Source organism: Gymnodraco acuticeps, unplaced genomic scaffold (assembly GCF_902827175.1).
Source record: "Gymnodraco acuticeps unplaced genomic scaffold, fGymAcu1.1, whole genome shotgun sequence".
Taxonomy (NCBI): domain Eukaryota; kingdom Metazoa; phylum Chordata; class Actinopteri; order Perciformes; family Bathydraconidae; genus Gymnodraco; species Gymnodraco acuticeps.
Genome location: NW_022990125.1, coordinates 2,040,613 through 2,103,658, shown reverse-complemented (window position 1 = coordinate 2,103,658; position 63,046 = coordinate 2,040,613). Strand labels below are relative to the sequence as shown.

The 63,046-nt window shown below is 40.8% G+C and overlaps 2 protein-coding genes across 2 annotated transcripts; one reads left to right on the top strand and one right to left on the bottom strand.

The window, feature by feature from the left end:
- Window positions 1-2,433: 2,433 nt before the first annotated feature.
- cnot6l (CCR4-NOT transcription complex, subunit 6-like) lies at window positions 2,434-20,857 on the top strand (the record flags this gene model as incomplete). The annotated part of the gene is given in 13 exon segments (XM_034216679.1): window positions 2,434-2,555; window positions 3,816-3,856; window positions 3,858-4,003; window positions 5,264-5,349; window positions 5,742-5,831; window positions 6,000-6,068; window positions 7,264-7,421; window positions 8,506-8,660; window positions 10,842-10,993; window positions 13,355-13,438; window positions 16,544-16,771; window positions 17,044-17,246; window positions 17,957-20,857. Coding segments are annotated over 13 exon segments (1,746 nt in total). The 3' UTR covers window positions 18,179-20,857.
- Window positions 20,858-24,630: 3,773 nt separating this feature from the next.
- On the bottom strand, window positions 24,631-27,616 carry LOC117546476 (interleukin-8-like). Its single transcript, XM_034216721.1, has 4 exons — window positions 27,494-27,616; window positions 26,528-26,645; window positions 25,976-26,056; window positions 24,631-25,218 (listed from the first exon to the last, which is right to left on the bottom strand). Exons 1-4 carry the CDS (start codon window positions 27,558-27,560, stop codon window positions 25,215-25,217), a joined length of 270 nt encoding a protein of 89 aa, XP_034072612.1. The 5' UTR covers window positions 27,561-27,616; the 3' UTR covers window positions 24,631-25,214.
- Between the last annotated feature and the right edge of the window lie 35,430 nt (window positions 27,617-63,046).

Genomic DNA, 63,046 nt, shown 5'->3' with positions numbered 1-63,046 from the left:
GCTTGTCACTTTTGACATTACAGCTATGTTTGGATACTCAGCTGTTGGTGCAGCCGGTTGTCATCGCTATTTTCCATTTGCAAAAGCTCCTGACATGTTAAAATAAATAACAGTTGGCAAAGCAGCAGATGCTGGGGTTTACCCAAGGAAACTAAGTACCTTTACTCAAGTACTAACAAATGTTTTGTTACTTTTGTTATTTTCCTCCACTACAATTCAGAGCTAAATGGTGTACTTTTACTCCACTACATTTATTTTGCACCTTAAGTTACTTTACAGATTTGGATTATGATGTGAAATATAATCAACTCTTAAATAAGACTTTAGTTACACCTGGAGTAAATACACAAGCTACCCTGCAGTATACAAAGTCATTCAAACTAGCGAATCTGCATAACGAGTTTTACTTTTGGTACTTTAAGTATATTTTAATGCAAATACTTTTACTTGAGTAACATTTTGAATGCATGACTTTAGTTGTATCAGGGTATTCCTACTCTCTGGTATTTCTACTTTTTGTTAAGTACAATATCTGAGTACTTCTCCCATCTCTGACATTTGGTGGTCTGTCTGCCCCCAGAGCCACAAATGTTTTTATCAACACTAGACATGTGAGGAAAGCCTTCTTTACATATTGTCTCCGTATGCTAGTGATATGAGCCGTTGCCAGCAGGCTCTACAGTTGATCTGCCTGCAGCCGCTCACTTGTGACCCATGAGTGTATAGACAAGTTATGTAAGTCTTCTCCAAACCTCCAGAGTAACTTAATGGCAGGCAACTAACTGCATAATATCAGGCCCCCTTTGCCAACCTCTTAAGCATTCTGTGTACAAGTCGGTGGATAATAAATAACAAGTAATGCAATAGCACGTGCCCTTGAGCAATGCAGGCAGCAAACTGACAGCAGGGGAGTTTAAATAACGCTGGCTGGTTCCTGGTAATAGAGTAGATGTGCTAGGCTACATTAGGCATAAGGACGAAGTAAGAAATTATAACTTTTTTTGTCTTAAAAAAACTTGAACTTGATAGGAAAACAAATCAGATAAAGGTTTTTATTCATTTTCAACAACATTAAGTTTAGGAATCCTTGTTCCAAAGGCTTAGATACATCCTTTTCTTGAAGTACAGGGCTGTAGAGAAGAGTACAAATTATAATCAAACCCAGTTCCAATTAAGTTGCAAGTCTAGGTCAAAATAAAAGTGACTCCAGTTCTGTTGAAGGCCACAATGTGCATTCTTTAGTTGGTCGGATTTAATTCTTTATAGACCTTTCAAAAAATGTGTGAAAAAAACCAACTGTGACATAAAGGTGGAATTTCTTTCATTTGTTTTCGTGTCTGGTTAAGCTAGGCAATATGGTTTAATCAACATCACACTTTTACTGAGATCATACTAGTATACATGGTCAAAAATAAAAACTGATGCCCAATCCACGGCAACATTGTAGAGCCAAAACTCTGCGCACATGTAAATAATACACTTGTAAGTTTAGATTTAGAAGTACAACATCATACTACTCCTAATATCATACATTTACGAACCGTATTAGTAGTTTCTAAGGCAAAACTATTTGTTCTGATTCCAGTTTGTCCAATGAGAGGTTTAGCTGATAATCTAAGTTGTATATCTCTGTCAATGTATTATGTTGGTCATTGGGGCTGCTCAATTAATTGTATTTTAATCGCAATTACGATTTTGGCTTGCAACGATTATGAAAACAACATAATCGAAATAAAACGATTATTTTTTATTTTTTTTTAATTAATTTTTGTATTGGTTTTTCAGTTGAATTATACTCAACGTTCAGGGTAATCAACTGTTAAAAACATACTGTTCACATTTTTTTTTTAATAAAATGGATGTTTTCAAAGTAAATGGATAATCGTTTTTAATAATCGTGATATCAATTATTGACCAAAATAATCGAGATTATGATTTTTGCCATAATCGAGCAGCCCTATTGGTCATTGAAGTGACGGCTACATTTGCTGTTCAGCGGTTGTTCACGTTTTAAAAGATCCCATATATCTGTAGTATATTTCATATTTATGAACACACTTTATCAGTAAAATAAGCCAGACAAATTATTGTCAAATGAATCAATAAAAAATAGTTAAACTTGATTTCCAAAACATAGCTGCCACTTTAATATGTTAACAACCACTTGTGTAATTTATACAGTATGAGAACAATTTTTTTTATTTTTGTCTAAAAGCAAATTTTTTCATTAGTTACTATATTATTAGATTTTTAAATTAAATTGTTCAGAGGAATCTTAATTATTTCACTTGTTTTTTGTTATTAAGCTTTATAATATGATGTTACTGTGTTGAATCCCTTTCACTGTAGAGTGCCATATCAGTGGCAGCTAATGTATGTTTTTCGCTGTCTTCCTTTAGATTGTAATATCTGTACATTGTGCTTGTTTTTCAGATTGATAGGTATGCCAAAGGAAAAATATGATCCTCCAGATCCCCGCAGATGTTACACCATCATGCCAGCGGAGGAGGTGGCCAATGGGAAGAAGTCTTACTGGGCCGAGCTCGAGATTTCTGGTCAGTCTTACTATGTTTCTCTGAAACTGCTCCCATACAAAGAAATCCCAATGTGCTAACACAGACAAACCGAAGGAAGAGGTAGCTCCTACTTTAAGAATCTAGTTTTCTTCGCGCTTGAATATCTAACAGTTGCATGCGCTTTTATTGTTATTAAGACACTTTTTATCCCACTCACTCTGTATTCAGTGTCTTCAGATGCTGCATGTTTTTCAGTTTGTAGGATTTGGAAGATTCAAATGTGTGGTGTTGCAGGTCAATCAACAGAAAATAAGTTGAAATTACAGTCTACTTATCATTTGAGTGATTTATTAGCAAAATGCCTTGTTTTTTCATTTTCTGATATTTTTAAGAAAATGTATCTATCTGCTGAAGAAAAACATTCAGCAGACGAGTCAAGGATAAGAATAACAGTTGCAGCCTACTGAACGCAAAAATAGATTTTCTTACGAGGATGTTGTTGTTTAAATGATTCTTGGTTAAGATCAAATCAAGTTTTATTTATATAGCACATTTTTAAAACGATTTTTGGTCGTGCCAAAGTGCTGTACATACAATAAAAACACTTTACAATAAAACACTTTTTACAACAAAATACAACAGCAAAAAAAACATTTAAACCCCCCCCCCCCCCCCCACAGGGAGATGTCAGGAGTCGTGCTCCGCTCTGACTAGAAGGCCAGAGAGAAGAAGTGTAGATTTAAAAACCCCTAGGGTCTGGGCCCTAATAATTTCAATTATTTTGACTCCCAAACCTTTTAAAAGGACCACAGGGCATCCTGGTTTGGATGACAACAGCTGAATGAATGTAGAACAGGAAGAGGAGTATTAATGGTGGACAAACTGTTCTTGGTTGGTTAAAAGTCAATACAAATGCAGATCAGGTTCCTGCTTTATGTTATTTGAACTTTTATCTCATTAAATAGGTTTAATTCAGTATTTATATCTTCACTAAAGAGTTCTCTGCTATAGTCTGGTTTCAGTGTCTCACAATGCTCTTGGTTCTGTTTCACGTGGTTTTCTATGATTAAAAAAAAAAAAGTCTATTTGGGCTGAACAACTGAATGTAGTTATTGTTTCTGCATGAAAATAAATGAAAGGGTTTGAGACTATACAGATATGCCGCAGTTCGGTCAATTTCAGTATGTCGAAGTGTGTTTTGTTCGATTTATCACACAGCTAAAAATCTGTGTTTCTTTTTGAGTTCTGGAAATAATATCCACTTTTGAAGACAGTCCGTTCCCCTGTTTGCCTTTGCAGGACGGGTGAGGAGCCTGAGCCCCTCGTTATGGACCCTCACCCCACCTGACGGCATTGCACATCAACGACAACAACCTGAGCCGCATCCCCCCCGACATCTCCAATCTGTCCCACCTGGTGTTCCTGAACCTGTCGTCCAACAAGCTCCGCAGTCTGCCCGCTGAGCTGGGCAACATGGTCTCTCTCAGGTAGACATCACTGACAGCTGACTGACACATGGAACAGAAAAGTTAACCTGCCATTATGCTTTGTTGCAGAGCTTTTAAAGGTCACCTATTATGCAAAATCCACGTTTTCCTGTCTTGTATACATCAACATGTGTCCCCTCTGTGGAAAGAATTCTGAAGGTTTCAGGAAAAAAGATTCTCTCTCTTTTTGTCCTGATCCATTTATATAAAAACCTGTCTGAAAATGAGCTGATCAGATTTTGGCCACTTTGTGATCATAATGTTTTTTTGGCTTGTGTAATCACCAACCAAGGTTACAACCCCCCCCCATCTAAAGTAACAGACAGAGAATCAGCACTTTTGAAACAGAGGGGATTATGGGATGCTACAATGATCTGTTTGGTATTTGGAGCCAGACACTTCAGAGACATGTTTTGTATATATCTGAAAGCTATAATATATTGATGAAAAAGAGTATAATAGGGGACCTTTAAGAATGGCTGAATATTCTGCGATAGGGCTGGAAGATAAGGATGAAATCTCCGTATTCATTATGTCATTTTAAATGTCAGTATGGGTTTATGATGTAAACTTTGTGGAAGTTCAATTGATGACACATTTTCCGATTTTGAAATACATTAGGATCTGTGTTTTTTAATCATATGAATTGAATACCTTACAAAGCAGGGTTCTTGATCATTATTATTAGGTAGTTATGAAGGTGTATTAGCTTCGGATAAACTTCAGGACAATAACAGTGGATTTCTCCACTTTAATTACATACAGGCGGTTCCCTTAGTGGCTGAGATTAACATTAATCCAAAAATATTTGTCTTTTATGACCGACTTGTGTGAACACTAAATATCTAAATGTCGTTTAATTATGTGCCCGCTCTATCAAGCAACCCTATTCTGTAATTATTCATTCATTTAGTTTTTGGTTATGATAAATATACCAGGGACAGGACACTTTTACACAAAGGACCAAATCTTTCTAATGACTGTAGGGGATTAATTCAAGGGATTATGTGCGAAAAAAGCCCAAATCAAAGAACAAAAGTGATCAGAGGCATGTGACATTGCTCAAACCTCAGAGATAAAAAGGAAGATAATGATTTTAGCGAGTGGGAGTAGTTATCCCACAGGGACTAATTTAGGAAAACGTGATGGATGTTTTGACAGCAGTGATGATACATCAAAGACAAGGAATTACTGCATTGTTAAGACAAAGTTGTGAAAGACAGAAATCAAAAAGGTAAATGATGTCTTGTTTTCTTGCAGGGAATTGCTTTTGAACAACAATCTTTTACGAGTTCTGCCTTATGAACTCGGGAGGCTTTTCCAGTTACAAACCTTGGGGCTAAAAGGTGAGGCTTTTTATTTGTATTATATTCAGTACATTGCAATTGATATTGCAATTGCGAATGATTCGTGACATTGTGCCATTGATGATTTTAGCATCATAGTTCTCATTGTCACTGAAATGTATTAAATGATTATGTTGTGTTTTTTTAAGCAAACAAAAAAATCTGTTTTGTTAAGTCTAAAGAACATGATTTGTAGACCAGGATGTCTCTGAAGCTTCAAATTACTTCATTCAATATCAAATGATATTTGAACACATAGTTAGCCAAATAGTATTCTTCCTGCAGTTTGAGTCCATATTAAAGTTTGGATAAAATGTAGATCGGTCATTATTTCTTTACAGTACTTTCCTAGAACGTATTGTCAGGTAGTTTATGATATGATTGATTTGCAGGAAACCCTTTGTCCCAAGACATCCTCAATCTGTACCAGGAGTCGGACGGAACCAGGAAGCTTTTGAACTACATGCTCGACAATCTAGCAGGTAAACAGCTGCTCCTCCTCACCACCCGGCTACTAGAACTCATGCATATTTAACCTGCAGTTAATTGTAAACCTGAGCAGGTGTGAGATAGCAGGTACACCATTGTGTTTGTCACAGACAGTGAGCACTCATACCTCCCCCCCCCCCCCCCCCCCTCACCTTCTACAGTGCACCCAGAGCAGCTCCCACAAAGACCGTGGATCACTCTGAAAGAGCGGGACCAGGTGAGCCCCTCAGGTACGTTCAGCGGGGTTAAAGGGGCCCTATTATGCTTTTTGGGGTTTTCCATTTCCTGTTTCTTTGAGTTGCCAAGAAGGAATAAACACACTTTTAGAGCGGCTTTTTAAGTATTTAAAAAAAATAGTTTTACGTGTTGGGGCTGCTCCAGAGTTTGAGTGGAACCAAAAAATAGAGAAACATAATATTTGTGTCATACCTTCCTTATACTACAGTATATACTGTAGGTACCTGGAAATGTTCTTTTACACTTTATTTTACTATGTTTTACTATTTCGTTTTATATATAATTTGTAAGTAATGAGCTGCAGCTTTTGCTTAATAAGCTTAACAGGCCATAAACAGACCTGCAACCATTCGAGTTGCAGGTCTGTTTATTTATAAAACATGTTTTGTGAGGTCACAGTGACCTTGACCTTTGTCTTCTACATTTTTACTAGGTCATCCTTGAGTCGAAGTAGATGTTTTCTGCTAATCTGAAAATAATTCCCTCAAGGAATTTCTGAGATATCACGTTTAATAAGCAAAAAACTGAAGGACAGACAAGACAAGATCTGTCTAGAGCACATGTGTCAAACTCAAGGCCCGGGGGCCAAATCAGGCCCTTGGTGGATTTAATTTCGGCCCGCAGGATAATTTCTAATTACTATTAGATCTGGCCCGCCGGTATATTGCACGCACAGCTTCACTCAATCCTGAGGAGTTCCTCAGCTCAGAGCCTGAGCCCAAACATTGATCAACTTTCACCCAAGATGAGATGCCAAGTATCTGGCTTGAGCTAGCATCACAGAGCAGCACACTGAGTTTCAATGGATGTTTCCTTCTGCACTTTGTTTCTTGAGGGCATGTTTGTTTTTCTCTTTGAGGGAAATTGTTTTTTTGAAGCTGTTGTTGGCCTGTGGAAAAATGTAATCATAAGAAATGACTCCGGAGAAGCTGCAGATAGAGCCATAAGAAATGAATGCAACTGATTATTTAATGTTGTTTTTATAGGCAATCATTTAAGCTTTGTTAGTTCCAGGTTTAATATCTGCAATAAGTTCATTTCAATAAGTTCTGCAATAAACATTGAAACAGTCCGGCCCTCGACGAGTACCGATTTTTTTATTTTGGCCCACTGTGTATTTGAGTTTGACACCCCTGGTCTCGAGTCTATATTCTAGACGATAGTCATTCTTTAAATGTTTGTCTACAGCTGCGTTCACGGTCATGTGCTACAACGTTCTGTGCGACAAGTACGCCACCCGACAGCTGTACGGCTACTGTCCCTCCTGGGCCCTCAACTGGGAGTACCGAAAGAAAGGCATCATGGAGGAAATCACCAGCTGCGACGCTGACATCATCAGCCTGCAGGTGAATGAAGCAGACGTTGCTTCAATGATTTTCCAGAGAAAAAGGAACAAATCAGACGATAATATGATTTGTTTTCAAAAAAGCAAAACTATGTGTCTTAGAAGAGCATGTTGAATGGGTTTGTTATTATTTCTCAATTCTATGTATTCGTTCATTAGGTACCAGAGTAAGAGTTGGTCTGAGCTGCAACTATTGTAGTATTTGATTTAAAAGAAGTATGAAAATATATATATATGGAGAGATGCATTTTATTTACGCAAAGTATGGCTGTGGCTGCGGGGGCTGCCATTAAATATGCAGGAATGTTGTCATAAACTTAAGTATTGTACACATTGCCACTAGAGGGTGTCAGGGGTTCACCAAACTCTACGATTTTAATGTTTTGGAATTATCTGACCAAAATTCTTAAAAATGAGAACCAAAAATCTGGACCTGCTGATGATGCTTCAGGAAAACACAAAAGGATCCCCAAAAGAATAAAGATGTATCAGTGACCTTGGATGTCTGGATACAATTGGATTGAGATTCATCTAGTAGTTGTTACAATATTTCAAAGTGAAGGACCACACAACTTTTTAAAGTATTAATTCCTGCAAACTATTCAACTTGTCAACTCTAGTGATTAACTTTCCTTGAAACTATATTTGTTATAATCATTTCCACTTGTGGACATTTGTGAATATCAGAGATTATGAATTTTCAATATATTATACAACTTCACTTTACAATAATTGATGGTATTTTGGGGCCAGATGTATTTGAAACCACATTATTTGGCTATTTAAAAATGCAATTCGGAAATGCAAGGTTCCCTTAAACTAATACTACTATTGTTATAAAAAATCAAATAAAAAAACGACGTTTTTTCATGTTGAATATTCACGAAAAAAAGCTTGAGTTTACAAGTAGAATTAAAAACAAATTCAATAATCCTAACACGATTTTGGTTCCTTTGTGAAAAGGAAAATATGCCCCCCCCCCCCCTCCTGACTCCAGGCCGTTTATATTTGGCTAGTGCTCACTCCTCTACACATGCGTTTCATTGACTCTTTTAGGTGACATTTCTTGCCCTGTGTGTCTGCAGGAGGTGGAGACAGAGCAGTACTACACCATGTTCCTGGAAACACTAAAGGAGCGCGGCTACGATGGATACTTCTGCCCGAAGTCTCGTGCCAAACTGGTTTCTGAACAGGAGCGGAAACACGTGGACGGCTGCGCTGTGTTCTATAAGACCGAGAAGTGAGTTCACAGAATATGCTTTATTCAATATATGTATATAAATGTGTAGATTTTGATATCCAAGATTTCTTTCTGCGTTAAATCCATTTTAAAATGACTCACCACATTTTTGGTCTGACTGGATACAGTCAGTTGTGTGAGAGGACTACTCAATTGTATGAATGGACTTTGATTCTTGAAGTTAGATGAAAAGATACTACTGAGCAACTGTTCATGAGGTATAAAAGAAATCAGCAGCCATCCGTTAAAGAAACTGGAAGTTTGAGTGCAGATTTAAAAAGAAACAGTTTCATGTATCAGTGTTACATGCACAATAATGCCCATAAAAGCTGTAATTAAAGGCCCTTTGCACACCATTTACATGCACAAAAACCTATGTAACATACTACATGTATGTACAATCTGCTTCTGCTCTTTAACAGGCAACTTGTTGCTTTAGCAAAGCTCTTCTCCAAACTTCACAATGGAAATATAAGGTTATTCTGGGGTCAGTACTGTTTGAATTTTATCAGGGAAAATCTGCAGATTACTAAGGACTGACAGAACCCAGGTAAAACCTCCTAAATCCCACCACTGAGTAGAAAGCAGAGGCCCCCCAAACAATGGACAAACTAGATATATAGAGCCTAATTGCATTAATGTGGTTGAATAATGATCTCGGGTCTAGTTCTGAAAGTCTTTCTGGGCCAAAACTTTAACTTTGAATAATCAGTGTTTCCCCTAGGATGGAGTCATAGCAGCGGTGCTAAGGCACGTGGGCCCAGCATAATGTGAGTGCGGAGCGCGTGGAATTTTTTTGTGTGTGCGCGTGCGAAGTGCGCCCCGCCAATTTGTTTCTATGTGTCTGCCAGCACAAGAAAGGCTCTTGAGGCCTAGTACCAGGGCCGGTTCTAGCCAATTTGCTGCCCTTGGCGAGATTTTAGGCGAGATTTTATATATAAAGAATAAATGAAAAATCTCTACAAAAGACAAATACACTACAAAAACAGAAACTTATTGATATAGGTCATATACGTCAAAATGGCTTCAAATGTATTCAGTATTTTATGAACATGTTTTAATTGGGGGGTGGACGTCACATCCTCTAGGGGGGTCCGGGGGTATGTTTGAACATTTTAAAGTAAAATGCTTCAATCTGGTGCACTTTGAGCACGCAATTACTAGAGACCTGATCTAGGGGGTACAACTCTAAAACACCCATATGAAAATTACATTTTAATAATCAAATAAGTATGTGAACATAACCAATAACCTACCATAGCCAATAACAAATAAATGTAACTTATTTTATTTTTGTTGTTCATTTATATCTTATTTTACCAGTTAACATTTATTAATTTATGCATATTTTTGTATCTCACCAACTTTAAACGATATTTTTGGTTTACTGTCCTATAGTATACATTGGAATGATTTCAAATCTGTTTTTATTTATCCTAATAATTATAATGGAGTGCCTTGGAAATATGTGTTTACATAATTTGTAAACACATATTTGTTTGAGACCCACTGAGATAACTTAGACTAAAATTAACACTCAGAGAGTCCTTTACCTCACTGAGCCTCTCAGTCTGACAGGAGAGCTCTCCTCCACCATGGTTGTAGAAACATCTACTTCTTATATCCGTTAGCGCAGCTAGCACCAGATTCTAATAACAACAGCGCCGGTACCGGTGCGCTCTCTCTCTCCCTCTCTCGCTCCCACGCTCGCACTTTGGCTGTGAGCTGCGGGCGCCTGATAAGCCAACATCCCCCACTTTCATCACTAAGTGCCTATGTCAAAAATCGGCCCTGCCAGTACATACAGTGGCAATGTCTCAAGATTTAGCAAAAATACACCTTTATTGAACATACAGTAACACAAATACTACAAATCCACATAACAAACAATCAAAAACGAAAAAGTGTCGCCACTTATTATAATTTAAATATATTTTTTAAAAGTAAAAAGCGCCGCCGCTATTTGTATATAGGGAAAACACTGATGATACATTTAGTGTTTTAATCTCGGACAAAAAAACTGTTATTGTTGAAGGAAACGGGGAACATTAATAAAACAGCTGATTTAATGCTTTCAAATGGTATTGTATGAAATAAGGCAAGCACATTTTACATCTGAAAGCAGGAGACTTTACACTGAATACTTTCAATATTAATGCTGCTTTATGGATACTCCTGCAGGTTTACTTTGCTCGAGAAACACACTGTGGAGTTCAACCAGGTGGCCATGGCCAACTCTGAGGGCTCCGAGGTCATGCTGAACCGCGTGATGACCAAAGACAACATCGGGGTGGCCGTCCTGCTCGAGGTCAACAAGGACATGTTCTCCGATGGTAAGAACCACTTTTAAAAAAACAAATAATTTGACATAAATATCCCTAGGCCACACTTTTTAGGCCTGCAAGTCGTCCAACTTCACAGAAACATCCCATTTTTGCCCACCGGGGGAGTAAAGAAGTATTTTTTGTGTTTACCAATTAATGTCAAATATATTTTTTTAATTTAACATGTCATAACAAGTTCACAGAGCTCAAGGAGACATCTTCATTGCTTTTCTTGTTCAACAGTCCACCACCCAAATACAGCAAATCCTGATCCTTATAACTGAATACACAAGTAATCAATACAGTTAATCCACTTATTGACCTTCAGACATTTGTAGCTTAAGTTAAACCGTTTTTAAAAGTGTTTTTTTGTTTTGTAACATTGATACAAGGATCCAGGGTTTAGCTTTAGCAAAAGTAGTGTAGCCAAAAATACATCTATATTGTTGCAGTCACCTTATGATCAACAATCTGACAATATTTGTTCTAAATAAATAAAAGTAACATGGGAAAATCTGCAATGACTTTGCCACAAGGTGTCAACGTCGACATTACATGTCCTTCAATGGATTGATATGGGATGAGAAATCACTTTTATATGTAAATATGTGTAAAGAATTTATTTTAGTTGAATAAACATTTCATGTTTTTCATGTGAGCCTACCTGAATGCGTGCGCAGGCCCACAGTATATAAGGTGGCTACACCCCCCGACCGTCATCCTTTTTCTCTTCAGCGAGCAGCAACAACTGAAGCTAAACGTGAGAAGATAGATAGAAGAAAGTGAAAGAATGGACTCACCACTCCTCGAACATCGGCCTTGCCCTACATGCCCGGGCTTAATTGCGGGCGCTGATCCCCACCGCTGGTGCTTCGAGTGTTTGGGGCCCGACCACACGGTGGAGGGCAGCAAACATTCTCCGTCCTGCAGTGCCTGTCGTGCGCTCCCGCGGCTCAGATGCCAACATCGCCTGGAACACTTCCAGGCGCATTATGTCTCGCCGGACGAGGCGCAGGACCAGGTGGAGCTCAAGGTGGTCGTAATGGAGGACCAGGAGGTGGCCGAGGAGGTGCCGTCCGACGGGCTGGGCGGCCCCCGTTTGTCAAGGAGGAAAAAGACGAGGACTTCTCGTTGTCTGTGCTTCTGGGTCCGGCGTCCACGAGGGTCCACCGCGCAAGATCTGCCCATCAGGATTTTCCCGCTGGTGATGGCCATGGATGCGGAGCGTGTGGGTCTACCGCTCCCCCCCTCCGCTACCACCCAAACCGGTGAGCCGCCTCCGTCAGGGGTTTTATGGCCCGGTTCAGCCAGCCCAGCCGGCCTTTGTTTCGCCCCCGTTTGCCAGATATCTGGCAGTGTGTGGAGGCAACATGGCGGCACCCTCTGAGGACGAGGGCTCCGGTGGCGGGCATGGCGGATTTGCTCAGGGTGCACGGCCGCACGGACACAGCGTGTCCCAGTGTGCCCCCCCTCGATGAGAGCCTGGCGGCCCATCTGCTCCCACAGGCAGCAGGTTGGGCGGAGGGGAGAAGACCGCTGCCTCGTGACCGTGAAACGCTGGAGTATCTTGATATTCCGACTCGGGGCACAGCTGGCGGCGGCGGCCAATAATCTGGGCGTGTTAGGGGTCTCGCTGGTCACCCCTCAGCAGGAAGCCCCCGCCTCCCCGTCTCAGGAAGACCGGAGTGATTATTCGGACCGCTGCATCGGGCAGATTAATAATCTGGTCCATGGTGTAGCCGCCGCAGCTGGCTGTGTGATGTCCCTGGCCACAGTGGGATCACGCCACGTTTGGTTAGGACTCAAGGCGCTCTCCAGGAAGGACCGTGATGATCTCCTTGGAGCCCCCGTATCCACGGAAGGGCTCTTCGGATCGATCACCTCTGTCACGCAGCACTTCAGCCGCTTGGAGGAGGAAAGAGCGCAGCTCAGCCGTATGCTGCATGTAGAGTGCACGGCTGCCATTAGGCGCACTGAACAGCTGTTTGTTTTGTTTGGGGATGGTGTGGCTGGAAAAGCTCTCTCCAAGAGGCGCCTGACAGGAGGATGGCTCTACGAGTGCATTGCACATGCTTATGGACGGGCGGGGAGAGCCCTCCCCCCTGGGGTCCGTGCACACTCTACACGGGCTGTGGCTGTGTCAACAGCCTTATTCAGCGGCGTGAGTGTAGAAGATATATGCACGGCGGCGTCTTGCTCTGCGCCAGGCCCCTTCATAAAGTTTTATCTCTTGGACATGTCTGGCTCCTTCTCGTCGTCTGTGCTTGCCAGGGCAACACATGACTTGTGAGAGGGGGGGGGGCTGTGGGTCAGTAGGTATCTGACCCCCCGTGGACATAATGTGCTTATGTTTTTTTCCATGCTCCTTAGGGACCCGGGAAACATGGTGCGCAGTAAGCCCCATACAGGGCTGGAGGACTCTCCCCACTATCGTACATGCACACTCTACACGAGGTAAGCGTGTGTGAGTGTGCCTTATCCAAGCTGCGGCCCTGACTTCTCCAAGGTTACAACCGGATGGGAGGAAGTGGGGGTGTGGTGGATGTTCGCCAAAGCCGGTCAGGGGCAGTGTGATGGGTCGATGTTGTTGGACGACAGGGCGGTTATGCATCGGGGCTCCACCCACTGTACCCATAGAGTCCAGTAGAGGGCGGAGCCTGTGTGATATATAACGGGGGGTTGTGTATTGTAACCCTAGTTATATAAGCACAGGCGTCCACCTGGGGGCCCTGTCTTTCCTATGCCACTCGCTGAAGAGGGTGTAGGATGACGGTCGGGGGGCGTAGCCGCCTTATATACTGTGGGCCTGCGCGCGCATTCAGGTAGGCTCTCCCCGATTGGCCGGCTACGTTTATGCAACTCAGTATGTGAATGCACGCATAGCATGATAGAGAGTAGTACCCATAGAGTCCAGTAGAGGGCGCCGCCTGTGCTTATATAACTAGGATTACAATACGTAACCATACTTGCCAACCCTCCCGATTTTCGCGGTAGACTCCCGATTTCATTGCCCTCTCCCGGTTTCCTCCCGGGATCATATTTCTCCCGATTTCTGACAAAATCAGATTTACTCAGGACTGTTTCCACTTCGACTTTAATACAGCTACAACATTGTTTGGTTTCCATGGTAGCGCGTCTCTTTAGCAGAATCCACAACACGACCGTCTGCTCAATCCTTTCCTATAAAATACAGGTCCAGCCCACACATATCAATCAATGTTTATTTATATAGCCCAATATCACAAATGTTACATTTGTCTCAGTGGACTTCACAGTTTGTACAGAATATCAGTATGACAATACGACACCCTCTGTCCTTAGACCCTCACATCGTACAAGGAAAAACTTCCGGAGAAAACCCACAGTTTAAAGGGAAAAATGGGAGAAACCTCAGGGAGAGCAACAGAGGAGGGATCCCTCTCCCAGGACGGACAGACGTGCAATAGATGCCGTGTGTAAATTGAAAAGATAATTTATTTGAAACATAGGTAGTCCAAATGTTTGGAAATGCATGTGTGTATAATAGGAAGATGAATCCACGAGGATATCCATCCAGGACCTATGATCCAGGACCACACCCACGACTCAAGATCCGGGGCTCGCGATGCAGGACACAGGACCGCAGGATCATCCATGACTCCGGATCCCAGCGTATATAGACACCAAAAAGAAAGAAATTTGGGGAAGCTGGGTTAATCGGAACATGAGAGTACACAGGTACAGACAGAGAGAAGGAAGAAGTAAGGTGTCCCCCGACAAACTAAGCCTATATCAGCAAAACTAGGGGCTGAATCTAATCAGCCCTAACTATAAGCTTTATCAAAAAGGAAGGTCTTAAGCGCACTCTTAAAAATGGATAGGGTGTCTGCCGCCCGAACACAAACTGGAAGCTGATTCCACAAATGTGGAGCTTGATAAGAAAAGGCTCTGGCTCCCATTGTACTTTTAGAGACTCTAGGAACAACCAACAACCCTGCATTCTTGGAACGCAATGCCCTAGTAGGACAGTAGGGTATAATGAGTTATTTAAGGTAAGATGGCGCCTGCCCATTAAGGGCTTTGTAGGCGAGAAGAAGAATTTTAAATTCTATCCTGTGTTCTATAGGGAGCCAGTGTAAGGCAACCAGAACAGGAGTAATGTGGTCCCTTTTCCTAACTGGTTAGTACACGAGCTGCAGCATTTTGAATCAGCTGAAGCGACTTGACTGACTTCTTGGTACACCCTGATAATAAGGAGTTACAATAATCCAGCCTTGAAGTAACAAATGCATGGACTAGTTTCTCTGCATCGTTTTGAGGCAAGATATGCCTGATTTTTGCAATGTTACGTAGATGGAAGTAGGCGGTCCTTGAAATTGATTTTATGTGGGCGTTAAAGGATAAATCCTGATCAAATATAACACCAAGATTCCTTACAGTCTCACTGGAGGCCAAATTAATGCCATCCATAGTTAGTATATCTTTAGATAATTTGTTTCGTAGATTCTTCGGGGCAAGTACAATAACTCGTGTCGTGTTTAACATCAAAAAGTTTAAGGTCATCCACGTTTTTAAGTCCTTGAGGCAGTCTTGAATTTTATTTAGATGATTAATTTCATCAGGCTTGATTGATAAATATAGTTGAGTATCATCTGCATAACAATGAACATTTACAGAATTATTCCTTATAATATTGCCTAACGGAAGCATATATAATGTGAACAAAATAGGTCCGAGCACTGAGCCCTGTGGCACTCCATGGCTAACTTTGGTTTGCGTGGAAGATTCATCGTTGACACGTACAAACTGAGAGCGTTCAGATAGATAGGACCTAAACCAGCCTAAAGCAGTTACCTGTATGCCAACTAAGTGCTCTAGTCTTTGCAATAAGATATCATGGTCGATAGTATCAAATGCAGCACTGAGATCGAGCAAAACAAGAATAGAGACAAGTCCCTTGTCAGAGGCTATTAGAATGTCATTTGTGACTTTAACCAGAGCTGTCTCTGTGCTATGATGTGTTCTAAAGCCAGACTGAAAATCTTCAAATAAATCATTGTTTTTTAAGTAATCACACAATTGTTTTGCGACTGCTTTCTCAAGAATTTTTGAGAGGAACGGAAGATTAGAAATAGGTCTATAGTTGGCTAAAACCTCTGGATCGAGGTATACATATGCTCCATCAAGGATGGTGCTACAGGATGCAAGGCAGTGCACTTACCACTACAATAAGCATGTTAATGTTAATCTCATACAGCTCCGGCGATGATCCACTAGCACCCCCCGCGGTGGTTTTGAAATGCTCCAGATTTCTGAGGTCTCAAGGTTGGCAAGTATGTACGTAACCCCCGTTCTTCCTTTTTAATGGTTTTATTTTTACAGTGAGAGTAATTCTGAGTTTCTAAAGTTGGATCAGCGCTCTGTGCTTTAGTGTAACCAAACTCGCCATAATAAGACCATGTTAGGGTTTTTTAGGGGGGGTTTCTACATACAAATGTGACTGTTGAAAGTTGAATTTAATTCCACAGTTTTTTCACTCCTTAAAAGTCTTCATAATCCAATGTTCTCCTCTGTTTTCAGGCGTGAAGGTGCCACAGGAGAGGCAGCTGATCCTGGTGGCCAACGCCCACATGCACTGGGACCCCGAGTACTCGGACGTCAAGTTGATCCAAACCATGATGTTCCTGTCGGAGCTGAAGAGCATCGCTGAAAGGGCTTCGAGCTCCATGGCGACCGGTTCGCCCGCCTCCGACCCGTCCTCCATCCCCATCGTCCTGTGTGCTGACCTCAACTCGCTGCCCGACTCCGGTACGACTGTCACTCTTACCTCGGTTCAGTATTGTTCTGCTTGGATATTACAAGTCTATGTTTTGTGTGAAAGTGACCAATTTGGACAACAAATCCAGAAATGTGTCCAGCATTGAGCGAGCAAGCTGCAGCTGCTACACCGTCGGCAATATAATCCTTTGGGCAATCGTCCTCCGTCACAGTTTTTATCCAAATATATAGATATTTGCTTGATTACTGTGGTACTCCTTTTGAAATAAAAAGTTTAAACGTTACCTTTTTCAATAAACCAGGTGTGGTGGAATTCCTGAGCAACGGAGGAGTGGCCGACAACCACAAGGACTTCAAGGAGCTACGCTACAATGAATGTCTGACCAACTTCAACTGCAACGGCAAGAACGGCAACTCAGACGGAAGCATCACACACAGCTTCCAGCTGAAGAGCGCCTACGACAGCAATCTGATGCCTTACACCAACTACACATATGACTTTAAGGTACCGTCTGCCTGAGAGCTTGAACAGCTAATTGGATTTTCATTTTCCAATGTAGGCTGCACAGTGGTAGACTTCTAGATGTATTTCTCCTTTAGCTACAAGCGGCCATTGGTCTGGTAGATTCAGTTATGTTGAAAGTTCTGTTTTCGTTGAGTATTTTTGTTATGGGATGAAAAACCCTGAACATTGCTCTGTCTGAGCCATTACCTTCACTACAGTGCTATTTGTTCAGTTAGTCTTGTGGTTACCGCTTTGGTTTCTAATGACGCATGCAGGCAACTGTCGCACATTCCCTTACATTTCCTCGAGTTGTTTCATCAGAAGCAATGGACTTCCCCCTTATTCAAAACCTTAAACCAGGACTTCACTGATCACTCATTTACATTTATGTCTGTAAATAAATGAAAAATCCAAACACATTTCTCTTTTACTATAAACCGAGGGCAGTGAGTGGAGATTGAATTTCCTTCACACAGATCAAGGCTAGCTATTTTCCCCTGTTGTCAATATTAGCATCTTATTATTTGCATGCATTCTGAATAAGAGTAAATATATTAGTTCAATACAAATTCAAGAAAAAGCGTTTTATTCTAATGTGTGGTCTGAAGTATCCAAAGTATTCAGTCTCAGTGTACAGAGTCTTTTTCATCACACATGGGAACATATTGCCCCCACCCCCCTTAAACTCATATCACATGTTGTCTTTGCAGGGTGTGATCGACTACATCTTCTTCTCAAAGACCCACATGAGTGTCCTAGGCCTGATGGGGCCTCTGGACAGCCAGTGGCTCGTCGACAACAGCATCACCGGCTGCCCCCACCCCCACATCCCCTCGGACCACTTCTCCCTGCTGGCCCAGCTGGAGCTGCACCCCCCCCTGCACCACCCGCTCACCCCCCTCAACGGGCTGCACCTGCCGGTTCACAGGTAGTGCTGCCTGAGAGAGCCTCCCCTTCAGAACACTGCCCCCCTCCCCCTTCTGTACAGATTACTGCTGATGTTAAAACTCTGACACCATCCGACCCGAGACACACTTCTAAAGGAGTGAAGTATTTGCCCGTTTGTTGCTCCTCTTTGTGTTTTTGCACACTGTAAATGTTTGTTTTATCTCATGTTCTCCTCTTGGAAAGGCTTCATACCAAATGTTGGGCTTGGGATGAGGTTGCTATGGTAAACCCCAATGTCAATTGTTTTTTTTGCCTTATATAATACCTGCTTGTAGATTCTGCTCCTACAACAAGAACCCTTTAACTTAAACTACCCACTTTTTAAAGAAGCACTCAACAAATGTCAACAGATTTGACATTTGACAGAAGTTTTTAGAGTAAAAAGACAACATATTACTAATGCTGCACCACACGTATGATGTGTGGAAGTCACAGTATATAGAACGAGAACCTGCGATCACTCCTTAATAAACTGACATGTTTTTTAACAGAAAGAGAAACACTATAAACTGAAAGTTGTAAATGTTTACAAGGAGGTGAAAGCTTTGTTTACAGCAGCCGTTTTTGTAAACAGAGGTCTATATATTTTTTAATGTGATCAGCAGAGAAATGCCAAAATACTTATTTCAATAAAATGTGGAGAAAATTAAAATGTACAATGTTAACAAGTACTGATTGGACATTTTTAAAGTACTATGGTGCTATGTGAATGCATCTTAGTTTCTACATTCACTTCTATGATTTTTTTTCCTTCTATAATACTTGAACCTCCCTTTTATCATTGCTAAATATTATAGTCGCAGAGGTATTATTTGAAAACAGTGAGTTCCTTGCAGCATGATGAAGTAATACAATTTGTTCAGTCAAAGTTAGAGCTCAAATCCCAAATAATTATAAACATTGCAAACAAATTAGCCCCCTACTCTTTAACAAAAATTGTTTAAGACATTACATATATTTAAACACAATCCTGACCAACAATATACTTCATTCAAACACTTACTGTCTTAAAAGAGTCCCATATCCCCTCACCTGACTGGTTAAAGATTCCCCCTAAAATTAGTGACTTATGCTCTTTCCACAAAGAGAAACATTTATTTCATTGTGCAAGAGAAAGAAAAAAAAACTTCCTGAGAAGGATCTTCCAATTATTCCTGACCGGGAGCCGAATGTATTTCCCAGAAGATCACCATGAGATTGGTTGTTGCCAGATTCCTGTTGACGTTGTGTTTCTGTCAGATTATTAGAACTACTAGCCCTTTTATGTAAATTGTAACTCAGGGCTATGCTATGCATCCAACATTACCTCTCAAACTGAACACTCAGAGTCCTGTCATAAGAGCAAAACCAAACAGGAAGCTATTGGTTTGAAATAGTTTATAAAGCACAGGTAATATATGTACTTGCATACATATATGTTGTCAAAAAAAATCTCACACTGCTGCTGCATTTTCTCAAGTTTTTAAAAATCATAACTTGAGTTTTCACAAGGTGCAAAAAAAAAATTCAGATAAATACGTTTTATTGAATGTGAGATGATGGGATAAAGATAGCAAGGGTAGGACTGGGTATCAATACTGATGCAGTAACTGATTTTCAGTACCAATACAAGAATTACTTCAATATTTGAAGTAATTCCCAAATGTTGAGTGTTGACTGGTGACATGAGGTAATTAGGGTTAGGGCAGGGCAGCAAACAAAAACAATCTTTCTTTTTCACTTTATTTAATTTCTTCCTGCACAATTGGAGTAAGATGCTTCTGCAATCTAAGCAGACAAGCACTTTGATTGAGACATGCAGCAGGTGGCAGCACAGGGACATGCAGGGCCTTGTATTAGACGAACACCAGCAGAAAATGTTGGGACCATTGATCTCAACACAATCAGACAAACCCTAAATAAAACTCAAGTCTTTTGATTTAAATCAGCAATAATTTGACTAAAGAATTGGTAAAAGTTAACAATTCTGGTCAGACATTTGATGCCAGCTTTCATTGATTAACATCTCTCGATATCGATTGATACAAAAGGAAGTATTGAGGTTTGATACCCAGCCCTACCCATGCAGAAGGACTGATCTCACACCGAGGTGTCCTTTAAACTGTGATGTTTTGAAATGGAATTAGTTAAATAAGTCAAAAGAATTTGCTCATTTTGGGATAAATTATGTAACCTAAGCTTTATAGCGCAGACAGATGAGTTCACCCGGCGTGGACGGGCAGTATCAGCTTTGCTTCATTTGCACATGATTTGATGCTCACGCTTAAGGATACTCCTATACTTGTGAGCATTTCGAGGCCTATACTTCACTCCTAAATTCAACTGATCTTTTCTGATTTTGTACAACAGCTGTTCATAAATGAAATTGCATTTCATTACGGGTGTCTTTCACATCTGTTAAGGTAATGTACCCTTCTCAGATTAAGGGGCACACAAATCAAAGATGTACCTGGTGTTAAACCTTTTTTTTCTTTGCTCGGTGTACTTGTGTGAATACCACCTCCATACTGTGGAGACAACACTGGTCTTTGTCAAACTTTGTTTTTAAACTACGGGCATTTTTTGTCTCAAACAAACATGCAGTCTCTCAATTGGTACTTTGTACAACTCAGTATTACCACGTTTTTGAGAAAAAAAGATAAATGTTCTAGGTTTTAAAAGCAGTTTGTCTTGATGGTTTTTATTTCTCCACTACACATCTTAACTATCCACTCAAAGCTTTTCACGCTCTGAGATGATGCTCAATTATTGTCTCCTCTTTCACATCTGTTTTCACACACATCCGGAGCCACCTTTTTCACAATAATATCCAACTATCATTATCTAAAAGCATTTGCCCTGTATATTTTATGCCTTTAAACCGCAACTCGCATACTTTTTCTACAAACAATGTGCATAGTTTGTACAATTTCTCCCAAAGCAGCACTGCCCACGAGACCAAAACACTCAGATTACCGTCCGTCCATCCATCCATCCATCAACCAGACATCCGTCCGTCCATCAACCAGACATCCGTCCGTCCGTCCGTCCGTCCATCCATCCATCCATCCATCCATCCATCCGTCCATCATCCATCCATCCATCCATCCATCCATCCATCCATCCATCCACCAGACGTCCATCCATCCATCCATCCATCCATCCACCAGACGTCCATCCGTCCGTCCGTCCGTCTGTCCATCCATCCATCCATCCATCCATCAACCAGATGTCCATCCATCCGTCCATCCATCCATCCATCCGTCCGTCCGTCTGTCCATCCGTCCATCCATCCATCCATCAACCAGACATCCGTCCGTCCATCCATCCATCAACCAGACATCCGTCCATCCGTCCGTCCATCCATTAACCAGACATCCATCCGTCCCTTCGTCCATCCATCCATCAACCAGACATCCATCCATCAATCCATCCATCAACCAACCAGACATCCATCCATGCATGCATGCATCCATCCATCCATCCATGAACCAGACGTCCGTCCATCCATCCAATCAGACATCCCATCTTTCTCATCTCTTTACCCATCCATCCAATCAATTATTGCTCACCTCAGACTGTTTTTTAATTTTTTTAATCAAACGAAAAAATGTCCTCCACATATCTGAAATGCCTGCTCTCAGTTGTTTGAGGTTTCAACTGGTGATTTTGTTTTGATGCAGTTTTTGGTGTTAAGAGGTTACTGTATCTTACACAGGATTATGGCCAAAGGCTGGTTGTGGCCAATGAGATGAAAAGTGTTTATCATTTGGATGAAGATTTTGTTGTCATTATCTGCTTTTACATGTTAAAGATCACAGGAAACATGAACCTAAAGGATGCTGTGTAAATATGTGCTGGTCATCTATTAACCTGTCATTTAAAGCACCACAAATGCTGAAAGTATACACAATTTGAACCATGACACACAACTTTGTAAATACATGGTGTATCATGAATATTTTCAGTAAATATTTGATCATTTGCATAACTGACAATCGGTGAATGCTCTGGTTAATTAGTTCTATGAGGCCAATATAAAATGACGACAAATTAAAAAGTAGTGAACTTTAATGTCAAAAGTTTACTTACTGAGAATTTGACTGACAAAGCAACTTTCACTGCCTTTCCTTAAACTCGCAATTGGCATCTTTCAATTCCAAGAAATGCAAAGCTGTCTTTTTCAAAGTTGCTCCATATCAGCAACTTTCAGTAGATTTGTTTTAATCATGTGAGTGGAAATGTGGTTGGGATCCCCAGGCACCAGCAGTCACCACTGAAGGTGCTACAGTATTTCTCTGAATGGTTTTCAACAACTACATTTCAACCACGTAACAACGTTTTTTGGTTTCTGTTCTCCGACTACAGACAAGCAGCTCTTCACCACACTGGTTCTTCAATCCAACCAGCTTCCACCACAAACGAGAGGAAGCAGTCAGTGAGCGTTTGGTTGAAAGTTTTGCGGGGGAGAGCTGATAAACTGAGACTGAGCAGGGTTGGTTCTTGTGAATGCCAGAGTGTGCGTCATGTCTGACAATTACATGTTTAAAAGTTTCACAAAAAGAAGTAACAGTTCGCCTGCCTATACGAGTGTCCTCTGGCAAAAAATACACACTTATCCTTTGTAGAGTTCCTTTTAACATTTGTTAAGTGTTATAGCAGGTCAAAAATTATGTTGTGTTCTTGTAAAAGATGTAAAGTGGAATTGTAATCCAACACTCATTTCAAATAGGATAACAACTGCATTAAGGAATGAATATGAATGAACAGATACAAATATAAAAAATTGGTGAAATAAACACAATTGATATATATCTTTTAATGAAAGTACAACTTTAAAAAAAAAGGGTGATCTTTACATTACATATGTAAAACTGAAATATAAGAATGGCTACCAGAGATGGAAGAAGAGATGGAAAAATATTTTATACATAAATATGTGTCCCCGGTGTGTAAGGAGACTCACAAAGTATCAGGAAACAACCCTCTCTCTCTTCCTCCTTACCCACATCTCTAAAAACGGAGGAAAAACGGAGCTGTTCCAGATTTGCTGAGAACTTGACGTCATTACTAAAATGTGGGCTGGCTTTACATTGAACTCCTGGCAACGTCCCCCCGCACGTCCCAACCTATCGTCCCCATATACAGTGGCTAGCTGAAACCGCAGCTGTGTGTCAGTGTATTCAGCAGGATGTAGGGACTAAGAGTCAAGTTGTTATATATATAATACATATAATGGCACTATTCTAGCAGTAAACACTGAATAAAGAACATGTCAAGCTATGTGCTGTATCAGAAACAATGCACAAAGTGTTTTGGAAGTAATATGGTCTTTGTTTACATTAGCAAGCATCGCTAACACTCAGAGCTAACGCTGTACTGGAGAGAACATGTATCAAGAAGATGGATGTAAAAGGTACTGTCCTTGTGGTAAACCCGCAAGAGAAAAAGCGTTTGAGCTCCATACCGTTTCAGAAATAATGCTTGATGTGGTTTGGAACATAATATGGCGTTTAATCACGGCAGCGTTAAGCTGAGTTTCTGCCGGTAGACACTCTTCTCGACACAGAGCTCACCGCTTGCATGCGCCCCAAAGGGGCGTGGCCAGCAGCAGCCTGTTTACATTTGAAGCTACAACCCAGAATCAGCACTTTTGTAACAGGGCTGAAATAGAGGGGTATGAGGCATGGCTACAATGGGTGATCTGTTTGGTATGTGGAGTAAAACACTTCAGAGACATGTTTTGTATAGATATGGCCCTATGATATATTGTTCAAATATAGCATAATTGGTGAGCTTTAAATTATTGTGTCATAATTATTGTTGCATTATTGTGTTGCACTTTGTAAAGGTGGGGTTTATTTAATTTACTGCTGGGTAGCTAAACTTATATCATAATTAGCTAGTAACAACAACTGAAAAATAAATGTATTGGAGTAAAAAGGTAGCATAATGTGAAAATACTCAATTGATGCAGTACATGAGTAAATTAACTTAGTTACCTTCCATCATTGGTGAGTGTCGGAACTTTAATCATGTTGCTATGAAGACCTTCTCACTTAATTTGGGGATTTTTCATGCTTACATATAATTTGAAATCCTCTCCGTAGTAACACTTTTAAAAATATGTTGCGTTTTGCTGAATTGACATACTAGAGGACAACTTTTAACAAAGTTATAAAGTGCTTTACAAGGGGGAAAAAACACAAAATCCCCGGCAAATTAAAATGAAAACGAACAATGAGACTTTTGGGGGGTTTATTAATTAAAAAAAAGCTATTCAGTGTAATGTTTTTCTAAACACACTTGTATGATTTGTACATGAATGAGTGGAGGACTTCTACAAAGGCTGCAGCTGTGTTTAACATGTGAGCTGTTATACCTCAGTTCATACAAAACCCCAACAGCAGTATCAACCCTCCACACAGCCCGACAAAAAGAAAAGGCAAAAAACATGGCCTTTTTCTCTTCTTTTATTCTTTATAAGAAGACAAGTAATGATAACACAACACTAAAATGACAGGTTACAGTACCAGCCCAGCATCATTGTGTATTCACATTTACAGGAAAGCATTCTTTGCATTCTATTGATTTTGTAATAAAACCATCACAGAATTACTTCACAGTACAGAGTTATGGCTTTAAAAAAAAGAAATAGCAACATTTATATATTTTAGAATGAGTATCCATACAGCAATAATGAAATCCATATTAAAATGTATATAACATGGGAGTAAAGCAGCCCCGTTAAAGTGATGTACTATCAACTGTCAGTACTTCAGGCATCTGAGAAATAAGTAAGACAGATTGTTTATTGACATTTTCCGAAAAAGGCAAAAGAAGAATTTTTAATTAAAGTGTTGAATCATTTGATTCATTAGGTAGTTTTTAAAGCTGGACATATCTCAGCCCCCCCATTTTAATTCACAGCTTGATACATTTAATTGAAGCCATTGTTATGTCACATGTTGCCACAGATTGTGATCAGAAGTTGTTTGTGGAAGCGTTGGGTGACACAGTGGTTGAGCCGGAGTTCCCATCTTAACTGTAATTAAAACAAGACAAGCAAAATAACTAAATACAATTATTCAGAAGGCAATAAAACCCAGTGGCTAAATGTTGTATTGTGATCAGGGTGGACATGATACCCGAGTGGGGAAATATACAGCGTTATATGATACAAGTTACGTTTTTATTACTATTATCCTATTAAATAGGGCTCTATTTTGTTTATTTTCAGGTTTATTTTTGTATTGAAATATCAGTTAAGACACTTTGCCATGGCATGGGGCCGAGAAAATAAAGGCTTCATTTGTTGGTATTTGTTTTCAGGGACAAAGGGAGACAATAGACACATTCCCATGTCAATAAAGACAGAAAAAAGGTAACAATGCCTCTCAATCACAAACATTTGTCCATTTCTCTGTTGACATGTAAAGCTAAACCAGGATTAGAAAGCTGTCAACAGTGAGCTGAAGAATCATTCAGGGAGTTGAAGATCTTCTGTTTCCAAAAAAACAACATTTGTAGATTTTTGTATAGAATGTATTATACATTTAAGGAAGAAAAACAAAAGAAAACACATCTCCATAAACATTACCATACACTGTAAACTGACACTTTACTGTAGCATAATTGTTTGTCTATTAAATGTCAGAAACTTGTCTAATGGATTTCTACCAATCTACAGTCCAAAATTCAGAGATATCAGTTTACAATGGAAAAAAGTACTATTGTGTTTATACTGTAGATATTGTAATTGTTTTTTTTGCAGTCATTAATTAAAATAAGCCTATCATTACCTTTTCAGATTGCTGATCAGTACGTAGACCCAGTTCGCCGCTGGGTTCACACAAACTTGAGAGCCGTTCCTTCTGGTGACTCTGCGGAGAGGAGGAGGAGTTGGACTTTTATTATTGACAGGAGAGAAGATAAGAGTTTACTAGTAGGTATTTGGATGTTGCTCCCGTTCGGTGAAGCAGAATGCAGATGCAGAAGTCTCAGTTAAACAAAAGTGGTAAATGCAGTACCTTTCCTGAAGTGGTACGGTGCTGTAGATGTTTATTTTGAAGTTGCACGCTTTCGTTTTTCATCCTGACTCTCTCCAAAGGTTGTATTTTTTATGTTGCAATACAAATACTTACTTAAAGGACTGTATATGCTTGTTAAAAAACAGCTTACTCGATTTATCCAACACTGCTGTTTGGCTTCTATAACAGTATTTGTGTGATGTAAACAAAAAGTTGAACTCTGGAGTCTTTTTTTCATAATCAATCAGAAATATAAAATATATTTGCACCTGTTTTACCATAAATAAGTTTCCGCAGTTTTGGAAATTAATCTTGACTACTCACATGATTTCAGTCCGTCGGCAGAGTCCTGAAATGGGAATCACCTCGATTCTCTTGATGACTCGGACAGGCATAGGTGAAGAGATGGTCCGGTTGCACATACAGCGCTGCCTCGGAAAAGCTGTGAGATGGAACACAAGTTTTACCCCTGAGAAACCTCTGAAAATCTGAATGAAATGTGAATACTGCTTCATTCACTTTTTTAAACGTTTGGTTTTACTGTTGAAACACAAATGATGTTAATGGTCAATGTCATTCTCAACCTTGGAAATAGTTTTTGACACAAAAGCTCAAACTCAAGGCACTTCTTGTTGGTAGATCTTTCTAGAGCTTTGAACAGCATCTCACTTTCTTCCTGAGAGGACAAAGTTTGCTCAGGTTCACTTTTCATTTGATAAAAGGAATTACTCAAATTCGGCTGAGAAAAAAGCCCAAGGTGAAGTTGAAAGCTCCAGGAAAAGCAAAGAGCAAGGTTTAAAGTAACTGAACCGTGAGTTATGATTGTTTCCAGTGTCAGGAGTGTACTCTAACACATAACAGATTGTAACACTGTTAACTTGGCTAATAACTGAGAATAGTGGAAAGTATGAAATGTGGTCAAAGAAAACAAGATAATAAACATACTCTAAATGAAAAGGAACAATAAATCAAAAATAGAAAATAAATAAAACAATGAAACCATCCTCATAGAAACATAATTATTGTGTTTTTGTCAAATTGCCTGCCTATAGCAAATCATCAAAATGAAATTGGTGTTATAGCATGATAGTCTTAAATTAGAGCAACATAAAGTTCTTAAAAATGTACAGCTTCAATATAGGTAAACTATCATTAGATGCAGATGGCAGCTTAGTGTTTGGCTAAATTAGGATGCACAAATTACAAAAAAAAATCATAGTAAGAGGAAGCATTCCAACATACTGGATTACACAGTTAAGAACACTTACAACAACAACAAAAATGTGTTACCTTGCAGAGAGGCGATGCAGCAGCAGAGCATCAGAGCGGACAGGAGGAGCGTGGCTTTAGTCATCATCTTGGCGGTTGTTTGATCTTTCAGCACCGATGAGGATGTGAGAGTGATGTGACAGTGATGTGAGAGTGCTCTGTGGGTCAATGTGCTGGAGTCTGGCTTTATACAGTAGAAAACAAGGAAGCATGTCACATCTTTCCTGTCTTGACACATACAAATGTAAAAATGGTGGCATCTTAATTTTTTAGGGGGGTTTCTGCTAAATGAGTTTGGAGTTTCCTTCTGAGGGTCTTTATTTTTACTGATCTATCAAGAAAACTAAATCCACATTGACATCATGGAATAACTGTATTGCATTGACTTTGGTAACAATACATGCAATTACCATTGGATGTGTACGTAAACATATAGACATACAGTATACTGTAAGAGTCAGAAATGATGTTTGATTATAAATGTATTAAGCTTTAGCAGCATTTGTAAACTATTACTCTAACTACATTTTTGTTGTGAAATATTTTGGTTTCTTCTTTTCTAAGGTTACATTCTGACATACACTTATTGACATACACTTAAGTAAAACATTTTTTATTGATATTTATTTTGTTGTTGTTTATAATTTGCATTGCATTTGATATTGAGGTCATCCAAAAGTATCGGAAAGCAATCAGGTTACATTACTTTATATGTTGATACTTAGATTAGGTCACTCGTTGTTTTGTTTTTTTAATGTTACTACGGATTACATTTTTAAAGTAACCCTCCCAACCCTGACTAAAGTGATATAATACCCCATATAAACAAACATGCAATTTAGTCACAAGAGGATGCATCGCATCGGTTTATGGGTCTGCTTAATTTAAGTGTTCTACTCCAAAGATGATTTACAATAGTTACCTACAGAGGTGACGCCTGAATATGATATGAATTGATTCTGAATTTTACTTTCAGATGTTCATTAAAAAAAGATACATAAGCAGTCAGGCTGCATTCAAAAATATATATTTTCATTTGGACAATTTGGGCCAAAGCAGACTGATAGAATGTGTTTATGCACCAGTTTGTGATAACCCGGAATCAGGAACAGAGAATACTTGCTACTTGATACTGGAGAGTACCAAGAACCAACTCAAACAGAGCTGTACTTCTGTATTTTACCACAGACTGATAACCACATTCCTTTTTCTGGTAAGTATTTAATCAAAGTGGACTTTTATCACAAAATTAGACTGTAGTTCTCGTTTATGAAAATAAGATGTATATTCTAATATCAAATTTGAACTAGAGAATGCAATTCCTGAAGAAATTGCTGGTGGGAATTATGGAGTCAGATTTGGGTCAATATTCTCGCGCGTAAAACAAGCTACTCACGAGCGGAAAATGTGCTTTTACACGCGCATAAAATGACCTTCGCGCGCAGATTAAACCCCCGCGAGCGGCTCTGAGACAGCCCTCTTGCTTGCTCGCGGGAGTGTCAGCCTCGCGGAGTCTGTCTACGCGCGCGTGAAAAGTTTCTGGCACTTTGGGGCGGAGCCACTGGACTTTGATTGACAGCTGCCAGGAAACCCGGGGTTGCCAGGTTTGATAAATGCCTGAACTGCCAAGAGCCGAGCAGTGACGGCAGCAAAATCTAGGTGCGTACAGCAGACAGTAGCTAGCAGTTTTCGACGGACACAGCCCACTGAAAAATATATTGTTTTATATCAAATTAATGTATATTACATTACATTACATTGCATTTAGCTGACGCTTGTATCCAAAGCGACTTACAATAAGTACATTCGACCAGGAAGACACAACCTTGAAGAAAACAGAATCATATATATATATATATATATTAGCTGTACACTTTACGAATATAATAGTTTTTTATGGACAACTTTACCAAAGTGCCAGAAACTTTTCACGCGCGCGTAGACAGACTCCGCGAGGCTGACACTCCCGCGAGCAAGCAAGAGGGCTGTCTCAGAGCCGCTCGCGGGGGTTTAATCTGCGCGCGAGGGTCATTTTATGCGCGTGTAAAAGCACATTTTCCGCTCGTGAGTAGCTTGTTTTACGCGCGAGAATATTGACCCAAATCTGACTCCATACAAATGCTTTATGCTGAAAAGCTGATGCTAAACTGCTATGCTGAAATGTAATGTGTAAGAAGAAAGTGAAGAATTTAGATTGAAATGATACATGAAAACTGGGGGCTTGAATGTGTGATGAGAGAAGGAAAGAAAGTAAAAAGGCTTGGAAAAGCAGCAGAATATTTGAACTGCAAACTTTCGAACTAACTTGATGGCGAATGATCTGTTGCCATGCCAACGGCATTTGATGACATCCCATAATACGCTTAGATGCGCTGATGGCTGCATCGTTACGAAACCTGTGAAGTTTTGGGCCGTTTGGAGCATTTTCACTGAAGTTATGAGAAAACCGTGTTTGATGGTGAGCATTGTGTTGCCATGGCAACGGCAATTGAAGAAATCTCAAAACTGTCCTGTAGATGTCTTCACGGCTGGACTGTTAGCACACATGTGAAGTTTGAGTACTTTTTGAACATTTTCATAGGAGTTATAGCGACATCGTCTTTTATGGCGAGGGATTCGTTTCCATGGAAACGGCATATGAAGACATGCCATAATTGACGTAGAGCTGTTGAGGGCTGGACCGTTAACCATTATCTGAAGTCTGCTGCTGTTTTATGGTGAGGGATATGCCATAGTAACACCATATTACATAACATCAGATTTGATGTAGAGCTGTGTTAACCATTATCTGAAATCTGCTGCTCTGAGCATGTCAGTTGGAGTTATGACATCATCGTGTTCCATGACACAGGTGTTTATATTTGAGCTAAAACGTGTCCAGAGATCAAAGGTTTCCATGGTGATGTGCAGTAATCAGTGAGAGGAGAGCATTTTCATTGTTCTGAATGAGAGATAAACCTCTTACTTGTGAACGTTTTGTTGAAGAACCGTAACAGATATCGGTGAAATTTCAAAGCGTGAAGCATGTCAAGAAACTTGAGCATCTGAAGTGTACTTTTTGTGTACTTTCGGGTTAATAATGTGGCCTTTTTGGCAGATTAACTAAAGGTGTGCGGCTGCTGTGGTGGGGAAAGATGAGGCTGAACTTACAATGGAGACATGTTGAACGTTTTTGTCACTTCATGCCCTCAAGAGGCATTTTGTTTAATTATTTTTGCTTAATTTTGTTTAATTTCTCAAGCTACGAGATGTTTTCCTACGTTTGTCCTGAAAAAGTATGTCTCAGGAATGTAGGATTTGGGAATTATGGCAGGTTTAAAAGAAAATATGAAGGCAAAATTAAATCTGTCCTCCACTCTAAAATCTGAAGAAGGCCACTTTACCAAGGTCTGAACAATGTTTAGTATCTCTAAAAGTATGAATCAGATTGAAAAGTTGTGTTACACGAATAATGTCAGAAAGATGTGCAACATTTTGAAGTTGGAATGAGGTTTTTGAGTGAAACTATGAAGGAACAGTTAGTAGTTGAAGTCGCATGAAGAGTTTTCAAGTCTGAAGAGTTTTTCCATGTTGATGTGGTTGACAGCATGTCGAAGATCACATCATATGTATATCCGTTGTTAAAATATTCCCTTGAGATTTCCATCTCTTCTTCCATTCTTTCCAACTCAGTTTAAAAAATTGGTGCAGAAACAGCTGAATAGAGAGCCGAAGTCCCTCCCTTTCCGGTGGACCTCCATGGGACCTTATTTTGGAAAAATTATGTATTGAAGTCAATGGCGAGAGAACAATTATCTTTCGATCCCGTTTGAATTGTGCCACGAATTACACATATGATGTTTGTCAATTTAAAAGATAATTTTGCAAGTAAAAAAAATGTTTGCAGTAAAACTGTAAAGTAACACTTTTTTCTGTGTGAAACCGCTCAATGAACTACATCTCTGGTCTTGCACAACACACGTCACCAACACCAAGATGGCCGTCAGTAGTTTTTTTAATTAATTAATTTTTTAATTTTTTTAAATGTTTTATTGAACATTTTTAAAACATACAAAAGCTCGGTGAGGATATCATCAACTTATCAACATAAGTGCAAGACATTCATTCAAAATAAGACAAAAATAATACATCCAATAAGAGCCAGGGGGAGAGAAAAAAAGCATAAAGGCACAAAAACATTTGAGAGGCATTAAGCTTACTTAAAATAATAACCATTTGGAAATGTCATTACAAATCTTTATAGACATGTTACAAGATTGTATTTTCTTAAGGGACAGAAAAAAGGACTTGAACTCATTTATGAAACAGGGAAAGGAGGGCTTGCCTCCTCTCCATTTACTACAATGTAAATGGTACTTACCCAAAATAATAATTATATTTACCAAATCAGATATGGGAGAATCCAAATGATCAATATAATATAAAATGTGATATATTTTGAAGGCCGGAATGTTTGTTAATTTAAGTAACAACCAATCTCTCACATTCGACCAAAACAATTTAGAAAAAGGGCATGAGAAAAATAAATGTTCCAACAATTCATCAGATAAATTACAAAAGGAACATGGTTCCACTTCAAATTTAAATCTTGAATTTAAAAAAGTAGAAACCGGGTAGATTTTATGAACAATTTTAAAATGAGTTTCTTTTGCTTTAGGAGAAATAGGCCATTTTATAAAATAAGATAGAGCTTTTTCCATTACAGATAAAGTGTCTAAATCGGTCCCTTGTGGAAATAAGCCTCTGTTCAAATTGTGAAAAATTTGGGATTTCAAAGAAGCATTAATAGATTTGTTATTCTTAAGAGTATCGCCAATACATTCCAAACTAGGTAAAACTGATACAACATTTGAGTACAGTAAAGTATTATGAATCATTTCAATAAGTGGTACAGGAATTACTTTACAGATTTTGTTATAATCTTTAGCAGTGCACGTTATATTGTATTGTTGAAAAAGCCAAAACATCTAGCAGTTTACCATTGCAATCTAGTAAATCACTAACAAACAAAATACCCCTCTCATGCCAATCACTCCTAAACAAGGATTTTCTGTTTATAATAATCACTCTATTGTTCCATAAAGTAGATCCATGAGGAGAAAAATTGTGGGTAAATATCATTTTACAATAATGAAGTATATGCTTATGAAAATTTGACAATTTGGTCGGAATCTTATTAACCTCAAAATCACATTTTAAAAGAAAATCAAACCCTCCTAGACGTTTAAATATGGCCTTTGGAATATGGAACCACATGGATTCTGGCTGGGACAAAAAAGCTTTCAACCATTTTATTTTAATTGTTCCAATCATCGATTCAAAGTCTAAAGCTTTAATTCCACCTTTATCATATTCTTTAACAAGCTGTGACTTTTTAATGTAGTGAGTTTTATTTCTCCACAAGAATTGGAAAATAATTGAGTTGTTTTTTTTAATATTGGCCGAAGAGACAAAACATGAGTGGCATGGATAAATAAGTTTAGATATACCTTCTGCTTTAGTAAGAAGAACTCTGCCAAAAATAGTAAGATCTCTAGTTAACCAACGACTGAGAGATTTCTTCATATCTGTGATACGGTTACAAATATTAAGAACTTCTCTCCTGATATAATTTTTAGATAATGTTATTCCTAAATATTTCACTTCAGGTACCACTCTAATAGAGTCAATAATGGAATCATCACATGAATGGATAGGGAGTAATTCACATTTTGAAAGATTAAGAGATAACCCTGATGCTTTTGAAAAAATTGAAATTGTTTTTAAGAGTTTCCTTTACCATGGATTTATTCTTTAGGAAAATGGATGTGTCATCCGCAAATTGACTAATTTTAAATTATTTGTGAAAGAGGGTAATGGCTAATATTTTGTGATTCTTTATAATAAGCGTTGTTAAAACTTGGGTGGTCAGAATAAATAATTTTGGGGAAATAGGGCAACCCTGTCGAATACCACGTAAAACCTTAAACCTAGGGCTCATTCCAGGGTTCAAAGATACAGAACTATAGATGTCCGAATAGAGCATCCTAATTATGTTGCAGAAATGTTCACCAAAACCCTGAAATGTTAGAGTTTCCATTAAAAAGGAATGTTCAACAGTATCAAAAGCCTTGTAAAAATCCAGAAATAGTATGAGACCTTCAGTATCAATAAACTCCTGGTAATCGAGCATATCCAATATCAGTCTGGTATGGTTATGAATACTTCCTTAATAAAGGCTGATTGACATTCATCTACTAGTTGATTCAGACCTGAGTTTAACCTGTTAGCATAAACATGTGCTAACAGTTTGTAATCATTACATAGTAGGGTAATAGGTCTCCAATTATCCAACAAAAGATTATTTTTATTTGGTTTTGGAATTAAGGTAATTAGGCCATGTTTCATGTTTCATGGTTGGCGAAAGGTTTTCCTGCTGAAATGCAATCTGTGAAAGCCATATAAAGCATTTTTCGCACATCTGACCAAAAATATTTGTAAAACTCTATGGTTATACCGTCCAGCCCTGGTGATTTGCCACCAGACATTTGCCGTCATTTGCCGTCATTTGGCCGTCAGTAGTACTGTCTTGCCAAAAAAGGGATTGCCCTCCCACTCAGGGCTTTTTGGAGTAGATCACATCATGACCTACTACAAAAACCTAGGGGTACGCAAAGATTATTTCAGTCTAGCAAGGGTAACAACAGCAGAGGTACTCATTAAACTGAGCGCCCTCCAACCTAACAAGGCCACGACAATATCCCCTCCAAATTCCTCAGAGACACAGCAACCGCCATCTCACCAGTCATAGCTCACATAATTAACCTCTCCATAAAACAGGGAAAAGTACCCAAAGACTTCAAAATTGCAAGAGTAACCCCCCTGCACAAAAAGGGCAGCAAATTGGACCCAGGCAACTACCGCCCTGTTTCTATACTTACCTCCATCTCGAAAGTCATGGAAAAAATAGTATATGAACAGGTCGAAAAGTACCTCGCGGAAAAGAAACTAATCTATGAATTTCAATCTGGCTTTAGAACATCCCACTCCACTGACACATGCCTTCTTTATTTGAGCAACCACATCAAACAAGAGGTGGACGAGGGCAAGTACTGCGGCATGGTGATGCTGGACCTACAAAAGGCTTTCGACACTGTCAATCACCCCATTCTGATTGACAAGCTAAAAGCAATTGGTTTTGATAAACTATCGGTGAGCTGGATGCAATCCTACCTGGAGGGGAGAGAACAGATGGTGGAGGTAAACGGTACTCTGTCCCCCCCCCCCTCCCAGTGAGCTGTGGTGTTCCACAAGGAAGCATATTAGGTCCGTTACTGTTCCTAATTTATGTAAATGACATGTCATCAGCATGTGACTGCAACTTGTTCCTGTTCGCGGACGACTCAGCCCTGCTGGTCTCTGACAGGAACAGGTTGCAGGTTGAAAAAACCCTCAGCTCCGAGCTCGGCAGAATCTGCACCTGGCTCGCCGATAATAAATTATCATTACACCTGGGTAAAACAGAGTCCATTCTCTTCGGTTCGAAACATAATCTCAGCAAATCCGACGACTTCTCAGTTGCAGTGGGCGACATTATTGTCACAAGTAAGAAGGAAATTACATACCTAGGATCTATTCTTGAGGCAAACCTCTCCTGTGACAAAATGGCATCCAATGTAATAAAAAAAGTCAATCAAAGAACTAGATTCCTATACCGGATCTCCTCTCTGGTAAACAAAAACACCCTGAAAACTCTGGCAGGAGCACTCATTCAAGGGTACTATGACTATGCTTGCACGTCATGGTACCATAGCACCTCCAAGGCGCTAAAAATAAAACTTCAAACATCGCAAAATAAACTGGTCAGACTACTGCTTTCATCTAGAACCCACCTCACCTCTGCCCACTTTGACAACCTAGGATGGCTTAGAGTAGACGACAGAGTACAGCTACTTGCAATGGGCCTGGTCTACAAGATCCACTACATCTCTATGGTACCCATGTACATGTCAAAATTCTTCCCAAAGGTCAAGGAATACCATGATCATAACACCAGAGGGAGCTCCACAAATCATGTGAAACCCAGATTTGGCACAAAAAAGGGGGAATACACGTTTCGCAATTATGCCACATCAAGGTGGAACGCTCTTCCCACAACTGTAAAGGAAAGTAAAACTATACTTACCTTCAAAACCTCTCTTAAAGAGCACCTTCGGGGGAGAGCATTGCAAAACTGGCCCCGGTAATGGTACAAATCTCAACCTGTCGTTCAATGGACAGCTTCCCCCCCCCCCATCTATTTATATACTCGCATTTTAGACTCTGTTACTAACTGTATATCTGTAGACTTGGTATGTCTTAAATGTCCGGTTAGGATGTATTAGAACGAAATCTAAAATGAAAATTGTAAATAAGCAATCTGTATGTAAAAAACCACCTGTATGTAAATTGTAAATAAGCCATCTGTATGTCTTATATGTCTTAAATGACATGATGAATTGGAAATGGGGGACCCTGATGTAAACAAGACGAAAGTCTTTCTCTGGTCTGCATCCTCTTAACAATTGTATGTTTTGAGCTGTACTGTACTGTACCCAATATACAAGCTGTTAATAAACTTTTCAATCAATCAATCAAAAACTCACCCTCACTATCATCAGGGTTGCCAACTCTCACGCATCTGGCGTGTGACACACGCTTTCACTCTCAATCTCACGCTCTCACGCTGTCCAAACTATTGTCACGCCAAAAACAAGATGAACCGGCGATCGTTTTTGGTTAGTTATTTACAATGTTGAGTTGACAGCTGCTCAAGCTGTCGATCCGCTCCCTCCCCGGCGCCCCCACCACTGTTTTAACAACGTTAACAGAGAGCAGAGCAGTGGGAGCCGGTTGGTCAATCCCGACCCGTATTGCGCATGCGCAGATCTAAGATCCAGTAGAAATGATAAAAAGTCAAAGTCTGCTGCTTATTGTTCTACTAGCCAAAATAGAGTCAAAGAGTATATGAGAGTGAGAGTGTGTTAATTAATATATTTGGCAGTTTGGAGTAAGTCTGTAGATTTGTTTGTGTGTGTTTCATGTATAGGCCTCTCACTGTGTTGGATACATTTTCCCGGAAATTGTTGCGATAAACGATAATATTGTCGGCACCATTGTCTGACCATTTTAGACCACTGACATACAGTGGCGCCTCCAGAAATGTTTCATAGGGGTGGCCAAATGGGGCCACTGAAAATCTTGGGGTGGCCCACCAAAACCAAGAATGTAATTGTTGTAAAAGTATAGACTAGATGAAAACAATGGCAAAGAGAATCACCTACTGATATACTTTGGTTTCTTATGTTACATTTTCTGATACTATTCATCTGAAGTGAATATAATACGGATAGTTAACATTTTACTTCAAACAACATTTAAAAGAACCTTGTTTTGTGTTATGTATACATGTGTTGGTGATTTATTGTTTTGTTTTTTATATATGCTAGTTGTTCTTTCCTTTTAAAAAGACAAATACAGCTTAATTTAAATAAGTTCCTTTATTGTAAGGCACAAAATGTTCAGCATTCTCAACACATACAATACACAACAGCAACACAACATGTTCTTCAGTTATATTATGTCTCTAGGTTATAAATTGTTTTAGACTGAACAAAGCTGTTTGTGTCACACTGGGATCAAAGATGATTGACATGACTTTATTAAATCAAGTTTTAAAACATGACTATTGTATTTCAACAGGACCCAAAAACACAAGGGGTATAACATGGTAAATACATACTGTGATTGAACACAAAAACACCATCTATTATTGACCTTTATTGCAAATTCAAAACACCACCTTTTAGTATTAGACAGAAAATAGGTGACGAGACATATTGCTATTTTTTTTTAGATTAGTCCACTTTGGTGAGAGTAATACATATAGCTTGTATTCCATTTGTTTTGAAAATGTATATTTATACTTTATAAACAAACTGGTTACCCTTTTTTAATTAGCATACAGAACATTATGAAAACAAACTTGACTAATGGTCGGCTCATAACCTCTGAACACAGAAGAGGAAAAACTGCATAGATTCTCGTTTCATTTTGAAGGAGCTGCAGACCTAAAGTGTGTAGAAGACTTAAATGATTACTAAGGTCACAATCACATTAATAAAACTGTACTTAGGTTTTAGTTTCACTTTTACAAAACAGAGTTCCACATGTACTTTCTAGCATGTATGGCCATCTCCTCACTAGCCGTATGCTGCTGCTCCCCTGTCAGCTCTGTCTCTCCTTTACTCATCTTCATCTTAAAATAAGAAGAGATGTCTGTTGACTTTCTCTTCATTTTCTGCAAATTGACATTACACACAGCAGTGATTAATAGTAGCCTACGCATTACACCAGCCCAGCAAACTAACATCAGCTAACGTTAGCTTAGCAAGCTAAACTAACGCTAACTAGCATAGCTGCCGAAGTGTGTTTACAGACGAATTATACCTGAAGTCAAGCCAGCCTTTACTGAGCCCCGAGCCTGTTTTCCAGGTCTTCCAGCGTTTTTCTCGTTGTAATGCCATTGAACACAATATTTGATCAGAATAACAGCTAAAGGTAAGCATATCTCCGTTTTTTGCTACCTAAAGCTAACACACTAAAGCCTAAAGTGTTGTGGGGCTTAACAGGAAACAAACTTATACGACTTACCTTCTAGAAGTCTGGTGGATTTTTGTCAACTCCAGTCCAGTCAGTAGAAAGAAACGTTTTGCTGCAACCTGCTGCTGTCTGTGCGAATCTCAGAGTGGTACGCGCTAGTATCAGAGTTGTGCGCTGAGTATCAGAGTGTTACCATGGTAGCAGAGGGAGAGGGAGGGGCTGCAGTATGAGCGTTGGAAGCTCAAATCAAGCGACTCACTGGCTGTGTATTTGTTGTCAAATATCAGATAAACTACTGCGCATACGTGACTGGCGAGGCGGTGTGTGTGGTGGGGGGCCCAACAAATATATCAGGGTGGCCATGGCCCCCCCTGCCCCCCCCCCTGCTGGCGCCACTGCTGACATAATGAATATAATAATAATTCAAGTACATCCTTTCAAACTGCTAGTCACATCCTCATGTAAATGGCCATTTATCGAGTTCATTTTTATTTATCATACGATAAGTCAATTAATTGCTTATTGCGACAGGCACACAATAAAACAGTGGAAACAAACATGTGTTTGACTTTCGTGAGTGAATTAAACTTTGTGCCCTTTATAGTCTGTGTCCAATATTCAGTGGCGTTTCTATATGTACACAAGTGGTGGGGCACACAAAATGTAGATGTCTAAGCTTCTGCAGTGAGGTTCATGGCTGGTGAGGCTCTGACTCTTCAGGTTTACAAATATTATATTTTGACCTAAATCAAAATATAATATTATTTTCAAAAGCTTTTTTTTTCTGATGCTTCAATTAATTTTAAACAGACAGTTCAACAGAAGGATACCCAAAAAATGTAATTGTATCATTTAAATATTGAATTGTTCTCTCTTAGTAAGATCCCATTTTCAATAAAATTGCAGTCTTACCTTGACTTGAAGATTAAGTCAATTTGCTTATCCCTCTGGTCAAAAATCTCTATTACTTTTTTGTAAAAGTCCTCCTTATGTTCTTGTAGTTTCAAAAGTCTATCATAAATCTAATCTAATCAATAGATTTATGATTCGAAAATTATAAAAGTAGGGTAGACATGTGGATATTATCCGGCTGAACAAACGTGCATTTATCTAACAGCTACGTTTCCCACAGATCTTATTTTGAGCTATTTTCTAAAATCCTATGGAGAAATATCATTGCTTTTTTGTGGAGGGAAGCCATGCGCAGCTTACTTCCTGGTTTTAGGACGCGTCTCTCTCCTCCTCTTCACACACCACACTTTTCGCGGCACACGTACTTACAGCCAATCAGCTCTGAATGATGTGAGATGACGTATGGTGGGGATGGCAGCTCTATGCCCCTATGGTCATTATTTTTTGCCACACACATTAAATAGGAAAATACTCTGAGCATGCGCAGTGTAGTTTTTACAGTCACCATTGACTTAAACAGGGAGAGGGAGGGGCAGGATCGGGTTTTGTCCCACATGGCTCTAAACAGCTCAATAGGCACACACTGTAGACACTAATTAGAAGAACACAGACTAAAACAGCAATGAGACGAATCAGATGATTAAACATGATCTTAAAATATATTTGATATATATTTTAATTTATTTTTTGCATTTTGTTGTAATCATTATTTTAATACTATATGCTGACACTAGGTGGGGCTGTGCCCACCTGCCCCTAATGACCAGTCGCCACTGCCAATATTGTGTATTTGTCAGTGGCGAGCCGTGGCTTTTATACCTAGGCCCTCTGACCCCCCCACCCCTTCCCTCGAGTTATTACGTCACAGCGTATACTTCAGCGGAATATCAAAACAACGGCCCGGGGTGCAAAACGCATCAATGAAAGCGGACCCTCTACCACACAAAACAACACCTGTAAATAACCCTATTTGTGTTCTTTGAAATTGAAAAGGATATTGCATTGTGTTTGTTACTTTCGTTGCAGTTGTATGTCTTAAGTGTAATTTGGCATGCTTTTATTTTGAAGGCGAGTTAACGCTATTGACAGGAAGTTGTTGTTGTTATGGAAACAAGAAAAGTTTCACAGCGGGTGGAACTTGTCATAAAGTCCGCGATAATAGAGAGGCGAAGTCACGCCCATCTACTTCCGGTCCATGGGACCCCGGAAGCGAAATATTATACATTGAATTTAATGGAGAGAGAAAACGTATCTTTTGATCCCGTTTGAATTGTGCCACGAACTACACATATGATGTTTGTCAATCTTAAACAATCATTTCCATGTCAAAAAAGTCACATTTTGTCGTAAAACTGTTGAAATATAAGACTATGAAAAATACGCGACTACAAAGACTACAAATCCCAAATCCCATTCTGGGTCGCGTAAGTGATGTCACCGGCGATAATGCTCCAAGTGGTTGGTTCACTTTTACAAGATGCCTGTGTGCTTTGTACCAGGTTGTAATCACAAAAGTGATCATACCACTTGCTCGTTCTATCGCTTCCCATCTGATGAAAGGACCAGGAGTCGCTGGATCAGACATATCAGGTAATATCATAGGTAATATACATGTTGTGCATGGAACATAGTCAAGTTAGCTACCTAGCTAGTAGCGACGAGCACGTTAGTTAGCATTACATTACTTAGCCTTGTCATTTTTAGTAGCCTTACCATGAAGTTATTATTTTATTACATGAAGTAAACCAAAATGTTAAACAGTAAGAGTAGTCATGATGGTAAGTATTTCGTGAAACATTTGAAGAGTAGCCTACTGCGCCCTCCACCGGGTGCTAAGGAAGCAGTTCAGGGAGAGTCGAAGGCAGGCATGGAGCTTTGCATGACATTCTTCTGGACGTGTTTCATTGTGATGACAGTGAGGGTGAGTCAATGTTTGTTGGAAAGACAGTCGTTGTGTGCTTACTGAGAGAAAATTGTTAGAAGAGATAATTATTCAAAGTGTTGTTACTTTAAACTAAGTGTTGTTACTGACCTTTTTCTCTTTTATTTTCTTTACCTCACCTGTAACTGCTGAGACGTTGAGGAACATGCACACTGACCTGCTCTGGCAACCTGATTTCCACTGTACGTAATAGTATTTGGTTATGGTATATTATTTATATACATCAAAGGCACAATGCACCCCCCAGAGACACACATGTATTGAGTGTGATATTTTGCATAGGTCATGTGAAATCATCTTTACATACTAGAAAACTGTAGGAGCGGCAACTTGTTTTGAAATTGAATTTTTAATATCCGATAATAAAGTTGATCTGTTTTCTTTATTTTTCTCTCTTCCCAGCTCCATTCTCTGTTCCTGCAGGTCCTGCTTGCTAATCAATGCTCATATTTTTTTACACAATTACAAATAAAGTCAATGTATTGTATGACATGAAGTTGTGCTTCATTCGGAGTCAATAATAAATTAATTCTGCCTTCAACTGCGCAATGATTGTGGACTGCACCGACATCCATGTAGCTGCCCCCCAGTAAGATGAACCAAGCAAAGAGGGTCACCATCATGCCCAAGGACATCCAGCTGGCCCGCCGCATCCGCGGTAAGAGGGCTTAGACTGACCTGAGACCAGCACACCCAAACACAACAGCTCTTTTAAGAGCCCCCTACAGTTTCAAAGAGTTGCAATCCTACGTTATTATAATGATTAAACTGGTTCATGTATCACTTAGTTTACTGAACCGTGATGAATGAAATAAATGAGTGAGGTAGTGGTTTACTGAAGTTACAAAGACATTAATATATGAGTAACAGGTCAGTGTAAACACAAGCTTCTGTCAATTATGGATCATTCAAACTATTTATATAAAAATATGTAATAAAGTTCTAAAACAAGTATTCGGTATATTCCTTGATAGCTTTTGGAGAAGGTTGTTTTTAAGTTTACTAAAATCTATCGTTTCAACTGTTTCACTTTATAAAAAGGGAACAGGTGAGTAGAGCATCATTGAGTTTCTTATTCTGTCAGTAAATTATCCAAATTAAATGTTTTTCATTATTTTAGTCAACCCTAAACAATTTTATTGTACCTTTTAATAATGACCTTACATGGTCGGCAAAGTTAAATTAACTTCAGAAAATCAAATCTGTTCTGAGAAAAAACTAATAAATGTTTAAAGATAGAAACTTGCCATCCCACTGAAAAACAGTCCGTAGAGATTTAAAGGCGTAGTTGTAGTTCAGTCCAACGTTTCATTTGGATTCATTTGACAACAGTCAACTATTTTCATAAAGAATATATATATTTTTCAAAGTCAACTTTATTGTCAATCTTACTCAGTTTGTGTTTATAGACAGAGAGATCAAAAAGACGTTTAAATAAAATTATACAATTTACAGATATGTATACAAATATATATATCCTATATACACCATCATGTATAATGATGGTGTATGATGTAGAAGGAAGTGTAGATAACAAGTAAATATAGAGTTACATACAGATCCATGTTACAGCCAAAGATGGAATAACTAAGAAGCACGCAGTATAATAATAATTACATGCAACAATTAAATAACTGCTCAGCATCTCCACCACAATCCCAATCTGCTGTGTCCTGTTTTCCTCCCCTCTGCATAACACCCCATCACACATACGAAACACAACGCAGAGTCCGAGGGTGTTAAGAGTATGTTTATTTAAATGTCCTCCTCTCTACTGGCCAACACATATGCTGGGTGTAGAATTTTTCCAGGAGGAGGAGATTTCCATGCCATGCAGGGTCTTTGGGGATGGGGATGATGATCGCCTCCTTCGTGGTCCACACAACAAAGTAGCAGAGACTCCGGTCTGTGATATGCAGCTGCCCTTGGACTGGTGCCAGTATGGGTGATTCTCCTTGAGAATATATGACCCACCCTCCTCACGGAGACAGAAGGATGGTAACTGGACTGCCTCCGCGATGGTCATGTTCCTCTGGCTGTGTGGACACTTCACCTCCAGCAGGGCAGATGGCTGCAAAAGTCCATCGGGTGATGCTCCCAAAACACCCGACTCACTCACAAAGAGACCAGACTCGAACACTGTCACCCGATAGGCCTGCACAAAAGCCTTCACCCCTTCGGCCGCGTTTACAACCCCCCAGTTGACAGTTGGCGATGTCTCTGGCCAGTGGGTTGTATGTCTCCTCTCGCTGTTGGTAAAGTTGAGACACCGGCTGGACTACTTTTTAAGTGCCAGGCTTCCTCCACTGGCACTCAACATCTGTGGAGCTGATCTGCCACATGGCAAATATTGCCAATGCTGCAGCTTGGCTGCATTTGTACATCCCCTGTGCACAATCACAGACAGCGCTCTGCATCGCGCCATCGTCTCCCATGCAGATCTGTAAAAATAAAGTAAGTACCATTTGTTAGCATGCTATAATAGATTGAATGAGCAATAATACAAGGATGGTCCAGCTCTGGGGGTGGGAGGGTTTATTTTTTAGTTTTGTCCTCTTGTCTGATTGTTGTTATTGTTTGTTTTTTTCTGTATTTTTTGTAATTTGTGTTGTATTGGTTGTGATTGTACATTGTATTTTTCTAAATGTGTATGAATAAATTTTTGAAAAACATTTGATCAACAATAAAAAAGGATTTGGTCAGGATCTAGACTCAGTGTGTAGTTTATTAATTAATCAATGCTCTCTACATTAGGAAAACACATACCAGTGTACCAGAGGGAGTCACACACAGCTGTGCCTAGATAACCAAAATCCTTGAATCTACACACAGCAAATAAAGTCAAATGACACAACGAGAAAAAGGAGATCACACATACAGTATAGTCGATATAAAACTTTCCGCTTCAATCTGAAGAGCAACTAAAACAAAACACGGGAGTGTACCTTGTTCTTGTGAACACTAATGTTATCCACAGCATACACAGAGACCACGAAGTTCTTAAGGAGAAAACTAGTTACTAAAACAAAACACGTTAGTGTACCTTGTTAGCTAATGTTAGCTAGCTGACATTAACGTTACACATTGCACTCATATTACTCACCGGTCCCGCATGCTGGCTCTTACAGAACCGACTAACTCCCCTGTCGTGTATGTACAGCTCTCAACATGCCCAGACTTGTAGTGATGTTCACCTCGTTTTATACTTTTCGCCTCATTCTGAAAGAAACAGGTGAAATTTGCTAACGTGACGGCCGTCTTTGTGATGGTGACGCGTATTGTGCGAGACCAGAGACCTGTAGTTCACTGAGCGGTTTCACACAAAAAAAATTGTAACTTCACAGTTTTACGACACATTTTAATTTTTTTTACTTGCAAAATGTTCTTTTAAATGGACAAACATCATATGTGTCATTCGTGGCACAATTCAAACGGGATCAAAAGATAACCTTTCTCTCTCCATTGACTTCAATGTATAATTTTCCGCTTCCGGGGTCCCATGGAGGCTCCCGGAAGGGGAGGGACTTCGCCTCTTTATAACACCCACCCATTCAGAGGGAAGATATGATTGGTCAATTGTACTGTCATTTGACATTACTCTCTCGTTCAGTTACTATAGCCGGGCCCTCTGTGAATTCATAGCTGGACCGCCTGGACGTCCAACAGCTCCTCTCTTCACACTCGCAGAGACGAGCTTCTTTCATTTAACCCTTCACATTCCAACAGAAACTGAATAGGCAGATTCGAAGGATTTATTTCCTTGGAAATGTTATTTTAAATACAATTAAATCAAGTTATTTTGATAAAACTAATGAAAAATATAACTAAAAACTATATTGAAAAAAAAAAAATGTTTTCAAATATTATTTTGTAGAATATCTTAGGGCCTCACAGAGGGCCTAGAGGGCCCTGACGGCTCGCCACTGGTATTTGTATATATTGTATATATATCCTATATATGCTAAGGTCCCGCTGCTGACACAATAGCAGTCATTTAGTGCACATATGTGTAATTAAACCCATGATATCCAAATCTCACTCCAGCCAGGTACCCAAAGTTGGCAACCCTGCTATCATCACAATGAAACACGTCCAGAAGAATGTCATGCAAAGCTGCCTGCCTTCCTTCGATTCTCCCTGAACTGCCTGATCTTTTTAATGTTCAATGTTAACCATTTGTGCAGATAGCATGAAGTAGAAAAGATCGCCAATGCTAATGCAGCGTTAGCGTTAGCATGTCTGCCCCTGGGGGAGGGGGCATCCAGGCTTAAACTGTGTATTATAGAATGATCACACCGGTGTGACAGTACTCTTCAAAGCGTTCACGAAATATGACTACTACTCTTACTGTTTAACATTTTGGGTTACTTCATGTTACTTCATGTTAAGGCTAATACAAAATGACAAGGCTATGGCTATTAGCTAGGTAGCTAACTTGATCCAGCCACTCCTGGTCCTTTCATCAGACGGGAAGCGAAAGAACGAGCAAGACCCATTGCTGGTATACATACAACCTGGTACAAAGCACCAACCCAGTCTCACTGCATTTCGTGTTATAGTCACGACATTAGTCTATTGATTCGTGTTCACCATCACGATTTTCCCCTTTTTGTTGTGTCACACAGAACGATTTTAAAAGCAATGTATTTCTATTGGTAGTATGTTTCGTGCATGCAAGACATATTTTTGTCCGGTCGGGTCTTGGAAGACCGGAAGCTATGTGGTTCATAAAAACATGTTCTTACTCAATATCAAGCCACGATTATTGTTTTTATTTTAAATCATATAATGTCTCATATAATGACTTTTTTTGCCATCTGTGAGGAAAAGAAATGGGGCTCAGAGCCTAAAAATACTAAAAACCTGTATTTTTTTTCCTTCTAATTTGTTATTCTTTTCTAAATAACACACTGATATTTACTCAACAAGAACACACAATTATCCTTGTTTTTATTTATTCGTTTAATTATATCATCTCGATCTCTGGCTTTTTAGCCGTTCCTCAGGACTGAATTTCAACTGAATTTCAAAATAAAGTCACCCGAAACAGACATAGGCCTATGAGGGACATTTCGAGCATCATTGCGATATACACCACTAACCCACTGAACTGATTACCCAAGATACTCAGCTAGAAGCTTGGTGATTGGATTGTTTAGCCGCAATGCACGTTGGGATATGGTGTTTATGCAATATGAAATCCGAAAAAACATTAAAAAAAAAAAAAGAAAATACTTTATTCCGAGTGTGCTTGCTTTTCTCTTTGAAAGTCATCACATAACTGCATTGTAATACACAGTTCGGCTGCATTAAATATTACACATCTGCCGTAAAAACTCTATTTATAGAGCCCTGATTAGAAGACTTCTAGACAAACAGGAAGAACTGCCACGGAAACTGAATACGTGACGTGCATCATAAATATATCAGCAATTAAACAACATCTTCAATTTCTCTTCACACAATACGTCTCCTTGCAGTATCAATACTAATTCGGCTGACTTTTATATTTGATCCAATTGGTAGATAGGTTATATTTACACCATAATGGTGTACAGCTGATATAAAAGGACTTGTAGTTTTTAAAGATATTACTGATTTTCTTTGAATATAAGAATGTAAATATTGAGTTGAAAGAATAGTCAGGGGGTTTGGGTGATGGGAGACACACCTATGGATTCAGAATTTCAATAGCTTACCATTAAATGACGGATATACCTTTCTGTCAGTGATATTTTACAAATCAGATATTAGAAGTAAAACATGTGAAATAATATAGCAATTGTAAGGGAAACTTCTGTGTAGCAATGCAGTGGGAGTCACCGACTCAGGAAAGAGACACGGGACGAGCAGGAGCTTTGATGTCAAACACTGATGGTTTATTTGGAGTTTCGGCCAGAGAATTCACATCACAAGTCACAGCAGCCACGATCTGACTGCACGGGAGAGTTGCCACGTCAATTCTGAAGAACTCTACCCCAGCCCCATGTATTTAGCTAGTTCCGAGAGCATCATCAACATGCTGCATAACAAGATAAAATCATAACACCTTTATCAGCTGACGTCAACAGGCAGGAACATATAATCATAACACCTCTATCAGCTGACGCTGTCATGGCTTGGCTCTCAGCCACAACAAACGCGCGACAGAAAACAAGGACGTGAATAGGAAACAAGAGTTTATTCACTGCTGCCGAAGGACACAAACAGGCGAAACAAACTACTAAACAAGAGGTCAGCTGGTCGTGGCTGCTCTTCGCTCTTCGTCCTCCTGCCAGAAAGAGAGCGAGAGTGAGATCCGGCCCGGTCCTTTATCCGGCTAGCTCCAGCCACCAGGTGTCCTCAATCCCAGCTGATAGACCAAAGGGAAAACCTTAAAGGAACATACACACACCAGAGATAACAAGGCAGGGGTCGTCACACCCCCCCCCCCCCTTAAAGTCGGTGTCCCCAGGACCACCGGCACACCAACCCTGACAAAACAAAAAACACACCAGTAATGAACAACAAAAATACCAGACATACGGAACCCCACTTCCAACAAAACCAACAATTGCAACATACAACCCTCACACTGCCAGCCGCTCCTCCCACACCCAGCCACATCTTTAGCAACACAGGTAAGCAACCTGAGAAGCACACTTTAAAAGGATGGGCAGAGCGAGAACGATTTATTAAACAGTATGACAGACAATACATTACCGTCACGGCCCATGCTTCCTCAGTTGTAGCAGTTAGTTTCACTGGCTTTACTGCAATGCACCGCCACGTGGCCAATGTCGCCACACCTGTAACATTTCACCCTACTGCAACGTCTCTGGATGTGACCAAGCCCACCGCAGGAATAGCACTTCCGGTCGTTGGCATAACCACAGTCACGAGCCATGTGTCCTTGGTCTCCACACCGATAGCAGAACATTTCCTTGCCTCTTCCTCGACCCCTGTTGCCGCCGCCACGACCACCATCAACGCCACCGCCGCCACGACCACTTTGACTAGTGGGACAATGCTTGGTCTTCTGTTTTCTAAACATGTTTTTGTCCATAGCATGAGTGATCACACCAGAGGGCGTGACGTCTGCCAACACTGTAGAGCTCTCCTCAGACCTTGACTCAATCGGACCACCAGTCACTAAAAGCACAGGGGGAACATCAGTCCAGACTCTGCTACCTGCCAAACCGTTGCCCAGGATGAACTGTATCCCCTCGATTGGCAAAGCTGGACGTACACCAACAGCCACCTCACCCTTAACAAGACCACAGCCAATATACATCCTATGAACAGGAATAGGAAGAACTTTTAATCCCAGTCCCCTACTCAGAAGGGTGTCACCAGTGTCACTTTCATAAGACAGAGGCAAAACAGAGTCAACAATATAGGAGTCAAAAGCCCCTGTGTCTCGCAAGATTTTGATTGGAACTCTGACATTACTACCTACCAATGACACCAAGCCGTCTCATATAAATGGAGCATAAGATGCCAAAACCTCAGATCCACCTAAGTGGGATGTAAGCACATCGGCAACACCGCTGCTTTCCACAGGAGCAGTCAACGCAACAGGCCCAACAAAATATCTTCCTCCCTCAGATTTTGCTCTAAGCGCAGTACAGTCTGCCTTCCAATGGCCTTTTTCGCGACAGTAGTGGCAAATATCATTATTATCCCCCTCAGATTTGACCAAACCCAAGTTCCTTGGCTCCATCCCAAATGAACCAACCTTTCTACTTCCCTCAAAAACAGCCCGGGCCCCAGAGCGCCCTCCGAACCTGCTCTTATGAAGCAACACAAACTCATCAGCTGCCACAGCAGCTTCAGCTGCAGAAGTGACCCTGTGTTCTGTTATGTAAGTAGCAATCTTGTCTGGAAGAATATTTTTGAACTGTTCCAAAGTCATGAGCTCACACAAATCGTCAAAAGTAGTGACGTCAAGAGCAGTTAACCAACGCTTAAAATGAACAGACAAATCCCTCGCCATCTCCACATATGTTTGATCTTGTTTTTGCTCAAAGGACCTAAAACGCTGTCGATAGGCCTCTGGCACCAGTTCATATGCTCTAAGCACCGCCGATTTTATTTTACTATAGCTAGAGCTATCCTCAAGACATAAGGAGGAATATGCTGACTGCGCTCTCCCTGTGAGAACACACTGAAGCATCAGAGCGCAGTCCGCATCAGGCCAATCTCTAGCCCTAGCTACACGATCAAAAAGCAAAAAAAAAGTGTCAGGATCACTTTCATTAAATTGCGGTAACAAGCGCAAGTTGTTAGCATCGAACCGATGAGGAGACCTGGGCACCTGTGCACCGTGCCACTCACCCAACACCGCACCATCTCTGACCATAGAAAGACGTTGTCCTTCCATATCCAGTTTGGCTGTCTCAGTCTCCTGCCGCATCCGCTCCACTGCAATTTCCTTTTCACACTCCATCTCATACCTCATTTTGTCATGACTCAGCTGCAACAATAACATCTCCTTCTGCTGCTCAAAGGACAGTGAACTAGCCTGAAAAAGAGGTTTTAACAAAACCCCCTCTTCCTTTGCAGCAAACACTCCTGTCTCACTTAATGTCGACACTATAGAGTATTTTATGTTGTCTTTCACCCTTCTATCACCGACAATAGACACAGAGAAATGCTCAGCAATTAAGAGCAGCTGCTCTCTTGAGAAAGTGGCAAGAGATTCCTGAGACGGAGCTTCAATAAATGCCTCTACGTCAGCCATCTTAATTTACACCGACCCCTCACCGGAACACAACACCGGACCTTTAAACCGAAAGAAGAGAACAAAAACCAACCGGACAGATACCACCACGTTTATTATGCGTCCAAAGTGGAACACTCATTTTTTGATTGGAGTTTCCCCACTAACTCACCATCCCACTGACTAATCTCCTCCCTAGTCTTCATGCAGTTACTTGTGGTGGGTATTTATGCACTGGAGACCGCTAATCCAGCAAAGCGACTAGCAAGCTAGAAACACTACTGAGACCACGGCCATGCTCCCAAGCCAAGGCTTCAACCACTTTCTCCGCAACACTACACACCCCGCTCAACGATCCCAAGGGAACCGCCGCTTAACCTGCCAGGGAAAACTCCGCACCGTTCCGCACTGCTCCACATGCAACGCACCAACCAACCCACACAAATCTCACCTATCCGTTTCTGTATCACAGATAAAAAGAAGTGGACGAGCCCCCAGCTGTCATGGCTTGGCTCTCAGCCACAACAAACGCGCGACAGAAAACGAGGACGTGAATAGGAAACAAGAGTTTATTCACTGCTGCCGAAGGACACAAATAGGCGAAACAAACTACTAAACAAGAGATCAGCTGGTCGTGGCTGCTCTTCGCGCTGCGTCCTCCTGCCAGAGAGAGAGCGAGAGCGAGATCCGGCCCGGTCCTTTATCCGGCTAGCTCCAGCCGCCAGGTGTCCTCAATCCCAGCTGATAGACCAAAGGGAAAACCTTAAAGGAACATACACACACCAGAGATAACAAGGCAGGGGTCGTCACAACGCCAACAGGCAGGAACAGGGAGACAGAACACTGAGAGCACAGCAGCCAAGGTTACGAGGTGCGTGGGCTCAGTCAGGACAGTTTGAACTGATAAACTGGGTCAAAGTTATGGGCCTTGGAAAATATTCCCCAACAGTTTTCTCTTTTTATCAATTTTGATAATCTAAAAACCTTAATCTAATAATATTGTGTTCAATACTTAAATCAATGGGAATCTTCCGATTTGAGTGTGGACTTACACAACATCAATTACATCAATAACAATCACATTAAGAACAACATAATAAGATTGAAACATTCAATCACAATGATTGATACAGCCAATCATAATATAAAAATCATCTCTCATCAGTGTTTGGATCATCTTTTGTCAAAAGCATAATAATGAACACACATAAAACACAGGTGCACAATAGCAACAATATTTGTTTTGAACTAATATCTTTTATCATTTAACCATTAGTTAATCTCATTTATCAAACTATAAAATCAAAACCAGCTTGCAGCTTAAAGATTTACTTCAAGGCAATCACTAGTCAAAAGCATTTTAAACTTAGGATCCTAAGAGATCCAGCTAAGGTATACAATTCACAGTTGTGTTTTTATCAATCTGTAATCTGCAAAAGTGCAGTGTCCTCAATTTTAGGATTACTTTTGCGTTTACTTAAATACGCTTTAGTCAAGAGTAAGGCACTTAGTCAAATCAATACATTCATTTTAGTCAAGTACATTGTTCAAAATCTGAAAAGGAAAAGTTAGGCAAATATTCAAAGACTTTTGTAAAAACCTGGAAAGGAAGGATTAAACATTCTTAAAACTTGAATTATTACATTTGTAAATGCTACCACTGATCTGTACCAAATTAAGTCTATCAATTATTCCTATTAGCCATACTTACCTGAGCATCTACTTATGGTACTTGGAAAGGATTATTCTGTGTTTATCTAATGTTGAATATAGAATATCAATTTCTTTAAATGATACTTCTCTAATTTGAGGATCAAATCCATCCATCCATCCATCCATCTTCTCCCGCTTATCCGTGGTCGGGTCGCGGGGGTAGCAGTTCCAGCAGAGAGCCCCAAACTTTCTTTTCCCTGGCGACATCAACCAGCTCTGACTGGGGGATCCCAAGGCGCTCCCAGGCCAGCGAAGAGATATAATCCCTCCACCTGGTCCTAGGTCTACCCCTTGGTCTCTTCCCAGCTGGACGTGCCTGGAACACCTCCCTAGGGAGGCGCCCAGGTGGCATCCTAACTAGGTGCCCGAACCACCTCAACTGGCTCCTTTCGACGCGAAGGAGGAGCGGCTCAACTCCGAGTCCCTCCCTGATGACCGAACTTCTCACCTTATCCCTAAGGGAGACACCAGCCACCCTGCGGAGAAAACCCATCTCGGCCGCTTGTATCCGCGATCTCGTTCTTTCGGTCATGACCCATCCTGAGGATCAAATATGCTACATAATTGGTATATGAAATATATATATATATATATAATATATATATTAAATTAATCCAGTACTTGAAACATCATTTTAGGTCTGTCTGTGTCACGGTCACAGGTACAGATCAGTACCCAATAGCACGACTCAGATACAACCAGTGTATAACAATGTTCAGTTTATTCAGGTCAGGGACAGGCAGGGTCAAAACCAGGAAATCCGTCAGACAGGAAACCAAAACCAGACAGGGAGCAGGCAGGAACTCGAGATCCGTAAACAGACAGGCAGGGATCAAAAACCGGGCAGGACAAAAATCTAGGCTAGACCACAACACTCACTGGAGAGACATTCTGGCAAAGGACAAGTGATAGTGAGGTGGTATAAATACTGTGGAGTGATGAGGGAATGAGTAACAGGTGAGGGGAAGGGCTGGGGAGACCAGGTGATGGAAGTGAGCTGATTAAAAGGGCCTGGAGGAAGGCGGGATCTGAAATGACAGGAGAGTTTAGATGAGCCACCAAACAAACAATAATAGAAGTGTCTAACTTGTAACAGAACCCCCCCCTCTATGGACGGCTCCTGACGTCCCACATGGTTGATCGGGATGAGCCTGGTGAAAGTCAGTAATGAGAGATGGGTCAAAGATACTGCGAGCGGGCACCCATGAATGCTCTTCAGGACCATAACCCTCCCAGTGTACCAGGTACTGCAACCCTCTACCACGTCGCTGGGACTTGATGAGGCGACGGACAGTGTAAACAGTCTCCCCGTCAATAGTCCGGGGTGGTGGTGGGGGTCTAGAGGGGGGCTGAAGAGGGCTCACATTAACTGGTTTGATCTTGGACACATGGAAGGTAGGATGAATCCTCATAGAAGGGGGCAGACGCAGGTGGACAGCTGCAGGATTGATGACCCTAGCTATGGGAAATGGGCCTACAAAATGTGGAGACAACTTCTTTGACTCAACTCTGAGAGGGAGATCCCGTGTGGAGAGCCAGACACGTTTCCCTGGGGAGTACTGTGGAGCTGGCTTGCGACGGCGATTGGCGGTCTGTTGATAACGGTCGGAAGAGCGCAGGAGCGCGGAGCGGGCCTTTAACCACATGCGTCGACATCGGCTTACAAACGCCTGTGCAGATGGGACGCTGGCCTCACGTTCCTGTGCCGGCAAAAGGGGTGGCTGTTGTGAAAATATTTTCCAAGGCCCATAACTTTGACTCAGTTTATCAGTTCAAACTGTCCTGACTGAGCACACGCACCTCGTAACCTTGGCTGCTGTGCTCTCAGTGTTCTGTCTCCCTGTTCCTGCCTGTTGGCGTCAGCTGATAGAGGTGTTATGATTATATGTTCCTGCCTGTTGACGTCAGCTGATAAAGGTGTTATGATTTTATCTTGTTATGCAGCATGTTGATGAGGCTCTCGGAACTAGCTAAATACATGGGGCTGGGGTAGAGTTCTTCAGAATTGACGTGGCAACTCTCCCGTGCAGTCTCACCGTGACTGCTGTGATTTGTGATGTGAATTCTCCGGCCGAAACTCCAAATAAACCATCAGTGTTTGACATCGAAGCTCCTGCTCTACCGTGTCTCCTTCCTGAGTCGGTGACTCCCACTGCATTGCTACACAGAAGTTTCCCTTACAGTGGCTGGTATCCGCGAGATTGGACCTACTGGTCTTTCGTCCATTGGAATGGAGAAAGACCAGTAGCAGAACTAGGAAGGGTGTTGTGGGCATACTCAACCCATAGAAGCTGCCTCGACCAGGAGGAGGGAGTGGAGGAGGCTAGACAGCGTAAGGCAGTCTCCATCTCCTGGTTAATTCGCTCTGCTTGACCATTGGACTGGGGATGAAATCCGGACGAGAGACTGACACTGGCTCCCAGCAGCCTGCAAAACTCGGACCAAAAATGAGAAGTAAATTATGGTCCCCGATCAGACATAACGTCACTGGGGAGACCATGCAGCCTGAACACATGTTGTAGCATGATTTCAGCCATTTCCTTGGCAGTAGGTAATTTGGTTAATGGAATAAGCAGGGCAGACTTGGAAAACCGGTCTATGACTGAGTATGACTGTGTTACCGTCTGAGGGTGGTAGTCCAGTGACAAAATCCAAGGAGATGTGGGACCAGGGACGATGAGGGATAGGCAAAGGATGAAGAAGACCGGAGGGAGCTTGGCGTGAGGTCTTATTTTGGGAGCAGACTAGGCAAGCAGCAATGAATTCCTTGGTATCCTTCTCCATGGAAGACCACCAAAATCACTGTCGAATCAGGGCTAGTGACCGTCTCACTCCTGAGTGACAAGCCAGGCGAGAGTTATGACCCCACTGGAGAACCTGGGTACGGAGAGTGGCAGGAACAAACCGATGGTTAACAGGACAGGCACTTGGGGCTGGGTGTTCAGCATGAGAGCGCTTGACCTTATCCTCCACCTCCCAGGTCACCAGACCAATGACACATGTAGAAGCGATGATATTCTCAGTATGAGATGGAGAGCTCTCTGGCTGGAACTGGCGAGACAGGGCGTCAGGTTTGATGTTCTTAGAACCAGGTCTGTATGAAAGAGAAAAATCAAAGCGTGTGAAAAACAGAGCCCACCTGGCTTGACGAGAGTTCAGCCGCTTAGCTGAACGGATGTACTCCAAATTTTTGTGGTCAGTCCAGACCACAAAATTGGGCTCGAGTAGAACCCCTGGATTTGGCTTGCAACACAAAAGTGATACTGATCTCTGACTTGGAAGTGTCATGATTCAAAGTGTGGGCCTGTGAAAGAGAGGCCCTTGGAAAACAGCATCTATTTTTTAACTGGAATTACTTATTTTAAAGAGATTGCAACATTATACTTTTTAAATAATTGCTCAATTAATTTAACACATTTATTATGCACACAATAAAAACTTCAACAAATATATTGATCCTGGCTTAACCAGCGACCTTTACTCTGTTGTTCATGAGCTCGGTTTCAGAAAACTTGTCAGTAGTTTAACAACTATTTTAATTTTAGTAATGTCTATGAAGACCAATTGGTTGATACGAGAAATAATTTGAAGCAGTTTAATGAAGAATGTTAAACTATTTTTAAAACTGTAATTGAACTTTAACTTATATTAATTATCTGATTCCAGTGGCCAGTTGTAATAGATAATCAACAAAGTTTCCATTTTGCAGCAACAGCGCAAAAGGTTTCAACAACAATTAGTATTATGTCTGAGTCTAGTTCTGTCTTATCTGCTTTGTTTCGGAATGTGTTCAATACATTACGTTTTTATTCATTATTACCATACAATACATAGATTTAAGAATAAATTAAACAAATAATACAACATTGACCTAAAAAAACAGATTTTGCAACCCTGATCTCCTTAGGCAGGTCTTTACGACCAGCAGTGATGCCTCTGAGGGTCTCGGGGCGCAGGACGAGGCATAGGGTTTATACAAGGTCACAAACATATCTTAACATACCAGCAATACCATTTAAGAATGGATTCTTAAAGCAATATAATCTTCTTTTCTTCTTGGCCTTCCTCTTGGCTGATTGCACCCAGGTGTGTGTTCCAAGATGGCAGCACGTTGATTTGTTTCTGTCTCTGTTAGTGTTTGTCTCATTCTCGTTCTTCTTGTGCATACTGACATTTTATAATTTTTAATTAGCTTTTTAGACCCGTTTTTAAATTGGTCTGCTGAGCTTTTAAAAACGTTTTAAAAGCTTAAGTGTTTGGGCTGTTTTGTGCCGGTGCCTCGCTGTGACTGGATTGTTTGCTCTCTGCCTGAGCTGTCGCTCTTTCGGACTCTGGATTGCTGTCTGTCCTGCCGTGCTGTCGGGGGCTGGTTGACCTGAGCTGCTGATCGACCTGAGCTGCGGATCCTGAATTGGGTGTGTTAAGGCACAATGTTGCCTAAAGCTGCCCGTGTGTTCGCTTTTTTCCTGGGATTAATTGTCAGCCCGCATGTCGGCAAAACTGACGGATTGCCTCCCAGCAATATCTCTGTTCACTTCGGACATTCGGATGGTGGAACCTCTGGAGCGCTGACTCCATCGGATAGTTTTTACCAAAAGCTGACGTTTCATGGCACGAAATGTGCTCTCCCGTATGCCCTTTTTACTCTGACCGTTGTCACTACCCGATCTGCAGCTCTGCCCGATCTGCAGTGCGCATGTGCGAGATGGTCCGCCATATTGGACAACTCCGGATGGCAACCCAAGTAGGAAAACATTGACACAGTGGCTTTTGGCAAAGCTCAAAAGGAAAACTCGAGAGAGATGAGTTATTGTTATTACAACGTGACTTCACTATTATTTAACAACTCTTTTTATTGGGTTCTTTTATTTGGGGTTAAGTACATTGTCAGAATAAGTGAGAAATTGATTTAACTTCTGTTAGACAGCTATATGCCATTTTTGCACACATTCACAGTAAATATGTATTCAGTATGATAGCTGTCTAACAGAAGTTACATCTATTTCTCACTTATTCTAACCAGGGGCACTGGCGCCATACTAGGTGCCCCATCAGCCCACACACGACTACCTGCAACCAATCTATGGGCAGAGCGGGCCGCACGCCAACCGCTACTTCACCCTGAAACAGATCCGAACACAGCCTCATTTTATGGATAGGCACCTGAAGAACATTTAATCCGATTCCAAGTGTCGGAATGAAAAACCCCATGTATGTGTCCTCTGAAAATGGTAAGGCAGATGCCAAAATGAACGAATCAAATAATCCAGTGTCTCGTAATATTTTTACCCGCATCTTCTCATCGTTCCCCACCAGAGAAACAAACCCCTCAGTCATGAAAGGCAAATAAGACTGTAGTTCTGGGCTAGACCCCTGTGGTTTCAACTCACCGTCTAAACACCCAGTCACCTGCTCAGCGACAGGTGCCACGAACATTGCTGGCCTGGGACTACCACTAGTCCCTTCCTGCGCAGCTTTAGCCCTAAATGCATAGCAGTCTTTTCTCCAGTGCCCTTACTCATGACAGTAATGACACACATTATCAGGCTCACGTGCCCCACGTACATACCCACTGTCCTGCCCAGCAGGTCTTACCGGACGACCAGACCACGCTCCCACACCCGAGGAATTTCCATCGTGACTGCCTTGTACGGCAGCACCTCCACCAACGTGTGTCAGAACATAGTCATCTGCTAATGCAGCAGCTTCAGCAGCTGTCCTGACTGCGTGCTAACTGATGTACACTGCAATGTGCTCCGGTACCGCATTTTTGAATTGCTCCAAAATAACGAGATCCCTCAACGCCCGTGAGTATCAACGTCAGTTGCCGCACACTAGCGATCGAAATGAGTGGAAATATCCCGAGCAAACTCAAGGTGAGATTTATCACCTCTCTTCCAATTCCTAAACCGCTGACGATAAGCTTCAGGCACCAGCTCGTAAGTCCTGAGAACGGCAGATTTAACTAAATCATAGCGCAAATAGTCACTGCCACTTAAAGATGAATAAGCCTCCTGAGCCCTCCCGGTTAACACACACTGTAACAACAACACGCAAGTGGCCTCAGACCACCCCCTTACACCTGCGAGACGTTCAAACATTGAACAATTTTTTTCCGGATCCTTCTCATTAAACCTGGGAACCAACTTCAAATCATTTAAGTCATCCACTGACTTCCCTGGGGCCCCGCTTTGACTAGCTGAATAATCAGGAAACAGGACATCAGCCGCTACTTTGCCCTCTCTAATTAATTCCAGTTTCTCCCTCTGAAACTCCAACTTAGCCTGCTCAGTTTCCTGCCTCAATTTCTCCAAGGACACCGCTCTTTCCAGCTCAATGCCCTGTCGCATCTTCTCCATGGCCAACTCCTTTTCCGTCTCCAACTCTAAGCGTAATCTGAGTAACTCCTTCTGTTGCTCGAAACTCAAAACCGCACTTTGACCTGCCATTTATTTTGTGCGCCCGGGGACAGGAGTATCAAACACTTTGCTTTTCAACAAACAAGCCCTCAAATTCGCTTTCACCGACTCTTTCAGTCTTTTATCGCCAACTTCAACCCCATAATACTGAGCTATGTTCACCAATTGATCCTTGGTGCACTGATCCAAGAAACCTTCAGAAGGTGCAGCCACAAACGCCCCCACAATATCCTCCATATTACCCAATAATAGTTATTTACACAGAGGAAATGCAATTTCTTAGCCCACCTGTGCACACAGTAGGAATGAGCAGCCCCGCTAGCTGACTTCCTAATCACAAACTTACTACATAACTCCCCCCCTAGTCTTCATGAGGCGTAGCGGTGGGTACTTATGCACTTGAAGCCCGCTGGACCGAGAGAGGCGACCAGGTAATCGGCCACCACGGAAGTGCTCCCGAGCAAGTTAAGGGAAAAGGGAAAGTGAAGCTCCAACCGCCGTAGCTCAACACTATCAAAGCCCCCCCCAGACGAAACCCAAAGGGGAAACGCCTCTTGAACCCACCAGGGGAACATGCCCTGCGGGCGACTCACGTTGCCCCTGCGGGCGACTAAGTGCCCGCGGGCACCGTGTTGGCTACCCCTGGTCTGGTGGTTCCTCGGTTATCACTCCTCGATCCTCGGTCCTCCGGCAAAAATAAGGCCACTGGGACGGTACTCAAGATGGCGCAGACAAATCAACTTCCGGTGATACCGAGGAGCGAGGAAATGAAAAATAAGAGAAGTGAAACGCAGCCCGGGAGAGGGCAATGAAATCGGGAGTCTCCCACGAAAATGGCAAGGAGGGAGGTTTGGGAAGTAGCCTACATTATGTGACCAATCACGAAGTGTCATTTCTTGACTGGCAGCAAAAATAACCAATCACAGCAGTGCTTCTCTTGCTGGCTCTGTCCAATCACAAATAAGAAGTGTTCTCCCTAAAGGAATACCCTTTCCGTAAAAGTTGAAATGTTGAAGTGTTTTGTGAAATGCTGTAGTATTTTGTGAAATGTTGTAGTATTTTGTGAAATGTTGTTTTGACTTGCACTTCAGGGCCACCGTATAAAGCATTCCCATGGCAATTTCTTCAGGAATTGCAGTTTGTTTTTGTTTTTTATATAAGTGGACAAAGTAAGATGACATAGCTGTGGTAGTAGATGCAAGGGAAAAAGGAAGAAAGAAGAGAAATGAAACTATAATTATTATTTCCACGAGCCATTTACACACAAACATTTGCACAGAAATGATAGAAAGTCAGTCCTATACAGGAAAACGTTGAGATCGAAAGCGAGTGTGTGAGATCTGATGAAGCTTCAATACAGTTCATCCCTAGCACTGATGCAATATGAAAGTGCAACACTGATACAGCCTACGACAGTGAAAGAGATTTACTTTTTTGTGTACTATGTACAGTGTGAACTTTGCACTTTCTTTCACATTAAGAAACTCCCACAATTCGCTTTATTTGTCCTCAACTTCAAGTGAAAACAGAACTTAAAGCATTACTGTGAAGGCTCTGTGTTGCTGCAGAAGCGAAACTATAGGACTCTGCAGAGAAAAAGAAAAACTAAACATCCTCAACTGCTTCCTCATGACTGGCAGTGCAGCCAGCCAAAGAAAACACTTTGCAGTAGGTTGGCATATTGAGGTACTACCTCTTAATGAGGAACACATCTGTCGACCAACAGAAGAAACCACCGAACATCAATTTCCCGGCTTTCTGTATCAGAATAGGTTAGAAATAGTGCTGAGTAAGAGTGTACTGGAAACCTGCTGAACTCAGCCAGATTGTGTAATAATGTGCTGAATTTTAAAGACTGTTTAGATTCGCTCCTTAAAGTGCATAATTCATGAGTGATTGAGATACCAGGGATCTTGTTACCTGTTGATTAAAGCAAATCATTTTAAAATTCTACTTTTTGCTAAGGATAAACTATCATTTCCTGACATTTGTGAATTGATTGCAATAACTGTGAAAAAATCACTTTCTCTCCATCACACAAACCTGTTCAGTAGTTGGACTTTTGCTAATCTGGATATATTCATTATAAAGCAGCCTTATGAGTTGTCTGCTGAGGGTCGCAATATAGCTAACATGTACTGTAGTGAATGAGCAATAAAAAGGTGATTGCTTGATTTTAAAATATTTGACAGTTTCTTTTTGGTTCTGCCCATATGCAGTCTTTCAATAAAGGCACTGTCTGGCCCAAAATATATTTAAAAAACAACAGCAACAAAAAACTACCCAACAGAATTAAGTATTTTTTTACTTGTGGAACAGTATTTGGATCCTTCACTTAAAGTGGACCTATCATGCTATATTTGAACAATATATTGTAGGGCCATACCTATATAAAGTATATAAATATAGCAAAAATATCTTGCATTTTAGCCATGCCTCATTTTGCTCTATTTGCTCTTTCCAGCGCTGTTTTTGCAGGGGGCTGATTCTGTGAGCTGCAGCTGACCACGCCCCCCTGCAGGAGAGGGGAGCGTGGGCTTTGGAATGATTTCTTACTTTATCTATATTAAATAGATAAAAGTGTGCTCTCTCTCTCTCTCCTCTCTCTCTCTCTCTCTCTCTCTCTCTCTCTCTCTCTCTCTCATCTCTCTCCTCTCTCTCTCTCTCTCTCTCTCTCTCTCTCTCTCTCTCTCTCTCTCTCTCTCTCTCTCTCTGGCTGCAGCCGCACGCCCCGAAGAAACAAGCCCACGAGGTAGCAATCAGTTTGCTGGTCGACCCAGCAGGTCGTGCATCGTCCCCCTGTTGGATGGAAGGCTGATGCGGGAATGGCGAGCAACGTCCCCAGTTCTTTTGCGGGGCGCGCACCGAGCCTCAGTCCACGTGCCGGTGGCAGCCACGGACGATTCCAAAATTTGAGAGCAGCTATGGTCATGTTGTCCGGTTGCAGTCCGGGAAGAAGAGAGTGAAGTCAGGAGGGCACACAACATAGTAAACACATAACATGTCCTTGTGGGAACAATACCCCCAACTGTAGTTCCATGTATGAATTATGTCACAGTGTATTAATAGGTGGTCACCACAACATACAACTATTTTTTAAATCAATAAAATCATTTTCTAAATCCATAAAAGCATTTCAATTAATATTGGGAGTCATGTCGTTACTTTGTCGAGAATGTGGCCATGTAATAAGCGGGATAATGTACACATTACACATTGCATAATGTTCCTTCATGCCGATCTAGATCCCTCCGTTTCGCGGCGGGGTCCTGATCAGCCTGTCGGTGTTCTTTTCCCGATAATGACCGCGACGCTGCACATTATCCCTTACATATGATTATATAGAGTCATTATTCATATGTTTTAAAGCAGGAGGCGCAAAAGCTTGCCTCTGGAGGGAGAAAAAGAGCCACAGCGGAGAATAAACAGAAGGGCAACCATGGCAACCATGCAAGGGAAGTCTTCTTCGCTGCTTTTGTGGCAGACTACAGCGCCACTTACAGGCCTGGCATATGTACTACAGCGTCTCCAGCGCTTTCGAGCAGCAATGGCCGGCCGTGGCCCAACCTCTCATTCCCCTGATAGGTGGATAATTGACCAATAGCCGTAGCGCCACTTTACTGACGTCAGTAAAGTGTTCAAATCTGGATCAGTCTGTATCATCAGATCCGTTGCAGCCCCTTTTTTTTAATAGAGATTTGGGTATGGAGGAAAATAGAGAGGGTTGTGTTTTCTGACATTTGGTGAGTTCCCTGGAACACCGGGGACACATATTCATGTATAAAAGACGTACAAAAGTGCCTTTTGCATGATAGGTCACCTTTAAGAGGAGCAGCAGCAATAGCACATACAAATAATCAATTCAAGTCCGGCATTCAAAAGTATACTTAAATTGAAGTATAGAGGTATTAGAACCTTAATGTGGGCCTACTTGAAAATGCAGAGTTACACTTGTATATTATTTGATCATTATTATTGATGAATTATTATGCAAGTGGTATTGTTGCTCTTAATCAAATGTATTTTTAGTAAAGATTAAATCAGAGCTAAATGACGACTTTATTGTATACTCTTGAATTAATATTGCATTTTTTTTACCAGTTTTTATTATGTGTTCTTATGCATAGGGCTTTCAATCCTGTGTGACTTGTCCTATCTTGTTGGATTTATAATCAACCAGCTGAAACAATACAACACCAAATGAAGGCTGATGTTGCTCAGTATCTGTTGGATGTGATTACATGTCTGTTTTGTTTTTACAGCAGGTTGTGCTACCCCTAATCGACCAAAAAATCAATGTGTACAGGATTAAATATATAATTAAATATATAATTGTATCACTGCTGTTGGAACACTGTGACTACAAGCCTTATTGTTTGATGGTGCTTACGTGCACCAGATAGAGCTTACGAGTCCCAACGGAACAAGTAAGACTCGCTACCCCTACAACTTTACCTGCATTTTAGAAAGAAACTAACCACATCGTTCACCAGTTTCATCAAAAAATGAAAGTTACTTCAGCCACATAAACTTGGCACCTCCAGTCTTTGCAAAGAAAAACAATTAGCATTTAAAAATTTTAAAAACCTTGAAAGATTTGGATTTGATAAAATATTCTCTGAGTGTTAGGCTTCATTATTCATTTCCTGCTCTCTTACCTGGTGACTCAGTCACTGATTCACCCTCTGATTCACCCTTCACCGTCCAGATGGCGCTGTTGAGTATCCATTCACCACGGTTTGATGCACAGCGTCTCATTCTGGTATTATTGGCTTCCTTAAGACGGAGAAAACAAGCATTTACACCGACATTGAGTTTGGAATCAGCTGTGATATTGATGTTATTCTTTTTCTCCTTCAATGATTGCTAGTTATACAGTGATTGGAAAAATAAAACAAAAAGGTTTTATTATATCCCAAAGGTAGTTTGGGATACAAAAAAGGCAATTTAATCATTCTAATTTACATTAGGTAAACTAGTTCTATTACCCCCCTTAAATACCGTTAATGTGTTAATTTGTTTCAGGGTCCAGAGTAACCTAACTTACCCTCAATCTTTGTTAAACCACAACAACAAAATGAGACTTTCTAGTTTTTTCTTTAAGGCCCTGTGTGGTCTACTGTTTATATTGAAGAGGTTTTAGGTGTGATGTGACAGACCATGATATTCACTTTATAATCTAGGTCCAGTGTAAATCTTCACTAGCCTCTTTTTCTATTTAAAGGTTTGTAGAAGAGCTCTGCCAAAGCAACAAGTTGCCTGTTAAA

Bases quoted from the DNA above. Each gene is read 5' to 3' on its own strand.
- LOC117546476 (XM_034216721.1), bottom strand. From the start codon at position 27,560: ATGATGACTAAAGCCACGCTCCTCCTGTCCGCTCTGATGCTCTGCTGC. The intron at 26,646-27,493 runs GTAACACATTTT...TCCATCTCACAG, and splicing joins CTGCATCGCCTCTCTGCAAG to CTTTTCCGAGGCAGCGCTGT. The intron at 26,057-26,527 runs GTGAGTAGTCAA...TCCTCTCCGCAG, and splicing joins TGCCGACGGACTGAAATCAT to AGTCACCAGAAGGAACGGCT.